General features: G+C 35.8%; 6 protein-coding genes across 9 annotated transcripts in view; 2 read left to right on the top strand and 4 right to left on the bottom strand.

The window, feature by feature from the left end:
* The window catches only part of LOC125670120 (forkhead box protein K2-like), a 9,527-nt gene extending 5,615 nt beyond the window's left edge, over window positions 1-3,912 (bottom strand). The window contains exons 1-6 of the mRNA XM_048905100.2: window positions 3,364-3,912; window positions 2,460-2,666; window positions 1,908-2,220; window positions 1,597-1,790; window positions 1,239-1,438; window positions 717-932 (exon numbers count right to left, since the gene is read on the bottom strand). Coding sequence (XP_048761057.2) covers window positions 717-932; window positions 1,239-1,438; window positions 1,597-1,790; window positions 1,908-2,220; window positions 2,460-2,666; window positions 3,364-3,728 — 1,495 coding nt within the window. The 5' untranslated portion in view covers window positions 3,729-3,912. The remainder of the gene's footprint in view (window positions 1-716; window positions 933-1,238; window positions 1,439-1,596; window positions 1,791-1,907; window positions 2,221-2,459; window positions 2,667-3,363) is intronic.
* A 9,195-nt stretch (window positions 3,913-13,107) lies between these two features.
* LOC125671411 (cilia- and flagella-associated protein 52-like) lies at window positions 13,108-17,653 on the top strand. The gene is made up of 11 exons (XM_048907145.2): window positions 13,108-13,266; window positions 13,568-13,767; window positions 13,885-14,021; window positions 14,145-14,273; window positions 14,525-14,624; window positions 14,733-14,998; window positions 15,111-15,329; window positions 15,454-15,602; window positions 15,712-16,048; window positions 16,652-16,889; window positions 17,083-17,653. The coding sequence occupies exons 1-11, from the start codon at window positions 13,206-13,208 to the stop codon at window positions 17,227-17,229; spliced, it is 1,983 nt and encodes a 660-aa protein (XP_048763102.1). The 5' UTR covers window positions 13,108-13,205; the 3' UTR covers window positions 17,230-17,653.
* Window positions 17,654-20,762: 3,109 nt separating this feature from the next.
* Window positions 20,763-24,595, bottom strand: LOC125671820 (ubiquitin-like protein ATG12). Its single transcript, XM_048907758.2, has 4 exons — window positions 24,454-24,595; window positions 22,987-23,123; window positions 21,380-21,442; window positions 20,763-21,034 (listed from the first exon to the last, which is right to left on the bottom strand). Exons 1-4 carry the CDS (start codon window positions 24,548-24,550, stop codon window positions 20,975-20,977), a joined length of 357 nt encoding a protein of 118 aa, XP_048763715.1. The 5' UTR covers window positions 24,551-24,595; the 3' UTR covers window positions 20,763-20,974.
* A 1,923-nt stretch (window positions 24,596-26,518) lies between these two features.
* On the bottom strand, window positions 26,519-32,706 carry LOC125670936 (charged multivesicular body protein 6-A-like). The gene is made up of 8 exons (XM_048906384.2): window positions 32,538-32,706; window positions 31,299-31,408; window positions 30,711-30,798; window positions 30,514-30,600; window positions 29,664-29,729; window positions 29,066-29,146; window positions 28,892-28,952; window positions 26,519-27,568 (listed from the first exon to the last, which is right to left on the bottom strand). Exons 1-8 carry the CDS (start codon window positions 32,613-32,615, stop codon window positions 27,519-27,521), a joined length of 621 nt encoding a protein of 206 aa, XP_048762341.1. The 5' UTR covers window positions 32,616-32,706; the 3' UTR covers window positions 26,519-27,518.
* LOC125670935 (phosphatidylinositol-glycan biosynthesis class X protein-like) lies at window positions 32,694-43,276 on the top strand. 2 transcript variants are annotated; one of them, XM_056162210.1, is made up of 6 exons: window positions 32,697-32,779; window positions 33,728-33,849; window positions 34,569-34,707; window positions 37,005-37,218; window positions 42,274-42,377; window positions 43,131-43,276. In XM_056162210.1, exons 2-6 carry the CDS (start codon window positions 33,740-33,742, stop codon window positions 43,257-43,259), a joined length of 696 nt encoding a protein of 231 aa, XP_056018185.1. In that variant the 5' UTR covers window positions 32,697-32,779; window positions 33,728-33,739; the 3' UTR covers window positions 43,260-43,276. The 2 variants fall into 2 exon arrangements, with proteins under 2 accessions (XP_048762340.1, XP_056018185.1); XM_048906383.2 differs by lacking the exon at window positions 33,728-33,849 and having other exon boundaries at window positions 32,694-32,779.
* A 5,096-nt stretch (window positions 43,277-48,372) lies between these two features.
* On the bottom strand, window positions 48,373-70,565 carry LOC125669939 (nucleosome-remodeling factor subunit BPTF-like). 3 transcript variants are annotated; one of them, XM_056162181.1, is made up of 23 exons: window positions 65,667-70,565; window positions 65,393-65,513; window positions 63,667-63,788; window positions 63,086-63,291; window positions 62,689-62,885; window positions 61,741-62,305; window positions 61,448-61,648; window positions 60,673-61,056; window positions 59,242-59,387; window positions 57,086-58,973; window positions 56,742-56,880; window positions 56,203-56,531; window positions 55,677-55,874; window positions 53,561-53,653; window positions 53,345-53,437; window positions 52,097-52,885; window positions 51,793-52,009; window positions 51,343-51,568; window positions 50,559-50,818; window positions 49,723-49,896; window positions 49,218-49,413; window positions 48,933-49,017; window positions 48,373-48,775 (listed from the first exon to the last, which is right to left on the bottom strand). In XM_056162181.1, the coding sequence occupies exons 1-23, from the start codon at window positions 66,647-66,649 to the stop codon at window positions 48,585-48,587; spliced, it is 7,803 nt and encodes a 2,600-aa protein (XP_056018156.1). In that variant the 5' UTR covers window positions 66,650-70,565; the 3' UTR covers window positions 48,373-48,584. The 3 variants fall into 3 exon arrangements, with proteins under 3 accessions (XP_056018156.1, XP_056018158.1, XP_056018157.1); XM_056162183.1 differs by having other exon boundaries at window positions 51,448-51,568; XM_056162182.1 differs by lacking the exon at window positions 53,561-53,653.
* Between the last annotated feature and the right edge of the window lie 1,225 nt (window positions 70,566-71,790).

The following is a 71,790-nucleotide window of genomic DNA, read 5'->3' as shown; positions in this document are numbered from 1 at the left end:
TGATTGCCTCTTCCTTTGTTTTGTTTACATGCACGTAAGTATGTAAATGAGTTTAACTCGTTTGTTGCTTATCTATTTACACAAAGCAAATATAGATTTGTTAATTCATTTCAGATATATTTTCATCAGAATTCTGTTAGAATATTAGTTGAAGAATTGCCATATCATTTATTTTCATGGAAAGTTATATGCAATATATCAAGTAATACGAAGTCATTATTCATCTACCCCCCCCCCCCCCCCCCCCTTATATTCATGCACGATTAAAAATATCATATTTCGATAGACTTCATAAGTCTTTCACCATTATTGTTTGGTTAAAATTTGAATAAATCATACATAACTTTATTAACCATGTTAACAAATCTTAAACTCAATGAAAGCCATGCAGTGTCTGCTTTTATTTCCAGAGGGTCTCATCTTCTCCCTACTGTATTCAGTTATAGACCTGCTATTGGTGCCTGAATCTAAAATATTTTCACATTCTTCACAAACACTGTCTGCTTTCCATTGACATTATTAAAAATTTCATGTGCATGATAATGATTTCATTTAACAAATCAATGAACAAACACCGCCAGTCAAACTATATACAGTTATGTTTAAGGTAAATCCACAGGACAGACCTGATGTCAAGGAGTAGCTCGCTATGCGAGTCGACTCAAAACTCCATGCTTAGTGTAAATACTATACTCCAAATTCAGAAATGACAATACCTTGTAATTGAGGATTGATTTCTTTTTTGATCTCCAAGTGTGATCCATTAGTAAGGGAGGGAACTGCTGTTGGCCCATTTAGCACTACCTGTGTGGCATTAGATACAATAACTTTTGGCTTGGTGATGACTGTAGGCAGCTGATGGATGGCCGACGTGGCGACCGGATTCAGAGAGGAAGTAGCCGTCACTGTGATGGGAGATAGCACTCTAGAACCTAAAATGACACAAAATACTCAATTAATAACCATGAAACACCTCGAAACACCACATACCTGCACATACTAATACGACACGAAATACTCAATTAATAACCATGAAACACCTCAAAACATAACACACCTGGACAGTGGAAGAAAAATTACCTCTAGTGACTAACTTCTACTGAATACTTGCAAACTAATACTAACTTCAAGTCAAAAGGATTTTTTCTACTGACTAAATAATCAAATATTTCTCTTTGCATTAATATTTCTGATTCTAAATTACTCGACTCAATAGGGAAATTGTCGCCTTCCTGTACCTGCTGGAGACCCGGGTGCTGACTGACTGATGCGGTACAAGTCTGTTGCCTGCTGTGTTGTTAAAATCTGAGGGTGGGTCATCACTGCTGGCTGGCTATGAACATCACCCTCAAAACCCTCGGGAATGGGACTGCTTTCCCTTGATAAACTGTCTGGTGTAAATGTGCCAGCTGTGTGACTCGGGGAGGCAGGTGCTGACCTGAAATTCAGATTCTCATTAGTGTACATTACCAATACAGGAATAGTTGTTCACTCTTCCAGAGAATGTCACCAGATAGATAAACATTTACTACAAACAATTAACTCAATAGTAATGTCAGATATACATCTACTGTTAAATTTTTTTATTAATTTTACCTTGTGGATAGTCCTTGAAATGGAGTTCTAAAACAGGGCACCCCTCTTTGTCTTCGTTTTCGGAAAGCCTGTGCTGTTAACTTGGCTTCTGATGCTGGGTCTATCCTCCAAAACGATCCCTTGCCTGGTTCATCTTGGGAGCGGGGCACCTTCACAAAATAGCGGTTCAGTGACAGATTGTGACGTATTGAATTCTGTAAGAGAGAAAAAATTCATGTTAAAACATGCACATTTAATGACAAATATCTAAAAGGAAATTTGTTTAGATGAGTCTTAACAACATTGCTGTGGAACTAAGTCCTTTGTATCACCTGCCAGCCTTTATCTGCTGTTCTGTAGTAAGGATAATTCTTAGTGATGTAAGCATATATGCCACTCAGTGTTAACTGTTTGTCATGAGCAGATGTGATGGCTTGAACGATTAGCTGAGCGTAAGAGAAAGGCGGCTTTGAGTCATCTTTTGGACTGTCCCCACTATTCATGTCCACACTCTGTGGAGCCACCACAGGACTCTCATCTCTGGGGTGTGCAGCAGCACTCAGCGCAGCTATCTGGATATTGGGCAACAGCATGGGACGGTGGCTAGTGCCCCCACGAGGACTAGTTGGACAAGAATTGGCAGCGCTGCAAAATATACATTGATCTTCAAATTTCTTAAAAGAGATCAAATAGATTTAATATGTTACAATACAGAATTACAGATTATATTATCTGCTCCACATATTTTTATAAATTTTAGCCAAATCTTAAACTGTAGTTCATGGAATGTATTGATGAGTATCTGATGATAAATAAAAGATGAAAAAGAACACCACAATAATGTTAATTTCATAATGCTACTGACTGCTGTCACATAGATATACCTGATTGTTCCAGTGGGTGAAGGACAGGGACTGTCAAATGTACGCTCCACACGCTCAGGAATATTTATTTTGAGAGGTGGAGAAATTTTCTTCCTGGGTGGGGTTTCAATCTGTAAGGGGGGTGGGATTGTAGTTGCTGGGGTTGTGTCTTCCACCAGAGATTGGAACACGATTTTAATGCCTGTGCTGGGGAACCGCAAGGTACACCTACAATCAAGCCAAATTTTAGTGTTTTCCATCTATAACATATTTACATACATGTCCTTATGTGAAAAATATGTTGCTATAAAGATCTGTAAACATGTCACCTGAGATTTAGACAATGAACATGATGAATGCATTTCTGTTATAAATAGTAAAAATATGGATTAAAATACATTTTGGCACAGAAATTTTTTATTTTTTTTTTTATTTTTCATGCACTCCCGAAATTTGTCTTGCACAGACACATTCCCATCAAATGACAAGCGTATATCATGTTTGGGTCATGTTCAAACAAAAACTGAACACAAAAAATAAATAATTCAGGTAAGTAGAATAATCATCTCAAAATATAGATCTATTTTCCTCTCTCTTTCTTTTTTACCCCCACTGTGTGCATCTTTTTATGCCTTAATATCTGAATACCAAAATATAAACAAAGCTGAGCAGCCATTTTGTTTACATTGCACATAGCGAGGCCATGATTTTGCAAGCACATGGTTACTAACTTTTTAAACACGAGCTTTCATTTCAATATCAGTCAACCCGCATGATGTGAAAAACAACTTGATGTCAATTCATAAAACACAATGGCTAAATGTCAACACCTAAAATCACTAAAACATATAAAATTTAGTAATAAACGTGAAAGAGGCCTCCAAAGGGGAATTCCAGCACTGTTTATGTACAAAACCACACTCACGTCCTTGGCAGTTGTAAAGGTGGTGCCCCTTTTCTCTGAAACACGCCGTCAATGAAGATGCCGTTTTTTCCTCCACACTTCAAAAAAAAGTTCGGTTCATCATACATTATCTCCAGGTGTACTCTGGAAATGAAACTAGAATGACCCATGTTTACATCTACGTCTCCTTTACTGCTGTTCCGACCGACCGAGATACGCGATTGGCGCATCAAATATTCAAAGTCTCTGCTTTCTAATCTGGCTATTGCAATACCCTTTGGTTCTGGGCTCCATTTTCTTCTTGACGGACTCGCGGGAGCTGACTGGTTTTTGAGGGCCAACAATGCCAGGGCATCGTTGTCCGAGGGCTGTTGCAGTGCAGACATCACGAGGCGGCGTTGGGCACATCAAAATGGCAGCACACGAAAGAAAACATTCGACCACATTCGGTGCTGTTTACATACAAAATATTCCCAGGATGCACCGCGCATACCACATTCACAATAGACGCTATAGTCAATTTCCATAATTGTTGTTTTCATTTTGTATAAATAAAAACCTTGTTAAACTAGCAATTTAAGTGTGTCCTTCTTCCCACTCATAAACATACGTCTGGATGAGATTGGTCATTATATCCATAGGATGCTTAACTGCATTTAACAAAAACTATTTTTTATTAGAAGTTGCATAACATACCATGAATTACATGGTTACCCTTGATTTGCAAGGCTAGTGAATTACGTCTGGTATTATCAAATTAGATAACCCCAATGCCAAAATAAAACAAAAATACAACTGATAAATAAAACAAAAATACAACTGATAAATAAAACAAAAATACAACTGATAAATAAAAAAAATTAAAGTTGAAGAAAAAGTACATGTGAAAATCAATGTTTATATTACTTATACAGTTATATAATGTCAAGAAGACTTTAAATTTTCAGACAAATATTGACTTCAGATATATATATATATATATATATATATATATATATATATATATGTGTGTGTGTGTGTGTGTGTGTGTGTGTGTGTGTGTGTGTGTCACTGTAAATCCCCCACCCCCACCCCTCATTTTCTATAGCTGCTCAGCATCGTAATAAAATGATTTTTTACAACTTGTCCGTAATTATCATTGTTGGTATTTGAAGCTTCCATATATATGTATCATGAACTGAATGAAATTTAAAGCTACTGCACGGCATGTCAAATAGTTTGATCTTTTCCATTTTGTATATGCATAAATTTTCATTTACACTACATAAAACAAATAATTTGTATCAAATATTTCCCATTTGTGTTGTATAATTTTTCATATGTATTCTATTTTCCCATTATTGTTGTATGATTTTTCATTTGTATTGTATCCAAGGGACTGCTAATTGTATTTTGTAAAATATTGTATCATTGTTTTGTAAAAATTAAACTGAATAAACTGTTCTTCAGATACAATACAAATGAAAATTTATATAATGCAAATTCTTTAAAAATTATAATACAAATAGAAAATTATACAATACAACTTGAGAATAAACAAGACAACTGAAAAATTATACTATACCAATAGAAAATAGTCAATACAAAGAAAAAATACAAATGGGAACTATAGAATATAAACTGGAGAATTATACAATTTACAAATAGAAAATATAGAATACAAATAAGATATACAAATGAAAAATCATACAATACAAACAGAAAATATAGAATACAATTAGAAAATAAACGAGACACATGAAGAAAAAAAAACACGAACCAATTCAGAAGGAAATTATATGATACAAATTAAAAATTACACAATACAGATGGAAAAATTCAATATTGCAACTTTTAAAATGCCACATTGCTGCTAGAGATGGTTAATTTTCACAATCACGCCGCGGTCGACTATGCAGACGCATGTTTATTTTTCAAAATTGTCTTGTTTGATCGATAGTAACACTATTAAATTCGGATAGGCTGTTATTAGCCAATCGATTTCTAATACGTTTACGTTGATTTATCTTGTTTAAGAAAAGGTAACCTGCTATATCAGTTCTGTAATCTCATGTTCACGGTTCCGTGAACAAATCTGACGTCATATGTATAAATGTAGACAAAGTTTCGCCATGGACCAACTGTATTTATACCCTAGTGAAATCAATGGAGAAGTGATAACCTGTTTGTTTCACTGGTACACTTTCACATCTTTTATCTAATTGGTCCGTGGAGTACCTGTATATCTTTTATTTGATTGGTGTGTGTATACCTGTACATCTTCTATCTGATTGGTGCGTGGTATACCTGTACATCTTCTATCTGATTGGTGCGTGGTGTCCTTTCACTGGTATACCTGTACATCTTCTATCTGATTGGTGCATGGTATACCTCTACATCTTCAATCTGATTGGAGCATGGTATACCTCTACATCTTCAATCTGATTGGTGCGTGGTATACCTGTACATCTTCTATCTGATTGGTGCGTGGTATATCTGTACATCTTCTATCTGATTGGTGCGTGGTATACCTGTACATCTTCTATCTGATTGGTGTGTGTATACCTGTACATCTTCTATCTGATTGTTACGTGGTGTCCTTTCCCTGGTATATCTGTACATCTTCTATCTGATTGGTGTGTGTATACCTGTACATCTTCTGTCTGATTGGTGCGTAATGTCCTTTCACTGGTATACCTGTACATCTTCTATCTGATTGGTGCATGGTATACCTCTACATCTTCTATCTGATTGTTGTGTGGTGTCCTTCACTGGTATACCTGTACATCTTCTATCTGACTGGTGCGTGGTATATCTATACATCTTCTATCTTATTGGTGTGTGTATATCTGTACATCTTCTATCTTATTGGTGTGTGTATATCTGTACATCTTCTATCTGATTGGTGCGTGGTATACCTGTACATCTATCTGATAGGTGCATGGTATATCTGTACATCTTCTATCTGATTGTTGTGTGGTGTCCTTTCATTGGTATACCTGTACATCTTCTATCTGATTGTTGTGTGGTGTCCTTTCATTGGTATACCTGTACATCTTCTATCTGATTGTTACGTGGTGTCCTTTCCCTGGTATATCTGTACATCTTCTATCTGATTGGTGCGTGGTATACCTGTACATCTTCTATCTGATTGTTGTGTGGTGTCCTTTCCCTGGTATACCTGTACATCTTCTATATGACTGGTGCGTGGTATACCTGTACATCTTCTATCTGATTGGTGCATGGTATATCTGTACATCTTCTATCTGATTGTTACGTGGTATATCTGTACATCTTCTATCTGATTGGTGCGTGGTATACCTGTACATGTTCTATCTGATTGGTGCATGGTATACCTGTACATCTTCTATCTGATTGGTGCGTGGTATACCTGTACATCTTCTATCTGATTGGTGCGTGGTATACCTCTACATCTTCAATCTGATTGGAGCATGGTATACCTCTACATCTTCTATCTGATTGGTGCATGGTATACCTGTACATCTTCTATCTGATTGGTGCGTGGTGTCCTTTCACTGGTATACCTGTACATCTTCTATCTGGCTGGTGCGTGGTATATCTGTACATCTTCTATCTTATTGGTGTGTGTATACCTCTACATCTTCTATCTGATTGGTGCGTGGTATACCTCTACATCTTCTATCTGATTGGTGCGTGGTATACCTGTACATCTTCTATCTGATTGGTGCATGGTATATCTGTACATCTTCTATCTGATTGTTGTGTGGTGTCCTTTCATTGGTATACCTGTACATCTTCTATCTGATTGGTACGTGGTATATCTGTACATCTTCTATTTGATTGGTGCGTAATGTCCTTTCGCTGTTATACCTGTACATCTTCTACCTGATTGGTGCATGGTATATCTGTACATCTTCTATTTGATTGGTACGTGGTTTACCTGTACATCTTCTATCTGATTGGTGCGTAATGTCCTTTCACTGGTATACCTGTACATCTTCTATCTGATTGGTGCGTGGTATATCTGTACTTCTTCTATTTGATTGGTGCGTGGTTTACCTGTAATGATCTTCTACCTGATTGGTTCGTAATGTCCTTTCATTGGTATACCTGTACATATTCTATGTGATTGGTCCGTGGTGTCCCTTTTCTTGATTTTGTAAAAACAAAACTTCAAGTGTATTCGTATATTTTCAAAAGTATTTGCAAACATGCTATTTTACACATACATATTGTTCATGAAGGTTTTGATTTAAAGGTTAAATCACGGAGCGCCAAATTCACAAAACCTCAAATAATTGAATTTATCTTTAATTATTTGAAGATATCATCAATTCAATTATTGCACGCAATAATTGAATTTGTGCGCGCATCATTCATGTGGTGGAGTTATTATTCGCAAAATTGAATTTGGAGCTTGGTCAATCTGATTAAAATCAGATCTTTTGTCCGCTCCGGTATAATGTTATGTTGCTACAAATAGCGGAGCGGATCAATATATATATATATATATATATAATTCAATAAAAAAAGCAGGAAAATATACAGTTCCAAAATATATTTAAATCACTAGCGCTTTCTGGATTTTAACATCCATCCTGAGGATTTAAATATATTTTGGAACTGTATATTTTCCTGCTTTTTTTATTGAATTATTTTGACTGTGTGATATCAACTCTTTCTATTTGGATTATATATATATATATATTCAATAAATTCCTTTTTCTTGGTATCGGGGTAGAATAAAGTCAAAAAATAAAATCTAGATAAAAGTTTGAGTACTGGATTTTATTTTTTGACTTTATATATATATATATATATATATATATATATATATATATATATCACAAAGCTGATTGAGTATATTCGACTAGTTTCTTCAGAAGTATAGACATATGTGATATACTCCTGAAAAATCGGCTTTGCGATATTCATATACATGTATCATGTCTAGACAGCTGGTAATTGTCTGATCACAAATGACCGCGGATAAAAGGTTACTATATTTTGACCATTCGGTAACACAAGAAGAAAATAGTACTAAAACCCGCATCAATCAACAACTATCGAAGAACATTGATTGAATCCACTCTAACTCTAAAAATATTCAAGGAATAGAATTGCACTTTGTAAGAGTTTTTATCAGACAGGTGTTATGAATGAAGAATGACAAAGTACATATCATATCCTATCTTGAAAGACAATGTCTCTTATCAATACAAAATATGAATGGTTTTATGTTTGAATTCTTAATTTGTTTAGAAAGGTTAGGTATTGTGAAAACGAGAACAGAATGTGCGCATTACACATCACAAGATCATTGGATCTGTGACAGTGCATAGGTTATATACTGGAGCATTGTTCAATGATTTAATACTTTTATGTAATCTGATCATAGATCTGCACTATTGCGATGTAACGAACAAGTAACTCTTGAATTGTGAAAATGCTGATTGATATACGTTTCCAATTTCATGCGATTATTTAGAATCAAGGAAAAGCTTGTATGAGATCACAAGTAAACAAAAATATTTGCTTTTTATGACAATTACTCTTGAAAAATTTGTCTAAAATCGCCCTTTGACATGCTCCCCCCTCCCCTGAAAAATCTAGACTGATGGAGTATATTTTTTTTCTTATAATTTGTAAGCTTATTGTCTTCTTAACGTCATACTTCAATTTGGCTACGAATTCGGTCACTGTGACGTCATGGCAGTTTCTGAAACGGCCTACATTGTATTTTGTTGACTAAAAAGGTGAGGCGGTAGGGTATTCTAAATCCATGTAGGAAAAAAAAATATTAAAGTATTTAGTTTAATGTTAACGGAATATATCAATTGCTTTGAAAACAGAGTTTAAGACACACTGAGCATCGCCATGTTTACATGTGTATTACTCTCGGAATGCAGATGAATCGATTGTTTATACTGACAAATGTTCTTCAGTCATTTATGAATTTGTTTTATAACATATATATTGAGTGATATTTATGATTATAAAATTTAGATATCAATCATCAAGTTTATTTTTGCATTAGCAAAATACAAAGTGCAAGCGATATGAGTATCAATTTTCTCATAATCAGTTATTACGTATGAAGGTAATCAAGGTATATCGTATAATAATGACCGCGGCATTCCTTTGATCTTTGCAATAATCGTGGTAGAGAATCAAAATTAGATCGTTTGATTCGCTCACATACGATCGCTACACTAAATGTATCGATCGTTGGTGAGTGGATCAAGGGATATAATTCTAATCAGATTTTTTTTTGATTTTTTTTTTTGGTTTTATGTTATAATTCTATAATCCCATGAACGGGTGTAACTTAATAGTTTATAAAAGCATAAAATTGCAGTGGGAATTAAGAAATATGTGCATCAGACATAGAATCCTCGAATTTTCAGGAAATAATTCGATTAAAGACAATATACCGAAAGGTAGATTTGTATAACATACTTTACACGACCGTTCCTCACAATAAATTAAAGACTAGACTTTTTGACATCATAGACAGTTGCTTCTTCAACAAAAATGGAAAGCGGAAATATACATATCTAGTGACCAGTCATCCAAAAAATTACTTTGTTAAACACCACTCTGACTCCACGCACAAGTACTCTGAAGTTGAAATAAAAAAATATGATAGAGTTCCTCATTGACAATATCTTCGTGGTCTTTGGTGACCAGGTCTTCCAACAGTCTTTAGGAATTCCCATGGGCACGAATTGTGCTCCTTTGTTAGGTAGCCTGTTTTTATATTCATATGAAGCAGAATTTATTCAAAAACTTCTATGTGAGAAGAAAAATTCTCTTGCTGTGGCCTTCAATTCGACATGTAGGTATATCGACAACGTTTTATCTATTAACAATAATAATTTTTATTCACATGTCGATTCGATATATCCCTGTGAGCTCGAAATAAAAGACAACACAGAGTCGTCCGCGCCTGCTTCATACTTAAACTTTTTATTGAAAGTAGATATGAACGGCAAACTAACAACTGAACCTTATGACAAACGGGATGATTTCAGCTTCTTCGTCGTCAACTTCCCATATGTATTTAGCATTATTCCATTATCGCCTGCATTTGGTGTTTATATCTCTCAATTGGTTCGATACGCAAGAGCTTGTTCTGCGTATGGTCAATTTTTAAATCGAGGCAAGCTACTGACAAACAAGTTGGTGGTACAGAGGTTTCAATAGTCTCATATCATGCACCAAGTCACAGCGAAATTTTGACTCTAGAGTCTCTTATCTGCCAACAAAACACCTTTTTATCATTCCGGGAAAAATCACAAAAAATTCATATAAAATAATAGAGAGCTTGAATCACTCTTTCGATGGTGAAACCATACTTTACAAGAGGTATTTCAACGAGCCATTACATGAAATTTTAGTGTAACGAGCTACCTTAAAGTCAGCATTTCGCACGATCTAGTTTGCCAATACAACCTATCATTGGGTCAAATGTTTCATACCGATTGTTAGACCGTTCTTGGCACACTGATTTTGACTACGGAAAACTCTGTTTACCTGATCAAGACATAGGGCTCACGGCGGGTGTGACCGGTCGACAGGGGATGCTTACTCTTTCTAGGCATCTGATCCCACCTCTGGTGTGTCTAGAGGCTCATGTTTGTCCAACTAATCTATTTTGTATTGCCTATAAGGAGTTATAAGATTGATCACTGTTCGTTATCTTCACCCTTCATGATAGTAAAGACAAAAGAAACGAAGAAATTAAAATAAATCCCGAATATACCAGTATAGTAACTAGTAACTATATTTATTTCCAATCAAGGGCCCTTAAGGGGCAGCATGAAAATACATACAAATAATGTACATATACATATACAAGTAAAGAAAGAAGTGATTACATAACACATAGTTATATACAAATGATTGTGTTGCGTAACGTGGAGAAAGAAAATGCGATCGACGGACTAAATTAACTAAGATTCTAACCTGGGACCTCTGAATTTTTATATTGCTGCTTAATTAACTGGGCTATCTTGCCAATTGACGACACACTTTGCCCTAAAATAAATATGTTCGCTCTCGAAGAATCATAACCCAGGATCACAATCCTCTGATATACCCCCTAATAATTCAAGGCGCTGGTCTACGGCAGCAAATGGCGGGAGAAAATGCAACGGACTATATACCGGTTGAAAGCCAATCTCTAAAGCTTACAAACAGTGTGAAACGATTACATAAATAGGATAGACAGGGAATCTAGTAAATCTACACATTTCGGAGAAATGATCGCCCAAAAAAATCGGGGGGGGGGGGGGGGCGGGGGGGGGGGGGGGGGGGAGTAGTAGTGTCCAAACTTTAGGTGCCTTTGAAAGTATGTGAGTTGATAGGCCTAAAGTTGATATAAGTAAAATGTTACTAAGCAATTTCAAGGACATATAACAATAATGAATATAAAATAACGCTTTTTATTTTTAAATTTCATCCACTCAGTGATTATTACGTTTCCAGTATATTGTATATATTCAAAGGAACCGAGATCTTTATTTTGATAGAATCTTAAACTTGATTAATTCTAATTTTATCAATAGTTAAAGTTATATACAAAACTATCGTAATAGCGCATTTTTATAACAAAATAAAATGTTCAGACTGAAAGCTATTATAACTTTAAGGATATGAAATAGTGCCATGGCATTGCAATGGAAATAGATATCGTATAAAAGAAAGTGTATAAGATATCTCATATATTTTATAATATATCTCATAAAACACTAAAGATATCTTATCTGTTTTATAAGATATCTCTTATAAAAGTAAATTCATGACACTTTTTAAAGTTTTTAGCTCACCTGAGCTGAAACCTCTTGAAAGTGCATGAGCTTTTCTGATCACCAATTTTCCGGTGTCCGTCCGTCTGTCTGTCTATATCTTTAAACTTTAACATTTTCGACTTTTTCTCCAGAACCACTGGGCCAATTCCAACCAAAAGGGGTGTCCGGGTAGCGCAGAGGTAGCGCTTTCGCTTCTCATCGCTGCGACCCGAGTTCGATCCCCGTGATCGGCAGTGGTTGTATGTGAGAGGGTACATGGCGGTCGCCCGCTCGGACACGTGGGTTTCCTCCGGGTAATCCAGTTTCCTCCCACGTAAATGATAAATGACCCCATAGCGCAAACATCCGTGCATCAAAGTATCCCATTGGAAATAAGCTTTCGAGCTTCCATGGGTTATCCTTGGTATGTATGTATAGGCTATTGATATAACGAATAGATATTTATTTTATTTTACAAAGCATCCCTGAGGCAAGGGGATTAAAGTTTGTTCAATTGAAAGGCCATGCCTTTCTCCCAGGGAAGAAAACCGTGAAATAGCAAAAATACACTGATTTAAAAAAAAAAAATCTTACTTGATCAAATTTGGTGCAAACCATCCTTGGGGAAAGGGGACTCAAGTTTGTACTAAGGTTTAAGAGATATCTTATAAAGTTAATGAGATATCTTATATACTATATAAGATATCTCATATATTTAATGAGATATTTAATAGGCCTAAAGAAAAAGATATCCCATACCTTTTACTTAAGATATTTTATAAAGGATAAGATATCTCAAACTTTAAGATACCAAGTATAACTTTTATAAGATATTTTATAAAATTTATGAGATATCTTTAAAGAGGAATAAATGTAAAAACGACGTGCCATAGAAATTACTCCAAATATTTAATACTTATTAGTCTTGCGGCGTGATTAAAATTTCGTCTATTTTCGTACTTCCCGCGGTTTCGCTAATCACAATAAAACCCAACAGGTGGCGCTATAAATACCGTCGCCATGTTTGTATCCAATGACAACATTGCAAATTTCATAGGGTCGATCTGTTTGTGCTGGAAGGTAACGTGCGTCTCAAACAAGAGGTGAATAATGGGAGATTCACCGATAAATGTTCCTCGTCTGGAACTTGATTCCGTCATTGGTTTTAATGGTAAGTACAATGTCAATTCTTTTTTTTATGTTAAATGAACGTGAATTTGAAGCATATTAGTTTTTTATGACATGCCTTTTTCTTTACGTCAAACAACCGCTGGTCTTCAACTCCTCATCAAAAACAAGAACGATTAATTAATATCGTGGAGTTCTAAGCACTTCGGCTAGCATAAAACTGTTTTGTTTGCTGCAACAATTGTTAATTTTGGAGAAAAATATTTGCAGGCACAGCTAGTATAAATGCAGTTAGGACTTGGGTCTCTGATTTTATTTCATTCAAACTTGATATATTTATCCAGGTTCAGTTTCAAGTGGACTGAAAGTTCATCCAGGACGAGAGCACCTAATTTACCCCCTGGGATGCACTGTGGTCATTGAGAATCTTGCCACCCAGAAGCAAGATTTTCTTTGGGGACACACTGACAATGTATCATGTGTCACAGTGTCACCCACTGGGAGATACCTGGCATCAGGACAAGTCACCCATATGGGATTCAAGGTAAGAAACCAGTTTATGAGATATATAAAAACTGTAGGAGCAAGTAATAGTGTGAAATAAGTACTGGTAATGGTATGTAGTCAGTGTATTTATACTGAAGATGCTATTTTATTGTAGGCCGATGTGATTATCTGGGACTTTGAAAGCAGACAATTATATGCCAGACTTACTCTTCATAAAGTAAAGGTGGAAGACATTGCCTTCTCTCCAAATGAATTGTATCTCGTTTCCCTGGGAGGTCAAGATGATAGCTGGTAAAAATCAAGTTTAGTTGCAGTGCTGAATTTTAAAACTGCATGTACTGGTATTTACTTAATCATATACCATGCTAGTATTATTGAGACATCAGTGACAGTCAATTTGATGGTAAATTTCAGTGTGGTGGTTTGGGATATTGCCAAAAAGGAGGCCATCTGTGGACACCAGGCACAGGTCGAGAGCGCTGGAATCACATACTGTGCAGCTTTCTCCAACAGAAGTGACGATGTATTTGTAACCGGAGGAGAGTGCGTATTCAAACACAATTTTAGTGGTTAAATAGTAAACAAGTGCTTTCATCTTTCACTATGTTTTTATTTCACTCATTTGCAGTAATTTCTTGCTTTTCAACGTTCTAACATCCAACAAAATTTATCGCAAGTAAATGTATGCTAAAGTAAATCTTCAGATATGCAGAATATTTACTTGATAAAATATTGTACGTTTTGTTTCATATACCGTTTTCATTTTATAATGGTGTGTTGTTCTTATGTTACAGTGGAACCCTGAGAGTTTGGGAACTGGATAGAGACAACAGGAAAATCCGACCGACAGATGTCACCATGGGTCAGCTCAAAAGAGTGGTTAAATGTATACAGGTACCTCCTCTTAGTCAAACAAAATGTTAATGATAAAATCAGATTTAGGGCAAGTATCCATTTACTGTTATGTCAGTTGTTTTCACTTTCTCATTTCCATTATTTCAGATGGCCGACAACTTCCAAGAACCTTTCTTTTTCTGTGGAACCACTACAGGAGATATCATAGGAGTCAATATGAATACTAAATTTTTCCAATTTCTGGGGCCTGAAAAGGATAAGTTCAGGAGTGGAGTGACCACGCTGTCCCTGATCAAGTCTGGTCAGTTACTGGTCGGATCTGGTGATGGAGAAGTAGCCCTGGTTCAATTCTTTAACAAAATAGAGAAAGACAGCAAAAACAAGAAAGGAAAAATCTGTTTTGAAAAGAAAAGGTATAGCTCACTGACACAGAGTTAAAATAAATCAAGACTTGTTCTAAATCTTGCTTTTGTTTTAGTAGCTTTTTGACAGCCACTTCAGCAAATACTTTGTAAATTTTCACAGGTCATGGAGAGATAGCAAAACTAAGAAGCAGTGTCCAGTGACCTCCATAGCTCTCAGAGGAGATGGACATCAATTCTATGTTGGAACTGCCAATTCTCAAATTTACCGCTTCAATTTTGCTGAATTTAATTGTGACAAAAGCAAAGATAATGCCAATCAAGGGGCAGAACTCATTAAGACCTGCCATTCACAGGAAATAACAGATGTTTTCTTCCCTTAGTAAGTTATCAAAGCTTAAACAGATGAATTAATGACCATCATGTGTCACATTTTATAATGTTAAAATTATGTTTCAATTTGTCAACTTCCAATTAGGAATTAATGCTCATGTTTTCCATCACAGTGGAACAGGGGAGCTAATTGTCACCTCTCAGTATGAAGAAATCCGGATCTGGCAGCTGAAGCTGAAGAAGGAGATACGCAGACAAGTTGTGAAGAACATGACCTGCAACGCCATTGATCTTACAAGGGATGGAAAAACCATTATCTCTGGTGAGGGAACAAACAAGCCAAACTCAACCATAGACCAATTTTACTCAATATTAAAAGTTATAATAATTTAGAAAAAGGTTTATCTTGATATATATATTTTTTCTTGTAGCTTGGGATGATGGAAAAATCAGAGGATATGGATTTGCTGCAAAGGACAAGAGCACCTCCCTTGTTGAAAAGTTTTTGATAGAGGAGGCTCACAGTAAGGGAGTAACTGCCCTGGCGTGCATGTCTGACGGTCTGGGAATTGTCAGTGGAGGTGGAGAGGGCCAGGTTAGAATATGGAAAATCTCCAAAAGTTACGATCCCAAAGGTAAAGACATTGTCTCACTGGTAGAAACCATGATGGAACACAAGGGACGTGTATCAGACATCAAAATTACAAAGAATGATCAGGAGTGTGCGTCTGCCAGTACTGATGGAACATGCATCATTTGGGACTTACAGTAAGCATTATCTATTTAAAACAGTAATTTAAGAAATACATATGGTATGAACTGCAATGCTTCACGCTGGCATGCTTCATGAAACAATGGTAGCATTTCATGAAAAGCATGCAGCATACAAAGCAGTGCAGTTTATACCCTTATGTACTTTAAAAAAATGAAATTTATCTTATATAAATTTACATTCTCGTTTATTTCTGACAGAATTCCCAGGTCTTAAAATAAATGCACTGTATTCAAACGCAAATTGTTTACAAAGTCTTCAATGTGTTTATGATGGCTATCATTACAACTTGTAGAGATATCAAATGCAAAAACATGGGAAATGTAACAGTCATTACAATATCGACATGTATCTAGCTATTATTTGTAACAGTCATTACAATACAGATATCTCTTACCAGCTGCAATGATATAGCCCTCTCCGATTATTTTGATTTTGATGTTTTCATAAGAACCCCCCTCCCCCTTTCAAAATAAAGTCGGAGAGGGCTACATTATTGCAGCTAATCTCTTACTTGTAACAGTAATCTCTATTTGTAACAGCCATTCATTTCCATCTTATGTCGTATGTCTTATAGTGATGTTATTCTACATTTACAGACGGAGGAAGAGGAGTCAGATTGTCTTTTCTAACACCCTTTTCCAAGCCGTGTGTTACGGTGCCAAGGAATGTCAAATCATCACCGGGGGTACAGACAGGAAGATAGGGTACTGGGAATGCTGTGATGGAAAGGTCATCAGAGAGCTGGAGGGCTCCAAGAGCGGATCCATCAATGCCATGGATGTATCTCCAGATCAGAACTACTTCGTCACTGGTGGTGATGACAAACTGCTCAAGGTACAGAAGATGCACTGCTTTTTTTTCTCTCCTTTAAAATATCAGAGTTTCTTTCACAATGAGAGGACATTGTGAAAGAGATGGAAAATTTACAGATGTTCAACATTTCCTATAAAGTACAGAATTTGCTTCGATGTATTCTGAAATGATAGCATTGTACTTTGTGTATATGAGCACATTTGTAATTTTGCAGGTCTGGACTTACATGGACGGAGAAGTAATATTTGTAGGAATTGGTCACAGTGCCCCCATTAAGAAGGCCAAAATCTGTCCACACCAGAAATTCATCGTCAGTGTTAGTGCTGACGGTGCCATCCTTGTCTGGAAGTTCCCTCTGTAACCCAGCATTAAACAACTGACTGACCATTACAATGACTCATGTCGATTAGTGAAACAAAAGAGTAAACTGAACGTTGGGTTATGACTATGTTTTACAATTAACTGATGCCTTTGTGAAATGCACAAACAGGCAGGTGATACTTTAATGTGTACAAAAAAAGGTCCAAATGTGCTGAGTATTTATTTCAATGTTCCTGTTTTATACGTTTATGTAGTAGTATGTATCACATACATGTATGACTAAACATTTCATAAATTGTATAATTTTCACAGCTGTGGAGAGACCTCTTCAAACGTTTGCTTATGCATCGTATTTTTGAATGACCCCTGATTTGTTTTTTTTTTTATAAAGTGTACAAATTTCATTGACTGTAAACCAATTATATTTTGTTCTTTTCATATAAAATAAAATGAACAACACTGTACAATTAATTTTAGTGGTTTCTTGAGAAATAAATTTCATTTTTGAAATTTCATGAGGGTATGAACTGCAATGCTTCACGCTAGCATACTTCATGAAGCCTGTTAGCACTTGGCGAGGGTCAACGCTGATTCCGTCAGGGATCGATATCTTTTCATCGTGCTCTATAATGATCTTAATTCTTTAAGGTGTTCTTGAAACTTCTCTCTTATGTTTGTTAAGTCCATATTCACCCCATCTTCAATTTCTTTAGTTTTTGACACAAAAGTTTTTACTTTTTGGTCGGCTCTGCTTTCAAATTCATCTTTCACCTGAGCTTTCACGCTTTCAATGACTTCTTTTGTTAGTGTCTCTTTAACGTCCGAGATGATTTCTTTTTTTATTTCCCCCTTCATTTCTGACATAATCACTGCAACTATGCTTTTGATATCGTCTTTCTTTACCATAGATTCCCTGATCTCTGTTAGGCTTTCATGAATTCTTTTTAACTCACCTGATATGTTGGCACCTGGAGAATCTATTTTTTTTCAGGGGCTGTAATTATGTATCTAGTCTGTTTGCTAGATGTTCAAGGGTAAAGAAGAGTTTGAAAGATTGAACACATTTTCAACCTATAATTAGACAAGTGTTGTTGGTAAAATCATAAACTGTTAACTTATCTAAAATAAAAAATAACACCATGTTCTAAAATTTTCACTACCTTTTAGTGCATTGTTCTTCAGTATGTATAGCAAATTTTAAATAGATACATTATGCTCAAATAAAATAAATATGGCATTTCATGTTATATGTAGTATCACCTTACTACAAACCAACAAAAATGTCCAAGTACATGCTGGTTGGGATAACGGTATATCTGCTAAATAAAGTGCACCGTCACGGCACATGATACGCCCGTCACATATTGTTAACAGTATAGATTGTACCCATTAAAACATTTTTTTTATATCACCTTAATTAAATGTCACAGTGACCTTAAAGTAGGATGCGACACACCTTCTACCTAAGATGCATAAGTTGACCAATTTTGGTGATTCTAGGTCTAATAGTTTTCAAGTTATGAGCCGGACAAGTTTTTGCCATATATGGCCATATCTTCTTAATGAAAAGTCACAGTGACCTGGTTTTGACACACCTTCTACCCAAGATGTATCTACAGACAAAGTTTGATGATTCTAGGCCTTGTAGTATTTAAGTTACGGGTCGGACACGAAAAAGCTAACAGACGGACGGACATGAACGCCATACCATAATACGTCCCGTCTTAAGACGGGCGTATAAAAAGATCAGCCCTACAACAATCCAGAAATTTCACTGATGCACTCAAGCTGGACTTTGATTCTCCATAAGCAGGCGAGGGGCTTGTTTCACACACACAGAGGACATTCTAAAGTTAGAAGTTAGTATGGTATAGATACATGTACAACTCTTACCATATCCACCTACATGTATCATAAAACGGACAATCTCTCAAACAGTTTTTTAACGGGCTGCATTGATAGCATCTTTCACTGCTGTCAGCAGACATTTGTATGTTTTGGTCTACCATGGGACTCGGTACCAAAACTTCCACTAAAAATCACCCATGCCATTTTTGTTCTGAAGATCTAGTGATATTCCAGTAGTTTTCTGTCTGTAATCGTTTTAAAGTCTGTAGAGGCATTATTCCTAAATCTACACAAAACTGAAATGCTCTCCAGTGCATCATTAAATGTCACCATTTTCCATCTATCCTGTTTACCTATTTCAAAATTCAAAAACTCAGTGCAATGCCCAAATGACTAAATGAAGAGTAACAAATAATTTTTACCACAATTTGAATGATTTAATTTGTTTTGAAATATCACTTGCATAGTCTGATGAAACCCTGACTTTTTGGTAGTGTGCCATAGGACCATATCTTGCATATATTCGAGTATAATTTTTTTTTTATATTTGTATGTATTTTATCAAACAAGAGGCCCATAAGCCACATCATTCACCTTAGTCATCTTGGCCTATATCTAAAGATTTCCTATATATTCGCATGTAAAACTTAGATCCCTATTGTGGCCCCAACCTAACCCCGGGGGCCATGATTTTTACAAACTTGAATCTGCACTATATCACGAAGCTTTCATGGAAATGTAAACTTTTCTGGCCAAGTGGTCCTTGATCAATTTTTTAAAGATTTTTCCGAAATATTTGTATGCAATACTTTGACCCCTTATTGTGGCCCCACCCTACCCCAGGGAACATGATGTTAACAAACTTGAATCTGCACTATGTCAGGGAGCTTTCATATAAATGTAAACTTCTCTGGCCTAGTGGTTCTTGAGAAGATTTTCCCTAAATATTTGTAAGTAAAGCTTTGATCCTCTATTGTGGCCCCATCCTACCACCAGGGACCATGATTTTAGCATTTTTATAACCCCTCCCCGGCAAAGTATACAGACAGACAGATGATGGACACCAGGTGATCAGAAAAGCTCACTTGAGCTTTCACCTCAGGTGAGCTATAAAATAAAGCTATACACAATTATGATTGATAAACATTTGCTGAAAATTGGAGTGTCTTTCATTTTTTGTTAAAAATACATTGTCCACAATATTATGGGACCTCATACATATTGCCCAATCCTACCCAATCCTTTGATCCAGAAGCCATGAGTTTCATCATTTTGGTGGGAGATCTCAAAACACATCATAATGCATCAAGTCTATGTGCTTGATCATCAGGAGTGAAAAAGATGCTTAAAGAATTTATGAATTTTTACTGTGTGATCCATATCCTTGCCCTGTGGTCGGAACTCCTGACCCCGGGGCACTGAATTTCACAATACTGGTTGAGGCAATCATGCTCAAATTATAACTATGCACTGTGTGTGCTACATGTACATTGGCATGGAGCACAAGGTCTAAGCCCATTTTGGGCCCGAACTCTGTGATACCATAAATATAGAGTTTGGGCCCAAAACAGGCTTAGTCCCTGTGCACTGGAGTCTCACTGTATGCAAGATTCAACAAAGCGAAGTAATTGTGTATTCTCTTTTTCTATGCAAACAGACAAACTAAAAACAACATGCACCAAATCTTTAATCTTTGGAGCAGGAAAGTCAATAATCTAACTCGAGTTTTTACCAATAAATATTTATTCATCATTTAAATTTTTTAAAAATTACTATCACAGCATAGACTATCATTCTTCATATCGACTGTCCACAGTGAATGCTGAAATGTTTGGTAAATAGCATGCGATTATCTGCTGCAATATCAGTCAAACACCGCTATCATGCTAAAATGGTTCACATTATCCAATCCGTGTGTAGACGCATGCTGCGGTGCTTCAGCCCCAGGCCTGGGTTTTACAGTAATGTAGTACGAGCTTCCCATCACTTCCAAAGCACTAATAAAAAAAACCCCATTATGTTATATACTTATTGTTCTCCTACATCAACACTACATTTCGTACATGGCTTTTTTGTAGCTGACTCTGGTATAGGAAATAAGATGGACCCACTTTTAACACAGTAATGGCTCTTTGTATAAAATACACTTTCCACACTTTTTACTGTTGTGCTTTTGAGATATTTATATGAATTTTGCTGAGTAGTTTGCTAGTACTAAATTCAAATTTTGCCATGGGTCACCCACTTTTAACAGAGTTATGGTCCTTTGTATAGAATGCTTTTCAGAGATGGAGGACAGAAGGTTATAAATGTTGCTTTATCACTACTTTCACAATACTTACATCAAATACAGTGCCGACTTCAGTGTCCGGTGTAGGAGCAAAGGATTGGTTCACGTACAGGAACTATCAAAGTAAACAAAATAAATTCTTAATACATAAGAATTATGATTACATGTTCTGTGATTAAGTAATTCAAATATTCAATATCTGGTATGAGGTAGGTTTCTTAATTATCTTTTTTTTCTAATCACTTTGTAAACAATCTGTATATATCATAATACTAGTACAAATATGCATAGCAAAGATCATGTAAGGATACAGACATGTTTTTTTTTATGGGAGAGAGAGAGAAAGCATGCAGAGAGAGAGAGAGAGAGAGAGAGAGAGAGAGAGAGAGAGAGAGAGAGAGAGAGTGTTGGAAAGATTTGGTTCCATCTGTTCCAATGGGTATCAAATTTTTTGTTATCATCATTTTGTGAAATATGAAATTTTGTGTTTCATAAAAGAGTTTCCAAGTAGGATATTGCAAAACGAATACTCAATGATTTCTTAGAATATCTTGCTGTATAAATATATAGTATTTCAACCAAAGGATAAGAGTATTTTGTATAAAAATTTATTTTACCAGGAATACCTCAAATAAAATATTTTTTGGTAAAAACTAATTGAAAGTTAGTTTTATCTTCTATGTAAAGTTGAAACTCATTTAGGAATGATTGAACACAATCACATTCCCACAGTATATACAATCTATTAATTATCTTTCTACATCTTCCATTGTACCTCACCCATTGGATAATCTATAACTTTATCCAACACCATGTTGGATAAAGGTAGATCTACTTCTGGTTGTTGTATACAAGTAACATAAAAACATGAACTTCCAAGAAATTAAATCTGTGAGAGTATCTAAAGGCAGACAAAGAAATTCTAACTGAATCAGTATGAGGTACTGTACACAGTGTTATTTTTGCCCTGTGTTATTTTCACCTGACAGTTTTGATCTATTTTACTTTCACCCAGACAGAGCTGTTTTAAAAGAGAGTTAATTAAGAAAACAGTTATGCCCAATCTTGAATTCGTCCATCGACAACGAGGGGAAAAGGGGCGAAAATAAAATGGAGATGAATATTTCCAACAACTCAATAAAATGTTGTACATGTATATATCCGCTCTGCAAAGAATGGAGGAGTCATGGTTTGAACAAATCGGAATCTCCAATGAAAATATTTGAATATTGGTTTCATTGTATGGACCAATAATACATGTACATTCCTATATATTTATTATTCAAAACTTCTCATGTCCAAATTAAAGCCCTGGAAGTCAGAGATTGAATAATCTTCAATAATTCCTACATGAGAATGCTTGCATAACAATGACACAGTGATTGAAACACTGGCTCAACAATAAACACTAAACGTCTGAGGATATTTGCATACTTCAACAAACTGTCTTCATTTTGTTGCAACATCAGTTGGAAAAGTTCTGAAGTTTATATCCTATGCTACACATACATGCTTGTATGATATTTTTTTTTCCAAATTGAGTAGTCTTCATTTCTATATACAACAACTCAATATGCAACCAATAAATCAGCATTAAATAACCAAAAATAACAATAGAAAAGATAGTTATTCTCTTAACTAACAATTTATTTTACTCACCATTGAGTCCTGGGGAGTTAACTTGAGGTACTTCTTAATAAATTCTCCAACCCAGCCAATACGTTTATTTCTATCCACCGCCCATTTCTTTTTCTTCATTATGGGAGCGTCTCCTGCTGGCTTCAGAAGTACATCAACTTCAAAAATAGCCATACTATGCACCAGATTAAATCATTTAGAAATGTCTTAGTCTTCTTTGGATTGTTTTTGCTAGTAGATTTTTGTCTGCTTTTCAAATACACATTTGTAGAATTCTATAACCTATTCAGGCTTAAAATTACTATGAAGTTTGTACATCTGGACAACTCTGACAAGTACATGTATGTACATGTAGTTTGTAAGTTTTCTGGAAAATTGGATACATATTACAAAATTTTGCATGCAGATCCTTTTACCAACATTCAAAGAAAAACAGCTATTACAAATCCATAATCTGTTCAAGTCACTAATTGTGAGATAAAAATGCCCAAGTTTTGTTGTAATTAACCTTTCAAGTTTGTAAAACTGTGTGAACAGCACTGCTTTTGAACATACAATGTACATATATATTTCAATATAATGATAATTTTGAATAAATTGATAAATTCAATTTCTGCCCCCCCCCCCCCCCCCCCCCCCCCTGTTTGCGCACCTATCTAAAAAAAAAATTAAATAAAATTCGTATAAAATTCTCCTTGTAGCACCATATATGGCATGTTTCAAAAGTTAAATAAGAATTAAAAATTTATCGAATAAGAATGACATGACTATCGAATAAGAATGACATGATTATCGAATATGAATTACATGCTTTTGAATATGAATAGCAAAATTATTGAATATGAATGACATGATTGTCGAATATAAATAACATAATTATCGAATATAAATGACATTATTATCGAATATGAATCACATGTTTTTGAATATGAATGATAAGATTATCGAATATGAATCACATGTTTTTGAATATGAATGATAAAATTATCGAATATGAATCACATGTTTTTGAATATGAATGATAAGATTATCGAATATGAATCACATGTTTTTGAATATGAATGAAAAGTTTAGAATATGAATAACAATTTATTGAATAAGAATGACATGTTTTTGAATATGAATAACACGTTTTAGAATAGGAATAATATGTTTTTGAATATGAATGATAAAATTATCGAATATGAATAACAACTTTTCGAATATGAGTGATATGCTTTAGAATATAAATTACAAGTTTTCGAATATGAATAACAAGATTAGTATAATAGTGCAACGTTTTACACGCCATATCCATCGATAGTGCACACACTTTAATTTTGAAAGACGTTTGTAAATTAAAGTAAAGATTATATATACATATATTCAGTAATCCTAGACACACACATCGATACAGATACCCCCCCCCCCCCTTTCCCTTTATCTACAAAGACGGTGTTTCACATTGTATAAAGCCAACTGTATGCTAAAAAGAAAACAAAATTTTACTTTTTGTTTCAGCAGCATGACTAGGACTTGTTGGTTGGCTTTTTTCTTCCGTTTCTGTGGTTTTGTTGTCTCTACTTTCATTTCCGTCGTCAGACATTGTTTACTTCCTTTGATGAGGATATTGCTAAAACCCGGAAAGTATTTCCGCACACGCTATTTACCTGTGAAATCCAAATTTATGAGAAACATAAAATAATTGCTAAAAATATGAATGAATGTGGATGCTTTTTTCTCCATTTTACAAAATAATCTCTTTATTTCTATTTTATTTATTCTTAATCTTTTTTTTTTGCATATTTTAAAATATTTATACAATAAATTTACTATCATTATTGTTTAATCATATTTAAATTATTTTCAAAATTCTTATACTATTTATCCAGCTTTCTATTTGAAATAGCTTGCACTTTTTGCAACAAAAATTGTGAATTAGATTGAATTTTAATCTGTGATATGTGTGTGTATATGTGTATACATGCATGCTATGTGTCTTTGATATTTGTGATAGTCGGTTAAAAAGCTCTAGAGAGCTTGTGTTTGATTTGTAGAATGTAATATATAGTGCCGACTTTAAATAAACTTTACTTTACTTTGTAAATTATAATTATTGTAAACTGCTATTCATTTTATTATAATTTTTTCCCTTATTTTTTAATTATATCACCTATAGTGCTTAACAATTCTTACTGCTGTACTTTATAGTAAAATGTTAACAATTCTTACTGCTGTACTTTATAGTAAAATGCTTTTGTTTGATTACTAAGTATCTAATTCTTACTTTTAGAGAATGTTTATTTAATATAGAGTGTGCATGTAAATATATATATATATATATATATGTTAATGCATGCTTACCTTTGTGATATTTAGCATATTATTTTGTCTGTGGTAGTTGGTTTAAGATCTCTGTAAAGCTCAATACATATGTTATTTGTTTCTGTATTGTACACAGTATGTGCTGACTTTAAATAAATTTACTTACTTATACTCAATCTCTGCTCTCAACATGAATGTACATTTGCCCCAAAGTATCAGATTTAAAGTGGGATCAAAGATCTGATTATAAATTTAAGTCTTATTGTATGCTTTTAAATGCTTTCCATTTTTACCCTTGGATATCATGAAAATACTACCATTATTGTTTCAGTTCGTATGTATTTAACGTAGTTCTACCCTCCTGTGACGTCATAAGATTTCACAGTCAATGATTTAATAAGATTTACGCATGACAGAAACATAAATTTTGTTGGAATCTTTTTCAATAGCTATTGTAAAAATTCTTGTTAACCGAAAACTATTTCAAAAGTCTTAAGTTAATATATGAATAATCAATTTTATATTTCAAAATATTGAATCCAAGGGCAATAACTCTGTTTTCATTAAATTATTTATGAAGTCCATTGATTATGCGATAAATTTCCTTTATTTTTCACAAACATTTTGTATATTTTTTAAAGCAACAGTATAATGAAATTGTTTTGAATACTATTATATTGTTTTAACCAGTTCTTGTGAATTTTTGATAATGCTGTTCAAGGAAAATAGCAATTTTCTGATGTTGATACAGGTATATGTGTGCTAATTGATAAATTTTTTTATTAATACCACAACATAGTTATTTTATCATTTTTTTTTTGTTACTAATATATATCATTAATTTGAAGAATAAACAATCAAATATAAGATTGAACCTATAATTTTAGAAGGATGGAATTACCTTAAAATCAAAAAAATTGCATTAATGCCTTGGAATAATTTCATTTACAAAATCAACAACATAAAACCCTCATGAAGAAAGTATCAAGTGCTCCATTGAGATTTTTTTTTACATATCTATAAACCATACACATACACCCTCGCCCCATTTATAATGAATATCATATACATGTATGTTAACTTTGATTCAAAATCATTATCATCTACAAAATTTGTCATAAGGAACATTGAAAACAGTCAGATGACAAACTCTTATAAGCTTTACTGAAGGCTGCTACACCTTGGGCCTGATTGTGTAACTAAATCCCAGTTTTAATGTTTCCATCACCACAATCATAAAAAAGCCAAATTTTTAAACCAATTTTATTCATATTGGAATCTTAAACATGTATATACACAAGACATGCACCTGACATGTACGTGTATTGTACATACATCCAATACACAACATGTAAAGTCAAGAATGCAAAATTCTATTGAAATACTTTTTTTTCTTTGCACAGAGCTTTTTGAACTCACTTAGGGCATTTTACATAATTTGTTTGATAATGAGCAATGCCTGGTGTATATCGTATATATATTATATTGTGGTATATTGTACAGTCGTATATTGCATATCTGTTATACAGTGTATACCTATTATCGATTGCATGACATTGCTACAGAGTTTATAAAATAAGAATCAAACTGACTGACAGTGAAGAATTTTCCCATGATTGATTTATTTACAAAATATGTATAAAGTAATTAATAACTTAACCAGATTCACATTATAAATCTAAAACACAGACATTTTTATGTCACTCAGAACAAATGGACATATTGTCCTCGTGTCTGGGTTACACCTAAATACAAAAGATAAAATAAAGAAGTTAGCAATCAAATTCACAGCTGCTAAAATCCTGTTTGTTTATGCAAAGCGACTTCAAATTACTGAAGCCACAAAATGACAATTACCAGTTTACAATACATGTATGTATTGCCACTCCACATTATCACATTGTAACTATAAAGCAATCTCCAACCCACCCACCCACACACCCCCACCCCCAGCTAAGACTGTTCATTGTAAATAAGTGTATTGGTAACCTTTTCATAAAAGGAAATTTTTCAATGAAGTTTTCTAACATCAAGTGGCTGGAAATTTTCCAGTGACAAATTTTCATAGCTAGTCTCTAAAACCATACAAAAGACAAAAATAAAATTAAGTCATTAATCTAATTAAGAGGATAAATTGAGGAGACTGAATAAAGAGCATTCTGGTTCAGCAGGTAAATATTTCATGTTTATATAATGGAGTCTGTCAGATGGCATTATCACAGAATAATCCAAGTGCTCACTGATGAACATCATGATGCCATCATAGCTTCTGCTTCCTGGCGATTTTTCTGAGGCTTTTCTATTAAAAAAAAAAAGAAGCAAATAAGTAATGTACTGTTAACAGATTCTAAGGTTATTTCACATAATTGGATGTACTTTACATGTATATGGTATAGCTAAATGCATGTAAAAAAAATAGTGTTTAAAAAGACAAGCTTTATTTAAAACAAAATATGCATTATTTTCTTTCCTCATTCTACATGTTACCTATTCATCATTACAATATTAAAATTCAATCAATATAATTCAGAGCAAACATTTTTATTTAATTATCTGGCATTATTAGATCTGATGATTTGGACAGAGAGCCAAAGTTCTCTCCCTTTACAGCATGAATAGTCTGTTCATCGACCGTTCTTAATTCTAATCACATGACCAGAGATTGATATTTACATTAATTTCCAATGTTTTTGCCTTTTAATATCTGCTCTACTATCTACATACTATCTCTACGTGTTATCGAGTGATGAAGGTAGCAAGCATTGCAGAAAAAATTCATAACCCATGTTAGCAGGTTATGCAATTTTTTTCTGCAATTGATTGCTACCTTCATCCCCTGATAAAACAACAAAGGAAGGCATTTCATTGTTTATACTCATATTCTTATGTATATTTTAAAAATATAAACTAGATTTAAGTACTAAAATACCATATCATTGACCCATTCATCACTTTAAACGGAACAGCAAATACACCCTTTGACATTGACAACAGGTGGTACTAAAAAACCTGGTCTGGAAGTTATAAAACTTTTACCGTAGGCATCATCATACTCAAACTCAGCAATGTTTGTTTTGAGTACAACTCTGAGCAAGCTCCAAGCATACTCGAAAATTTTGAGCATGCACTCCATTTGAGTATGAGGATAATGTTATAAAGGTTTTATGACCTTCACTTTTGAGTATAAGTATGATTTAGATCACGGAGTTTGAGTCTGAAACCATGCTCAAAAAAGTTTTATAACCTCCAGGTCTGATTGAACTAGTTTGCAACAAACATGTATTCCTTGTCTACGATGAAAGCAAAGTCAATTTCAAAAGAAATAAATCAAGAGAAAGATTCAGTGAATGTAAATATTTTCTCATGAATGTGCAGCAGTTATGAACGACAAGCATATATAAATATAGTATAATGTACATCTATTTTAATGGCTGGGAATTCCGACACAAATGAAAGGAGCATGAGAATAGAAGTAGCGTTAGCATTTCATGAATAGTATGTCGGTGTGAAGTAGTGCAGTTTATACTCTCATGTACATGTATTTTCAAAAATGAAGTTTATTTCTTAAATATTCCTACCAGGGATTTTCAATAACTTTATATATAGATTGTATATATTATACCTTTACGTTTTTCCTCTTGAATTTCAGGTAATTCATCAGTTGGAGCTTCAGGTAACTCCATCTAAAACAGAACACAACCACCTCGTATAACACAACTTCTTTCTCATTCATTTTACACTAGATATGAGAATTTGCAGTAACATTGTCAAATCAAAGAACTAATGAAGTTTTTACTTGGGAAATTTCATCAAGCTCTGCGAGAACATCCTCTTCATCTTGTTCTGTTAGGCCGCCTGACAGCAGCTCGTCTATCTCCTACAATTCCAGCGCACACATTTAAAACATTTACAATTTTGTGAAAATGTGTGCTATTTACTCAGCCTATATACTTCTGATGCTTCATGGGAGCATATTTCTCAAATAATACTTGTACATGTATACAGTGTATTCATTTTCGCATTTCCAGAATCACACAGGATCATAGTGAAAATGTGTGCTATATACTTCCTATGCTTCGTGGAAGCATATTTCTCAAATGTAATTGCAAGTGTGAATGAGTGAGTGTAGATTACAGTTTGTATGTTTTTATGTATAAATGTGTTGAAAATATGAAAATAAAACATTAAAAAAAAATAAAATTCTCAAATGATACTTGTATATTCATTTTCAGAATCACACAGAATCATAGTGTGGAGCTGTTTGGTGCGGTCATTAAGTGCTACTATCTATCACTAATACAATGCATCTGGTGGCAGCAAGGTTTGTAATTACCGTTAACAAAATGAACATGTAAATTGAAGTACTTCGGGAATGATTCTATGGTTACACTTACTCTCTGATAATCAATAGATTCTCTGGTGTCATCCATTATTTTCTCAACATCTTCAAGTGATAAGATCTGAAATAGGAGACATCTTTATTATAATATATTGTATTTTATTATACTTTCATGTAAAATACTCGAACCTAATTGGTCGAGAAGCATTTGAAAAAACATATTGTTACCCTCTGAGAACAGAAAACACGCGCCCCAGGGTGATAGTATCTAGCAACGGGTAACAGTACTTGACAACGGGTGATATCATAAAAAATTCTCACATGCGTCAAATTTATGCGCGTATGGTTTGCCGTAGATTGCTAGATGAAGTCGTTTGAGCGTTTGTAATAAACGCGAGTACCCGCATCAAAATACGAAATATCGCATGACAGTGATTGATTAAATGTCAACAGACGCAAGTTTTTCTGTTTTCCAGTTTACATAACATTCAGTATAATAAAACAAATATTGCATGTAGTTGAGGGTAACATTGAAATTTTCACCCCTCGGTTGACAATGGTTTTCTCGGGGTGAAAATTTTCAATGTTACCCTCAAATACATGCAATATTTATATCATATCACATTATGTCCATGTTATATCATATAACATATTACATGTTTGTATCATATTATATCATACTACATTATGTTCATATTATATCATACTACATTATATCTATATTATAGCATATTACATTATGTTCATATTATATCATATTACATGTTTGTATCATATCATGTCATACTACATCATGTTCATATTATATCATTCTACATTATGTCCATGTTATATCATATTACATGTTCATATCATACATTATGTTCATATTATATTATATTATTCACTGTAACATAATTACTCACGTCGTGTAACTTTTTGAGGGAATTATTTCCCACTTTCAAGCCCTGGACGACTTGACTCTCAATTTGAGCAAATTCTAAATCATGAACCTACAACAGAAATGAAATCATCATTTGAATTCTATTTTTAGAATCTAGTACAGGTGATTATAATATATGGCCATGGCTCTTCCCTTCCTATTGAATGCTATAAATTTTACCATCCGTTCTATGTTGTCTAGTTGTCCATCTGTTTTTTCTATCAGTGATTCCTGGAATTTCTTCTTCCTCAGCATTAGCTTGGCCTTACTGTTAATAAAAAGTCACATGTAAAAACATAAGAATGTTACCACAAATCTACTTGTTTTGTTCTACTTGTTACAATGATATCGAATTCTGATAAAACTGTAAATTATTGTATATATATATATATATATATATATATATATATATATATATATATATATACACTGAATGAAATCAATACAATGTATATATATATATATATATATATATATATATATATATATCCTGTCTTTCCTAAAATAATGTAAGTTTACATGAAAGTTAACTTAAACATGTTAATTGCTTGCATATTTTGCTACAAATTTCTAAAATATGTATCTTATTGTACTGATTTTATGATATTATCTAATTCTATTTTTAAATTACATCTCATAATTCAAATTGAATACTGCTTCTTCCTAAAAAATATTATATATCATATGGAAATTTATACGCATTGCGAAAATTACTAAAATATTTTAGTGTGTGACACAAAACACTGAAGGCCAGACATCTAAACTCACTTCTTTTTCCCATCTTTGAGCAATGATTTGGCAACTTCTCTGTCTTTTGCAATCTGTACCACAATTTTCTTTTGATACTGTTTTAGTTTGTCTCTCTGTTGCTTCAGTTGCTGCATGAAGGAACAATAACCACAGTCTCTTTATAATATTTAACAGGTTTAGCTACACTAGTGTGTATTCTGCACATATTCTCTTCAGAGAAGTGGACAGGCATAGCCTAACAGGTTGGGAACACTTCCCCTATGGCGAGATCTTCTCGCTAAAATGCAATTATCCCTCTTTAGCGAGAAAGTACACATTACGGTAACCATAAACAGGTGTTTTGGTGTCATTATTCAAAATAATGGCAAATTTCGTGCAATGCTGAATAAGTACGACACACACTTAGCATGACGCGAATTGTCTCTATAAAATTTACAACACAGTCAAGAAATTTCATATCAAAGTTGCTGCGTAAGAAGGGAAGTGTTTTTGTTTTAATTAATAAATTTGCAGAAGTATCAGACATTTTAGTACTTTTTCTTCTTTTCACGTGAAACACGAAGAGATGTACTCCATGGGTGTTTTTCTCGGTTGTACGGGATATATTTACTCTCGCTAGAGAGGGATAATCACGTATAATTCCAATGTTATTCCTTACAATTGTTTTGATTGGACAAAAATAAAGCTGAACAAGAGTTTATACATCAATAAATCCGAAAACACGATGTATTCATACACGCCTGAAAACAAATAACATAGTGCGGGGAAGTTTATTCAAATTTTTGCAATTGTTAATAAGTGGATGAATTGGAATTATAAGAATCAAACATTGTTTTTGAAGAATTTATCAATGTGTAAACTCCGGATATTTTACTAACAAACTTAACATAAAAGTGCTTTGTACTTTTATTCAGTTTGTGAGTAAAATGTCCAGAGTTTACACATCGATAAATTCTTCAAAAACAATGTTTAATCCTATATTTAGCGAGAATATCTCGCTAATTAGGGGAAGTGTTCCCGACCTGCCTAAACCATGCCAAAGAGAATACATTTACTTGTGCAGCCCCACCCAACGTGGCTAACACACTGAATCAACTGACTGTATAAAAGATAATTGGATCCATTTTGAATTAAAGTTAGATAAACCAATATAGGTATAAAAGTTTTGGTACCCATAAAAAACTAATTTTCAAACCAGACAAACACATAAACAGAGTAAATTCGAGATTACAGGTAGTCTATCTAAATGTAACTTACTAGAATGGCTTTATCTTGCTCTGTAACTTTAGATTCTGCTGGTTTGGACTTCTTTTCTTTAGAAAACAATCCTCCCATCTCTGAAACTAATGTATTATGTTTTAATTCGGGATTATCATCACCGTATATTATTTTTTAAAATATATTTTCAATCTCGATCCCGATTAAAATTCATACGAGGCAATGCGGGACGAAGAACATAACGTGATTTGTGGACAGTATAATATGAACCCGTGCACCTGGTATTTCAAGATTTGTCAAGTTTTGAGAACATTACCGCTATTTATAAGTTTTATGTTTTGTTTTAATTTAACTCACCTGGGTCGAAGGCCAAAGTGATTTTTTTTTTTCAAAATTAAAACAATATTTTTGTAGCATACATTGTATACATATGCATGCAGATATGATACATCGTATGGCATGAACCTATGTTATTCTCTAGAACCACTGAACCAAAGGAAACTTAATGGAGGTAGCTCCACCCTCGGCCCTCATGTGAATTGTTCAAATTGGAAAAACAAAAGAAATATCAACATCAGAAAATTGTACATTTTCAATAATAAAAATGCATAAAAACAATTTTTCAATGTCAACAATTTTTTAAAAACCCTACTATTCTGGAAATATGTATAAATGAATTGTGGGTATCGGGGATAAACAAACAGTATAGAACATACCAACATAGGAGTTATTGCCCTTGACAACATTTTCTGAATTACAACTGATTTTTTTTAATTTTATGGAAAATATTAACTTTTTCAGTATCAATAATCTACCAAATTTTGTTTATTTTATCCAGTGAATAAAATTCCTCTGAAAGACATATTTCTATCATACACAAAATAAAGACATCTCACTGAAGCATAAAATATCTCAGACATCTCACGAAAGCATAAAATATATCAGACATCTCACTGAAGCATAAAATATATCAGACATCTCAATGAAGCATAAAATATCTCAGTCATCTCACTAAAGAGCATAAAATGTTTCAAACATCTCAATGAAGCATAAAATATCTCAGTCATCTCACTAAAGAGCATAAAATATTTCAAACATCTCAATGAAGCATAAAATACCCCTTGTACACGTAGAGAGAAACTACGTTACATGACATTTATTGAGCTATAATGATATAACTAATGTACAAGCTGAAAATGTCCTTTTACATGTAAATGATCATTTTACAGATTGTTACAGATATGCTTAGGTGCAAGGCTTTCATTCTAGCTGTCTTTAGCGCATGCATTCAGATTTGTTCCTTATCCACTCCAAATCTGTACAGAACACTGAAGAAGAACGGATTTCACAGGTATATTTACATTAACAGGTTAAGTTTGCAGGTTATGTTGACTTATACAGGTTATGTTGACTTGTACAGGTTATGTTTACAGGTTATGTTGACTTGTACAGGTTATGTAGACTTGTACAGGTTATGTAGACTTGTACAGGTGATGTTGACTTGTACAGGTTATGTAGACTTGTACAGGTTATGTAGACTTGTACAGGTTATGTTGACTTGTACAGGTTATGTAGACTTGTACAGGTTATGTAGACTTGTACAGGTGATGTTGACTTGTACAGGTTATGTAGACTTGTACAGGTTATGTTGACTTGTACAGGTTATGTAGACTTGTACATGTTATGTTGACTTGTACAGGTTGTGCTGACTTGTACAGGTTATGCTGACTTGTACAGGTTATGTAGACTTGTACAGGTTGTGCTGACTTGTACAGCTTATGTAGACTTGTACAGGTTGTGCTGACTTGTACAGGTTATGTAGACTTGTACAGGTTATATTGACTTGTACATGTTATGTTAACTTGTACAGGTTATGTAGACTTGTACAGGTTATGTTGACTTGTACAGGTTATGTTGACTTGTACAGGTAATGTTGACTTGTACAGGTTATGTTGACTTGTACAGGTTATGTTTACAGATTATGTTGACTTGTACAGGTTATATTGACTTGTACAGGTTATGTTGACTTGTACAGTTTATGTAATTTATTGATGACTATCTATATTATAGGGATCTCTTCACTAAAATTCTGATTCCAGCCTCGGTAATGGAGACTGGATGTGAGTGTTTGATAGAGGAGGAACTCCCACCGGGGCTGTACATAGATCCTTACGAATTGAAGAATTACAGGGAGAAAGGAGGACCTCAGGTAAGGGGCGCAATCTGACAAGGGGAACAACTGTCATTGTAAACAGGAAACACAAGTATAGTAGACATTAGATTAATTTTCCAGTGGGTTAGTATTCACAAATGAACTAATTTTTATAATGTAAAAAAGACACCTTTTTTCTCAAAAGAAAATGTATATTTTCCCAATATTGATCGAGTTATAAAAAAAAAATCAGTAAATTGATATACTGGTATGAATAATAAAGCACACAAATGAAAGAGAGAAGGAGAGTCAGTTTGATAAAAAAAAAAAACCTGAAACAGTTACTATTGTTACTACCAAAGGAAAAATGACAACAGAATATCTAAAACCTGTAAGAAATCAGACACACTATTCGAGCAACACCATCTAAACAACTAAAGTGCTTGTGATTCTTAGAAAAATCAGTCAAATGAATTAAAAAATGAACTTATGAATGAATCTAGCAGCAAGAATGTTGCACAGAAAATTTGGTTAAAGGAAAATCTGTAGAATTTTGGATCATTAGTTACATAAGACTTGTACTTTTGATGGCTTAACATTTTCAGTAATTTATTTATTGGCCGGGTTGCACAACTGTCGGGCATCCCTGTAATAAGGTACCTACTTTGTGTAACTGACTCCTCTCACACCTCTAACTTCATGTTCCTCAAACTTTGTACAGGTGTTATGGATACATTGAAGTTGTGTATGTGTCTTTTTGAAAGTGATCAGACATTTTTCGAAAAATTTACATGTAGTTGAACCTAGTCATTTTTAGCTCACCTGAGCCAAAGGCTCTAGTGAGCTTTTCTGATCAAAATTTGTTCGTTGTTGTCTTGTCGTCATAAACTTTTCACATTTTCATCTTCTTCTCCAGAACCACTGGGTCAATTTCAACCAAACTTGGCACAAAACATCTATGGGTGCAGGGGATTGAAGTGTTCAAATGAAGGGCCATGCCCCCTACGAAAGGGAGATAATCACAAAACTGCAAAAATAGGGTGGAGTCATTTAAAAATCTTGTCAAGAACTACTTAGCCAGAAGAGATGAAATTTACATGAAAGCTACCTGACATAGTGCAGATTCAAGTTTGTTAAAGTCATGGCCCCCGGGAAAGGTTGGGGCCACAATAGGGGATCAAAGTTATACATGCGAATATATAGGGAAAATCTTTAAAAATCTTCTCAAGAAACACTGGGCCAGAAAAATTTACATGAAAACTTCCTGTCATAGTGAATGGTAAAGTTTGTTAAAATCACGGCCCCTGGGAGTAGGGTGGGGCTACAATAGGGGATAAAAAATTTTACATACAAATGTATAGAGAAAATCTTTAAAAATCTTCTCAAGAACCACTGGGCCAGAAAAGTTTACATTTACATGAAAGCTTCCTGAGATAATGCAGATTCAAGTGTGTTAAAAATGGCCCCTGGAGGTAGGTTGGGGCCACAATAGCAATAAAAGTTTTACATGTGAATATACATAGGGAAAATCTTGAACTATGGGCCAAGGTGACTCAAGTGAGCGATGTGGCCCATGGGCCTCTTGTTGCAATCAAATCCTTTTACAGCATTTATTTGACATCCTTCAGACCTTGTACAGCTGTTATGGAAGCATTGAAGATATGCATGTGTCATTTTGGAAGTGATGGGGCATTCTTTGAAAAATTTACGTGTACATGTACATGATGTAGTTAAACTCTGCCATTTTTAAGCATGGTACCTACTTTGTGTAACCAACTCATCTCACAGCTTTTACTTAACATTTTTCATACCTTGAACATTATAGATGACATGATAAAAACATTGAAGATATACATGTGATATTTTAAAAGGGCATCTGTCTTTTTTAAAAATTCTACATTTGATATGTCATTTTTTCACACTGTTTTGTACTGCTGTCTGTATGATAGATGACATATTTTAAAGCAACCCGGCCATCTCTGTTCTTGAATCGATTTTTCATTTTATTCAGAAATATTTTTGATAAATTGATACTCAAGTAAAAAGTGTTACTTCTGTATTGATCGTAATTGAGGTAAGGGAATTTGATTGGTAAATGAAGTTTGGTATCATTCAATAGCTCTCGTTACAAATATGTGATATGGATGCCTTCAGAAATCCCATTAATCAGAAAGATAAAAACTCAATATAAAAACTTTACTTTGCTATCTACATTTGTCTTGGGCAGGTGACAACAGTAAAATTGTTTAATCAAAAAAAAATTTTTTTTTTACATGTGTGTGGACATTCTATAAATATTATTCAGTTTCCTGAGGTTTAATGAATACAACTTAAGTTTTATTTTTAATTTTCAGTTCAACAGCCCAGCAGTAAACACTGAGAATCCAAAAGAGTTATCTACAAGTTTGAAATTTATAATTTACCAAGAATTTTCAGTTGAAGGATCGGAGTATGTAACCAATGTGACGATCCCAGTCCATGTGCGCTATCATCAGCCATCGTCAGAAGGAAGTACATCATTCATACAAATACAGAACCCACACATTTATCTTCTCTGTCATCGTGAAGGTACGCCAAGAGTTGTGTCTTTCCTTCGATAAATTTTTAATTAGTAAATGTCAGGATCGATTCGTTTTAGTGTCTGCTATTTCAACTTAGGTCATAAAGTTTTGAATTGCTTCACACAAGGTATCTGGAAACTTAAGGTCAAATCCAAATGACAGGTAAACTAAAGGTCAAAGGTCAAGTCTGTCATCCTTGGTAAAAGTTAATGTTTCACAAACATGTCAAACTTTAAGTGTTTTAAGTTAAGAGTTCCAGGTATTGTATATGCACTTTCTTACACAGAAAAACTTCTCTTATAATGAATACATATACTTGTACATGTATCTTAAAAGAGTAAAGTCATTAAACACTTAAATATTTGGATAACTTAAGAAATACTGTAAAAGTGGATAAATAACGAGATGATGTTGATTAGTTCAGAGAAAGCATCACCACCGAGGGCCGAAGACCCGAGTTGAGGATGTTTTCTCAGATCTATTCAACATCATCTCATTATTTATCTTACTTAAAAATTTCCCTTAATTTAGCCCAGGCTGATAGAAACCATTCAACTATTCACTTGTTGAAAATACAAAGCACTCTGAACACAGTCAGATGACAGATATGGTCTGTTACATGGAACTATTCATCTATTCAACAGTATAATGCTGTCTATGAAAAGGCTCTTACACAAGTTCTCACATCATTTCATGAAAGAGGGAAAATGGATTCAGTTGATGAAATTTTCTTACACAAATCAAATCTAAAGAGGTTAGCTATGGTGAGGATATCGATACTGTTCTCAATGATATTATTTTTGGATTTAGAATCTGAGAGAAACAAGAGGCCCAGGGGCCTTATAGGTCACCTGAGTATCATGTAACAACCTTAATGTTTGAATTAGGTTTGTGTTTAAATATAAGAATTTTACTTTTGGATGGAAGAAACATTGAATAGCTATGTGGTCAGCCCCGCCTTTGCACCAGAACCCCTGACCCAGGGGCCATAAATTTCAGTTTTGAAAGAAGCATCCTTGATCATCATTATCATACTATTAGTTTGTCTACTTAATACCCAGCAGCAGAGGAGAAGATTTTCAAAGAAATAAAATGCATTTTCACTATATGATCAATAGGGCCCCACCCTAATACCAGAACCCCTGACCCAGGGGCCATGAATTTCACAATTTTGAAAGAGGCATCCTTGCTCATCATAACCATGCTATTGGTTTGTCTACTTAATACCCAAGGACAGAGAAGAAGATTTTCAAAGAAATAATGCATTTTCACTATATGACTTATAGAGCCCACCCTGGCACCAGAACCCCTGATCCAGGGGCCATGAATTTCACAATTTTTAACAAGAGGTACTGTGAGCAATGCTCACTAAGAATACCCCCCGCTTACCCCAATCTCCCAAAGGGTGTTGGTAATAGGTGTAAACTACCTCTTTTCTGAGTGTTGCTACTTCGATGTCCAGAAAGGATAACGCTTTAGAGCCCGGAAACCATATTGCTACTTCAATGTCCAGTGCACGTGACCTTTGACCTTTTGACCCCAAAATCGATAGGGAACATCTTCATCCCATGGGTAGTCCATATATATGATATGGTGACTGTAGGTGGAAAGGATACCGCTTTAGAGCCCGGAAACCATATTGCTACTTCAATGTCAAGTGCGCTTGACCTTTGACCTTTTGACCCCAAAATCGATAGGGAACATCTTCATCCCATGGGTAGTCCATATGTTTGATATGGTGACTGTAGGTGGAAAGGATAACAGTTTAGAGCCCGGAAACCATATTGCTACTTCAATGTCCAGTGCACTTGACCTTTGACCTTTTGACCCCAAAATCGATAGGGAACATCTTCATCCTATGGGTAGTCCATATGTATGATATGGTGACTGTAGGTGGAAAGGATAACACTTTAGAGCCCGGAAACCATATTGCTACTTTGATGTCCAGTGTGCTTGACCTTTGACCTTTTGACCCCAAAATCGATAGGGAACATCTTCATCCCATGGGTAGTCCATATATATGATATGGTGACGGTAGGTGGAAAGGATAATGCTTTAGAGCCCGGAAACCATTGCGTCTACAGACGGACGGACGGACAGACGGACAACCCGATTCCAGTATACCCCCCCCCCCCCACAACTTGTTGCGGGGGGTATAAAGAGGCATCCTTGCTCATCATTACCATGCTATTAGTTTGTCTACTTAATACCCAGAGACAGAGAAGAAGATTTTCAAAGAATTTCTACATTTTCACTATATGACCAATAGAGCCCCACCCTAACACAAGAACCCCTGCCCCAGGGGCCATGAATTTCACAATTTTGGTAGAGGGCTCAACGCTCATTATAATTATGCCCACAGTTTGGCTTCTTGATGTCCAGGAGTAAAGAAGAAGATTTTTTAAAATTACACTCATTTTGATGGTTTTTGCCCCACCCCTCAGGCCCCAGGGGGGCAGGGACCACGAATTTCACAATTTTTGTTCCCCTCCACCCACAGATGCTATATGCCAAAATTGGTTGAAATTGGTTCAGGGGTTTCAGAGAAGAAGCTGAAAATGTTCAAATGTTGACGCACGACGAACGACGACGGACAAAAACAGATAGCAATAGGTCACCTGAATGAATTCAGGTGACCTAATTAAAGTTCACTGTGTTCAGCAAACTTTGACCTGATAGTGATATACATGTATCTGATGAAGAATTGGGAATGGATTCAAACAGAGTTTAAATGAGTCCCAAGTAGAAAATACTAGTATCCATCTTTGAAAGATAAAAAAGAGAATATCTGTCTTTTTGAGACACCTATTTTGATGCATCTTTGCACCTTCACTCGAAGACCAAAACCAGCTAAAGACAAATGATACACAGATAAGCTCATTGGAATAAACATAATTTCTAAACTTGAGATAAGCATGTATAAAACACTGGCTTAGTGGAATTTTCATTAAAAAAGAGCAACTGCAGCCACCAGGATGTACGCCGCTAATTGTCTGATGAAAAGAGCAACTGCAGCCACCAGGATGTACGCCGCTAACTGTCTGATGAAAAGAGCAACTGCAGCCACCAGGATGTACGCCGCTAACTGTCTGATGAAAAGAGCAACTGCAGCCACCAGGATGTACGCCGCTAACAGTAACTGTCTGATGCAGTCGATAAGTGACGGTGAACAGGATCAAGAAGCGAGTGACGTTTACGCATGGGATTATTCATGCATGTAAAATGCAATGCCTTTCAATGAACATGATATAAGTAACTCTGTGGATATATCAGCTGTGTGTACTGCAAATCAAGAAATGTGTTTTTTCTATGGAATTTAAAATGTAACAAAATTTATGTGTCATCTTTAGTTTTTTCTTAATATTTGAAAGCTTTAAACCAACAGTTGAATAGTTATCTCTTCAACAGTAAACTGTTTACTAATCAACAGTTTAGTCGTTGAATAGTTAACTATTCTACAGCCAAATGTTGAATAGTCAAACTTTTCATTGACTAAACACAATGGATGACGTCACTGAAATTTTTTAAGCTGGGGTTAAATATGCATTTTTCACGTTCAACATTATGCATTGGGAAAAAATACATGGTAACTGAATATATATTATATCAAATATTCATAAGTATACGTGTGGGGGAAATTTACGCACTTATTACGTGACCGCGTAATTAGTGTAAATTTCTCTCCCACATGTAAATAACCACTTTTACAGTACACCAAAATCAGAAGAATTATAATGTTACAATAAGAAAATGAAAGTAAACATTATGTTCAGCATGATCTGTGTTTTAAGACTATGTACCAATTGTTTATCAAAATGATCCACTTATTGTGGTGAAATGGCATCACTTCAAGAGGGTTGTACTGTACAACAAAGCAGGTTCTACTGTATTATTAAGAGGGTTCTACTGTATAATTAAGAGGGTTCTACTGTATAATTAGGAGGGTTTTACTGTATTATTAAGAGAGTTCTACTGTATAATTAAGAGGGTTCTACTGTATAATTAAGAGAGTTCTACTATATAATTAAAAGGGTTCTACTGTATAATTAAGAGTTCTACTGTATAATTAAGAGGGTTCTACTGTATAATTAAGAGAGTTCTACTGTATAATTAAGAGAGTTCTACTGTATAATTAAGAGGATTCTACTGTATAATTAAGAGGGTTCTACTGTATAATTAAGAGAGTTCTACTGTATAATTAAGAGGGTTCTACTGTATAATTAAGAGTTCTACTGTATAATTAAGAGGGTTCTACTGTATAATTAAGAGAGTTCTACTGTATAATTGAAAGGGTTCTACTGTATAAATAAGTGGGTTCTACTGTATAATTAAGAGAGTTCTACTGTATAATTGAAAGGGTTCTACTGTATAAATAAGAGGGTTCTACTGTATAATTGAAAGGGTTCTACTGTATAAATAAGAGGGTTCTACTGTATAATTAAGAGAGTTCTACTGTATAATTAAGAGGGTTCTACTGTATAATTAAGAGAGTTCTACTATATAATTAAAAGGGTTCTACAGTATAATTAAGAGTTCTACTGTATAATTAAGAGGGTTCTACTGTATAATTAAGAGAGTTCTACTGTATAATTAAGAGGGTTCTACTGTATAATTAAGAGAGTTCTACTGTATAATTAAGAGGATTCTACTGTATAATTAAGAGGGTTCTACTGTATAATTAAGAGAGTTCTACTGTATAATTAAGAGGGTTCTACTGTATAATTAAGAGTTCTACTGTATAATTAAGAGGGTTCTACTGTATAATTAAGAGAGTTCTACTGTATAATTGAAAGGGTTCTACTGTATAAATAAGTGGGTTCTACTGTATAATTAAGAGAGTTCTACTGTATAATTGAAAGGGTTCTACTGTATAAATAAGAGGGTTCTACTGTATAATTGAAAGGGTTCTACTGTATAAATAAGAGGGTTCTACTGTATAATTAAGAGAGTTCTACTGTATAATTAAGTGGGTTCTACTGTATAATTAAAAGGGTTCTACTGTATAATTAAGTGGGTTCTGTATAATTAAGAGGGTTCTACTGTATAATAATCTTTTTTGTAGACACACAGAAGACCATTAAAATGGAAACAAAGAAAACAAAGAAATTTCCTTGTAGTAGTAATCCTAACAAAACCTGTACATACACAGAGACGGTGTATAAAACGGTGAGTTATAGTAGTAATCCTAACAACACCTGTACACACACAGAGATAGAGTTATAGTAGTAATCCTAACAACACCTGTACACACACAGAGATAGAGTTATAGTAGTAATCCTAACAACACCTGTACATACACAGAGATAGAGTTATAGTAGTAATCCTAACAACACCTGTACATACACAGAGATAGAGTTATAGTAGTAATCCTAACAACACCTGTACATACACAGAGATAGAGTTATAGTAGTAATCCTAACAACACCTGTACACACACAGAGATAGTGTTATAGTAGTAATACTAACAACACCTGTACATACACAGAGATAGAGTTATAGTAGTAATCCTAACAACACCTGTACAGACACAGAGACAGTATTATAGTAGTAATCCTAACAAAACCTGTACATACACAGAGATAGTGTATAAAATGGTGAGTCTTTAAAAAAACCACCCCTTTCTCTCTTTTAGCCTACACAAAATTGTACATAGGCAAAGATAGCATACAAAACAAGGAGTTAAAATCCCTTCCCTCCCTCTCTCTTCTCTCATGCAGCACTCAATACAAAACCGTACAATGACAGAATTAGCATCTTAAAGATAAGTCTCTCTTTTTATCACTTATGCACACATGCATGCACACACACACATTTCTCTTGTATGTAATCTACTCATGGATAAAAGTATCATACAACAAAGCTTTTAAGTTTTAAAATGAGACTCAAAAGTTTATAGATTGAATGTATTTCTTTTTTCAGGATGCGGACAGTGTAGGGTTTGAAGTCCCCGTGGGAGACCTCCGTCACCGGACCACTGTTGTCGGTGTGACTCTGCTGCTGACATTAAGTGGATGTTTTTATTTGTCATCAAAGATTCTTTACAAATAAAGTTTGCATCCGATGTATATACTGTCAAGTTTACCTGTATTTCATCTGTTAATCTATAATATATCAGTGAGTGGTACTAGACCAATCTAATTACCTACCCCCCCCCCCCCTTCTATAATAAATTCGTCAGTCAGACAACTATAAGAGAGTGACATGGTGGTTTTAATCAGACTGGTACTAGACAACATTGTATGTAAAATATACAAACAGAAACCAGATATAACTCTAGGGAAAAGAATTTATTTGAATGTTGAAAAAAAATTCATTGTATGATCATGAAAGATTAGGCCTACTGCATGTATTTATTTGCAAATACATTGTATTTACATTCACTGAATCTTTTCTCTTATTTCTTTTAAAATTGACATTGCTTTCATCATAAATAATGAATACATGTTTGTTGCAAACTAGTTTGATCCGGCTTAAAGGTTTTAGTTACCACTGTCCACATAATCATTACCAAATATGAAGCATCATCATTCTCAAAAGTTGCATTGGCTGTTCCGTTTAAAGTAACGAAATGGTCAACAATATGATATTTGAGTACTTAAATCTAGTTTATATTTTTAGAAAATACATAAAAGTATAAACAATAGAATGTCTTTTTTGGTGTTTAATCACGTGATGAGGTAGCTAGCTTTGCAGAATTTTTTTTCATAACCTGCTTATGCAAAGATATGAGACCCAGGGCCACAACACTCACCTGAGTCACCTTGGTCATGCAGTGCTCTTCAGAAGATTTAAAAGATATTTACCCTCTTTAATCCCATTGAAAATTTGACCCCATATTATTACCCTAACCTAGTTGCACAGCCATGGCTTAATGGACTTAAATCCACACAATATGGAGAATACCTCAAAATCAATATAACTAACATGGCCTCCTTGTTCTGGAGAATAAGAGTTTAATAAGATTTTTTATCCCCTATTTTAACCTCACCCTAACCCAAAGGTCCATAAAAAAATTGAATTCATATTGATATGGTTTAGTGCATGGCTCTGCTACTCTTGAAAGTATTTTTTTCAATTCCTATATTCTCATGTAAAACTTAGATTCCCCATTTAAGCCAACCGTAGTCAAATATGAAACGTCTCCTCTACATTGGAATGCATGTATATAAAATATGAGGAAATTTTCAAAGATTACATATATTCCAATGTAAAACTTTGATACCCAAACGAGGCTACATCCTATCCCAATCTCATTAAAATTAGATCCTTTGATCTGCTTGCCTAAGATCGCTTCTTTGTGCAATTTTTGATTGCATACTATCCCAGGCAATAATTTGAAGAAATCTGAATCTGCAGTATCTGAGGATACTTGCTTTTTTTGTTTGTTTTACTTTTTTCCGCCACACTCAACATTTTTTCAGTTATCTGGTGGCACCCAGTTTTTTATTGGTGGAAGAGAGAACCCACCTTCCGAAAGTAAACTTTCTCACCGACGTGAGCAGGATTCAAACCCACACCAACCAGAGGTGAGAGGCGGTGTGATTTTGAGCGTGATCGATGCTCTAACCACATGGCCATGGAGGCCCCCTTGCATAATAATGATGACAAATCGTGGCACTGCTCATCTTGAGAAGATTTTTTAAAAATTATATAAAATTCCCAACCTATTGCCATGTATAAATTGGATCTCCTATTCTCCATTCTACACCATAGGGCCATGATTTGAATAAACTGAAATCTGCATTGCCTGCAAATGACTGCATGTTGATGACTATTAGCGCTGCTGACCTTGAGAAGATTTTCCGCTAATATGAAATTTTGTTTCCTATTGTGTCCCAATCCTACCCCTCATAGTCATAACTTAATAAACAAACTTGAATATGTCCATATAACTAGTTATGGCCAGTTCTTGAGAAGACTTTAGAGATTTTCCCTATATATCCTCATGTAAAGCTTTGATCCCTCACTGAAGACCCACCCTACTCCTGGGCGCCATGATTTTGTCAAACTTGAATCTTCATTATGTCAGGAAGCTTCCACATAAGTCAATCTTTTCTAGCCCAGTGGTTCATGAGATCTTTAAATGACCCCACTGTTTTGCTTTTTTAGCTCACCTGAGCATTTCTGATCGCCTGTTGTACGTCTGTTTGACTAAACTTTTTACATTTTCGACTTCTCCAGAACCACTGGGCCAATTTCAACCAAACTTGGCACAAAACATCCTTGGGTGAAGGGATTTCAAGTTTGTTCAAATGAAAAGCCATGCCCATTTCAAAGGAGAGATAATCACAAAAATGGGGTGGGGTCATTTAAAAATCTTCTCAAGAACCACTGGGCCAGAAGAGCTGATATTTACATGAAAGCTTCCTGACATAATGCAGATTTAAGTTTGTTAAAACCATGACCCCAGGAGTAGGTTGGGGCCACAATAGGGGATCAAAGTTTTACATGCGAATATATCGGTAAAATCAGCTTTTCTGGCTTAGTGGTTCTTGAGAAGATTTTTAAAGATTTTTCCTATATATTTGTATGTAAAACTTTGATCCCCTATTGTGGCCCCATCCAACCCCTGGAGCCCATGATTTGAACAAACTTGAATCTGCATTATGTCAGGAAGCTTTCATGTAAATCTCAGCTTTTCTGGCTTAGTGGTTCTTGAGAAGAAGATTTTTAAAGTTTTTCCCTATATATTTGTGTGTAAAACTTTGATCCCCCCCTTGGGGCCCCATCTTATCCCCGGGGGCCATGATTTGAACAAACTTGAATCTGCACTATGTCAGGAAGTTTTCATGTAAAAATCAGCTTTTCTGGCTTAGTGGTTCTCGAGAAGAAGATTTTTAAATGACCCCACCCTATTTTTGCATTTTTGTGATTATCTCCCCTTTGAAAGGGACATGGCCCTTCATTTGAACAAACTTGAAAGCCCTTCACCCAAGGATGCTTTTGGCCAAGTTAGGTTGAAATTGGCCCAGTGGTTCTGGAGAAGAAGTCAAAAATGTGAAAAGTTTACAGACGGACAGACAGACAGAAGGACGTCGGACAAAATGTGATCAGAATAGCTCACTTGAACCTTCGGTTCAGGTGAGCTAAAAATGTCTTATTGTTCACACATTTAATAACCGATCATTTTGGCCCCATAGATACCAAAACCACTACCCCTGGGATCATCAAATTTACAATTTTGGTAAAGGACTACCTGTTCTTTCTAAATATCTATGTAGTTTCAATTTAGTATCAATAACAATAAAGAAGTTGTTATTTAAGTGTTTTACACATTTATAAACACTATATACAAAGTTTGGCCCTGCCCTGGGGTCAGAACCCCTACCCTGGGGATCATGAAACTTACAATTTTGGTAGAGGCCTTCCTGATATACATTCCATGCATTTAGTTTTTCTTACACGTGCGGTTCTTGAGAAGAAGATTTTTGAAAATTGGTCAATTTTGGGCAGTTTTTGCCCCGCCCCTAAGGCCCCAGGGGTGCTGGAGTCCTGATATTTACAATTTATGTCCCTCCTTGTCCCAAAGATGCTTTAAACCAAATTTGAAAAGGATTGGACTGGTAGTTATTAAGAAGAAGTTAAAAATGTTCAATTGTACAACACACAACGGACGACAATAGGTCACCTAAAAATCTAATCTGCTGACCAAGTATGCTACCTACATGGTGATACTAGAATTACTAGTACATGTATATTGCATCATGGACATTTTAGGAGCTTGTAAAATTCTCAGTTGAATTAAGGCATCCCATACAGAAATAAAGTAAAATTCATACATAAAACTGTAGTGTTTTACATGGATGATATTCAATGAAAAATATCCAAGAACGAATTGATGTTTGTATCGATACCTAGTAAGCTTCTATACCTTTTCATTGAGACAAGTGTTTATTATCATGAGACTATCAAGAAAAATGATTGTAATAATCGCAAAAAGTGCAACTATATCGGCTCCTTGCAGGTTAATCCTTTTTATATTGAAAAACAAAGCTGAAAAGTCTTGGGAGCAAGTTCTCTGATAAAAATATTTTAGTTTAAAATGCATCTAATGCAGCATATATATATTTTTAGAGTACGCAAGGAATTATCAGATGCGGTTTCTTTTTGAGTTGGAAGTTGCTGTTCTGATATATCAATGTAATAGGAATATAAATATATAAACTTCAAACACCGCCATACACTGTATATCGTTGCACTTTAACATTTACTGCAGCTGGTTGCAATAATATGTAAATCACATTTTCTTAAAGTGCAGGGATCAGGAGAAGATATAGGGGTGATTTCAAAGTAACAATATATATATATTATTACTACAGTAACTTGATCCGAAGAGTCGGATCACGTCGCGTTGGCAGGCGCAGATCATCAGATCACACGAGACACGAAGCGTCGAGTTTGATCTGATGATCCGCGCCTGTCAACGAGACGTGATCCAACTCTTCGGATCAAGTTACTGTTGTAATGATAAATTTATTATATACCCCCTTGTGCATTTTAAATCCACATTTATAAGATAATAAATGTAATCCAAATTATCAAAAACACAGACATACCATGAAATTATGTTTTGTATACGGAGGTTCGTTTGTGACGCGGTCAATATTTTCCACAAATAATGTTGCGTTGTTGCATTGTGATGGCATCAGTTTCAGAGGATACTGATATGGAATCAGAAAACCACAGTGTGGTGATCCGGATCACACGCTTTGAAATCCACAGTATCAAAGAACGATACATTGATGGGTATAAAATAAAATATGAATATCGCCTTCGCACAAACTATATATGAAAAATGGAGATTTGATTTGATATGGAAAAATATACTATGATTGTTTTTTACTTTTACAGCTTATCACTTGATAATATTAGTAAATAACGACAAAATATTATCACGTTTCCCCTGCGATACAATTAAATGTACCTGTACGTCATGACATACTTTTTTATTGTGACGTCGAAGTACACCGAAGTACATTTATATACAGCAATGTAATTGTTCTCGGGAAGCCTTAGGTAAACTGAGTTTGGCAAATTTAAAAAGATGCAGGTATGTTAATAATTTTGTCAGTTGTAAATCTGGCTATTTAATCAATATCTCAAATATATATAAAAGCATCACGAAAATAAGAATACTGCAACAAAATAGAGGAAAACATTCTATAATTGTACTATAATTTAATCTAGAGAAAATGTATAGAATGATACACATAAAAAATTATTTGTTCTACTCAATAGTCGTAAAACTAGATTTTGAAGATTTCAACATTATGACAATAAATTAGATCATGAGCTGCTTTCTGATAGCACTGTACACCACAGTCCTTATGTACATGGAAAATATGACAAATGGAGTGAATGATGTGAATGGTTTTAAATTCTCTCTTTCAAAGTTTTGAGTCTCTGGACGAAGAAGGTCTCCAGAACCTCTGCGCACTGATAAAATGGTGTATCAGCAGGGTTATAGAGGCGACAATTGTCAAACACTTTTGTCACATCCTTCACAAAGTCACACAGACGCAGGTATTTCCTCTCCATCAGATTCTTCTCTACAGTCTGAAGATCTGCAACAGAAAAATTAACTCCATATACATGTGTATCACCAGAACTCCATGGTTTTTTTTCTTCTTCATGAAACAACAAATCCCACATGTTTGCAAACATAATAATGTCTGTGTCTGTTACAATGTTTGTGTCTGAGGATCTAGTGCTTGTACTTACCCATAGGATCTTTAATGACTGCATAATAATCAGGAACTTCACTGGGGTCAACCGGCTCCAAAAACGGCCATGCCATCTTATGTGACTGCAAAGTAATTATAGAGGTACTTTTAATTTCAATTTTCTAAACATCTAGCTCTTACAAAGGTTGACAATACTGATTGCAATTTATTTCATACGTGAGATACAGTTCCATCTTGGAATTCACAAATAACAATAATCCCAAGTTTGATATATATATACATAGATTTTTCCGTTCATGGAAGTTATTAAAAGGCTGTGCACCTGCATGGATTTCACAAGTCTGTGGACGTTTTCATAGTCCTTTTCCTGCAGAATTTTCTGGCTGATTGGATCGACCTCTTCTTTTTTCTCACAGTTCGGACAAATGTAGATGTCCATGTGGTTTGCTTCCACCTGGGACACACCCACACACCGACCATGGAACCAATCCTGACAGCGGTCACAGCCAATGTAAAACCTACAAACACAAATCGCACATTAACCAATCAAAATTCATGTGTTAACTAATCATAATTCATGTATGTACATAAATTTATACAAACCTATATACAGTACTAAAATCTGTATATAATTCTTCATGATATTTGCTGTTAAGACATACTCATATTATAGTGTTGGTACAAATTACATGTAGATTAGAAATTGTCATGCGTTATAGTGAACAGAGATCTCTATCCACCACACTCGAGCCCATGGTGCCCACCACACTCGAGCCTACTGGAAGCCAATGGTGCCCACCACATTTGAGCCCTTGGTGTCCACTTACTGAGTATCATCGTACGGTGTCCGACACAAACAGTATAACTCCTCCGTGGCTGTGTCTCGCTGCTTCTTACACTCCTCACACACATAAGAGTCTATTCTCTTTGCCATGTCCTCGGATATATTCACGCAGCTGCCATGGAACCAGTTGGAACATAAATCACACCCAATATAAAACCTTTAAAAAAGAAAGCAGATTTACACATGCGAGATAAACGGAAGGCTGTTGAAATCTTTATCATGCCCAAATCTTCAGCAAACAATAATGAAATCTGTGATTTAGATGAAGATAAAAAGATGACCGCCAAACTCTTCCCTTTTTTGGGCCCCCCTGCTGTGTATGACTAACTCTTGCCTTTCTTTACCCCCTGCTATGTATGGCACTTGCTTTTATTGCCCCTCCTATGTATAATAAACTTGTCCTTTTTCACTCCTGCTTTGTATAATAAACTTGTGCTTTTTTCGCCCCTGCTATGTATGATAAACTTGCACTTTTTTTGCCCCTGCTATAATAAACTCTCGCTTTTTTCACCCCATTATGTATGACACTTTTTTCGCCCCTACTATGTGTGATAAACTCTTGCTTTTTCCCCCCTTGCTATGTATAACTTTCTCCTTTTTTCGCCCCTGCTAAGTATGACAAACTTGCACTTTTTTCGCCCCCTGCTATGCATGGCAAACTCTCACATTTTTTTCACCCCTTCTGTATATGACAAACAGTGAACATTTTGTCCAGTGTGTATTTGTACAAGTGGCATCACATTCTCACAATAAAACATTTGGCAGGCAACACATTCCTATGAACACTATCGTTTTAATGCTGTAGAAGGTGTCACTTACTTGCTATCATCATAAGGCTGTTTGCATACACAGTATAGTCTGGACTTGGGGTTCAGTGACTTGTTGGAGCCAGTGGAGATGATCTTCTGCTTTTTGCGTTTAGATTTGGCGATCTGCTCGGCTGGGATAATTAGCTTCTTGTTACCACTGGCAATGTGCTGCTGGACGGTCAGCACTGCCTGGTTTGTTTGACGGGAGCCAGAGTCGACCCTCTTGGAAGGTTGACCTTGACGCTTTTTCAATTGCTCGGCCACCTCAAACTGAAATATGAAGTTGTTTTGCTATAGACTGGTGGATGAATCACTTTAGAAGTCTGCTTTTATGCCAAGAGATTGATTCACAGCCATTTTAGCATAGCATTTTACAGAAAACTAAAACTGCAGTTTTTCCATGCATCATAGATTAAGAATTACAAAATACAAATGAAAGTGATCATAAAATGTCATTCAAAAACTCTGCTTGCATGGATTTTCTTTTGAGCATGAGTGTAAATGAATACAAAAAATGTAACGGCTGCATGTGCGACAACTTTTGATCATGCATGTTGCATAATGTGTGCTGTAACTAACATTTGCAGTTACAATTTTCTGCTAAATTTTCAAGTGTTGTGCCATAAATAAACACCGCACATGCAGCCCAAATGTACATGCAATATTCAAATGAAATAAAACACACGAAGACATCACAAGAACAATGGAGGCTACAGCATCTAAACCAAATAAATTGAAACCCAAAAATATAAACATGCTCTGATGAGGAGCCTGATATCCAGTAGAGTTTGCACCTGGATCTCTTGCTGCAGATTTTTCTCCATTAATGAACGTTTCTTAAGAATTTCCCTCTTGAGAGCCTCCTTGTGTTTGTACAAAGTGCCGTGAAGTTTGGCTACCATTAATCGCTTCTGCTTCTCCTCTTCCAGCTCCAATTTTTTCACTTTACGGACTTCCTCTTTCTCTTTCTTCTCGATCTTCTCCACTATGGATTTCAGCACAGCCCCGCAAACCGCTCTCCTGAAAAATACATTTAAATTAACATCAACAATAAGTAAGTCTCCATTAAATGCAAATAACGTAAACGTAGATTCTTTTAATTTCATGTTTCTCCTTGATAGAAGTCAGTCTAAATAAAGTAAATGGACATTGTCTTTTTCATGCTACTTTGTTGTATATTATTCTCAAACATTGATATTAAATCAAAGTACCCAATCATTTTAAGATAACAAGTAAATGATTACCTCATTCTCTCTTCTCTCTGTTCCTGTGTCATCTGTTTACCAGCTGGGTCAGTCTGTTGTACAGGTGGAGCTGCAGTCACCACAGGCTGGGGCCTCTCCACCACGGGCTGTGGAGTAGGTATGGGGCTTGCTGAGGGATTCTGCATCATACGCTGCATTGCCAACAACTTGGCCTGAATTTCTGGGGTCTGATTCTGCATCAAGGCTTGGCGAACAACTGCAAGGAAGAAATTTTAACTGTATCTAGTATTTCAAGTCAGTCATTTTAAATCAGTCAGGGGTGAAAATCTCCAGAAACAATTACCTTGTTGCACAACCTGTGGTGTGACGGCATACTTAGTGGATAGCGCAGGAGCAGAGGGAGCCACTGTGGTACGTGGAGTAGATACGATGGACTGGGGAGGACTCTTCTGAAGCACCACCTGCTGCTGTGTCTGGACAAGAGTTGACACCAGACGAGGTGCAGTGGTTGTCATGGCTACAGCAGTGGATACTTTGACAGGTAACAACACAGTGGAGGGTGGAGATATACTAATGGAGGACGTCGTCTGCTTTGGAAGTGTAGGCACAGATGATACCAAAATGGGTCGAGTAACAGTGGCCACTTTGAGGGGTGAGAGAAGTGTGGCTGCCACATTGGACCCAGGCAATGCAGCAGAAGTGTTAGACAAGCTGGCTACCAGTTTTGGTGTCTCTGTAGCTTGCACAGTGGTGGTGGCTGGCCGAACAACTGTAGCAGTTCCATCAACAGATCCAACATTTCCGAGGGTGGCCAGACTCTGAGCCAGAAGTTGTTTGGTCTGGATGGTAGAGTTCCCAATCTGCAGAGTGCCTCCTGAGGAGAGTGCCTGGGAGGGGACGATGATGCGAGTGGGGGTGGAGCCAGTCAGGGCTGACAACCCTGTACCGGTATTGACTAACATGGAGGAGGTAGGGCGGATTGCCAGCTGTCCCCGGGGAGGGACTAGAGTGGAGGCCAGACTAGTTTGTGGAGAGGAGGTAACACTGGGACTGGCCACTTGTGTGGTGGTGCCAGACTGGGGCAAGGTTAAAAGCTGAAGACGGCCATCGGGGAGTCTAATAATCTGCTGGCCTGTAAAGAGAAATTGCAATAAAGGGAAATTCTAATCAAGTTGTTTTATGTTGAATTAGGACAACAGTCATCTTAAGGTAGCTCACTACACTAAAGCCTATACTCTGTATGACACCATGTCACAAGATGGCGATTTAAATGTTTTGTGAAATAATTCGTATCGATCGATTTGTTTGTCTATCGTTGTAGCTCAGTGGTTAAAGCATGGGGTGGTGAACTGCAGATCTCGAGTTCAAATCCTCCAGAGTCTTTTATTCAAATGTGTAAATATTTATTTTTTTAAAATCATTTTTTTATCCAATTTTGTATATTTTTTGCCTTTTTGGCAAATATACTTATTGTATATCATCATATCTTTTATAATTAAATCAATTTGTACTGATTTGATAAAGTATTTCTAGGCATAGTGAGCCACCTTAAGTTATTTTAAACTCCTTGAAGACCAAGGAAGCTACATACCCTGCAGCAGACCTCTGACTTGTAGTTGACCCGAGGGGCCTTGAATTATCTGAAGGTTCTGAGTTCCAGGTGAAGTTGTTGGACGAATTTGTACTGAAAGGACATGAAAATTGCATTAGGTTTACAATTAGTTTACTAATAATTTTACCTCCAATGTTACACTCGATTTACAGTGCAATAAATGACTTTATATACACAGGTTTTATACAGGCTTACATTTAGGAACTGATGTGGAGGGGGTTTGTACTGATGATGGAACAATGACTCTGGTGGGGGTTGTTTGCAATGACTGATTTCCTAGAATATTCACTGCAAACAGAAAATTAAAAAAAAAAAATTAAAAACAAGAGGTACTGTGAGCAATGCTCACTAAGAATACCCCCCCGTTTACCCCAATCTCCCAAAGGGTGTTGGTAATAGGTATAAACTACCTCTTTTCTGAGTGTAAAAAACAAATGGCATGACAAACCGAACCATATTGCTACTTCGATGTCCAGTGCGCGTGACCTTTGACCTTTTGACCCCAAAATCAATAGGGAACATCTTCATTTCATGGGTAGTCCATATGTATGATATGGTGACTGTAGGTGGAAAGGATAACGCTTTAGAGCCCGGAAACCATATTGCTACTTCGATGTCCAGTGTGCTTGACCTTTGACCTTTTGACCCCAAAATCGATAGGGAACATCTTCATCCCATGGGTAGTCCATATATATGATATGGTGACGGTAGGTGGAAAGGATAATGCTTTAGAGCCCGGAAACCATTGCGTCTACAGAGTGGCGGACGGACAGACAGACAGACGGACAACCCGATTCCAGTATACCCCCCCACAACTTGTTGCGGGGGGTATAATAAATTCTGGATAAATATCATATTCTCATAATGGCTGTCACAATTTCTTTCAAAAAAACAAATGGATAAATAAATACCATATTTTGCCGAATATAATATGCATTGGTATTTAATACTCACACATCTGAAAATTGAGGGAAAATTGCATTGTATAATACAGAGCAATTGATATTCTTGACTTTATTCTTCGCAGTTACTTTCTCAAAAATTCTTTGAAAATATTAAAGAAAGCAGATCTTTTTTTTATACATAGTGCTAATCTTCACTGAATATCTTCTGGAAAATAATGTTAATTTCAGCAAAGCACGAGATTTTGTAGAATAACAAACTTGATACTCTGTTTGTTTAAACTTCGCTGATGTTATAAAAATAAAATCAAAATAACGAACAAGCATTCAATGTGTTGTAATCAACACACCACCAAAGCTGCGAAAAATGATGTACAAAGGTCTTATATATCGACCCTCTCGGTAATTGTAAAAATGATAATATTCAGGTGCCATAAATAATTGGTGCTCCATCTGCGAAAACAATGCTTTGGAGGTAGTATTCAAACATACAGTAACCATTTGAAATTTCGCTATATTAAGATGGATAAAATAAGTCTGACAGTCATTTACTGCAAAAGAAAAGTTAAAAATAATCAAATATTCCTAGACCCATGGAAAATGTGCAGCATGCAGAAAGCTTACAACAGCTACCCTAAGGGGGTGTCTGACAAAATCAAGTGACAAAGCACATGTACACAACAAAGTGCTGGTCACAATCACTGTCTCGAATATCGTGGCACTTTTGCATGATGATGAATAAAGATCAAATGAATTTTAATTGGCAGTTTCATAATAATTTGATTAGTTACCGGTTGTAAGCATAAATTTTCTAAAATTTTACGAGCCTGAAGTAATTTTCAGATCGATTTTCGCTTTCAAATAAGTAAACAATGCGAAAAAATGTACAGTATCTATACATAGGCTATATACATGTATTGGGTATGAATGAATTTGCTGTCGAATTTCACCTCAAAGAAAACCGAGTCAAAAACCTACAGTGTACATGATATGCATCCCATTCTCCCCCCCAAAAAAAATCTGGAAAAAAAGCGTGTATTACATTCGGCAAAATATGGTACACTGTATTGGCATGATTTTAACTTTCATTGCCTAGCCAGTTAGGTCAATGGCTTCACCTGTGGGGTTGTCAATCTGTAGTTTTTTGAGTTCAAATACCACAGGGGTTTGAATTTTTTTCCAGATGACTTCCTACTTTAACTACATTTTTTCATTAAATATAATAAAATTTTCAAGTTTTCAAAATACTATTGTACACTTCCTCCATTTTACATCAAAAAGTTTTTACAGTTGTTACACCCTCTTAAAAGATTGAAATAATATCAAAACCAGACAATATACAGGTACATGTACATTATATTACATTATAGGTATTCCTATCATACAGCCAGGAAAACTGGCAGACTGACCTTTTGTGGGTGTGAGTTGTGGTTTTGAGATGGGAACAATCAGCCGGGTTACTGCTGATGGTTGTGCTGTAGTTACTACAATAGATCCTGGTTTTGGAGCCAGTGTTACACCCGATGTGGACTGTAAACCGGTCCTCATGGGCAGCTGAACCTTGACCACTGGTCTTATTGGAGCATCTCCGTTAGTTGTTACTACTCCTGAAGAAAATGGAAATGGAATCCAAAATCTTTGACAGCTTTATCTTCATGTGTTAACATTTTCATGGTTGGAAAGATAAATAACATTTGTGGAATTTTGATTTCATGGTGTAATTAGAGGATATTCCATGTTTTGTTGTTGGATATAGAATTTATTTCAAGAGTGATACAGAACTTTTTTTTTATATTTTCATGAGTGCGAAGCACGACTGAAAATACAAACAAAAAAAATCCTTTCTCATGAAACTTTGGGGACTTGGACACTAACTTGTTACTACAGACACTGACCTGTTACTACAGACACTGACCTGTTACTACTGACACTGACCTGTCACTGTGGATAAAGTCTTTGGCTGTACGGTTTTTAAAATGCTGGTGGACCCTGATAGCAGACTGCTACCCAGTGTTTTGATGACGGTCCCTCCCGCTGCACTGTTAAGGGTGGCCGATATAATGGAGGGGGCCGATGTCGAGACGGGGATGATCTTCCCCTGGGCCTCCAGGAGGCGTTTCTGTTGTAGGGCCAACCTCTGCTGTTTCAGCTGTTGTTCTAGTTGAGCCTTTAGCTGCACTGCATTGACCGATGTCACCTGCTGGACTGGGGTTGTTTCCGGGCCATTGGACTTCTCCTGGATAGCAGCTCTCTGTCTTGCTAACCTGAAATTCAGCATTACAAGGATAAGACCGTGATTTTAAAGGGCAACTGAATTTTTTCTATCTTACAAGTAAAATATAAATATTATTGGAACATAATGATTAAGGAATGAGCAAGATATTTTACAAATTTGATTCATAAACTTGTGTATTAATGTTAAATCTGTTCTCAAAGTTTTAGATCAGGTGATCATTTAGTTCTTAGTGACCTACTTTTCTCCAAACTGTTTGATTTCCCAGAGTTCCAGTTCCTCTTCGGGTGTCCACTGTTCTGTGACGCTGGGCTCTGTCTGTTTGGGAGAATCTGCTCTCTTCCGCTCTCTTAATCCACTCCTCTGGGGGGTATACTTCTCTACATACATCAATAAAACATACACATGTAGACTTCTCTGACGGTGGATCAGGCCCAAACATGGCAACAAGCTTTGATTCTTATAATTGCATAAATCTAGAACTTTAGGACTGTACTTTCTACTAACCTACCTAAAACTAAATTTCCTGAAATTATATCTTAAAAAATATTTTTAAAAAGAGCACACATGTACAGTACTTCATACCTTTTGGTTGAGTGGGCACCCCAAGAGGCACAACAATCTTCCTGACCAAAAATTCTGATCGCAGATTGTGAGGACCAACGTCCCTTCTTTTCAGCAGTTCCTTGGTAGTGATTTCCGTCTCTGTAGAGATAGTGTTGGTACCACCAGCTGGGGGTTTCACTGAAAGATCATCCCAGCGAAGACATGCCCACAAAATCCTCAACTGCACAGCCACAGCTCCGTACGATTTACAGGTCTGTGTCCTGTACCGCCAGGTAGTTTTAAACAATGGCCTTGGACAAGGATAAATCCAGTTCACATTGTTCATTTTACAGTTGTAGTTAAAGGCCTTTGTTTCACATTTGCCTCCTTTACGAGACAGTTTCTTCAGTTCATGCTTTTCAAGCGCAAACAATGTTTTTCTTCCACTTGGGGCCCAAAATTTGTGACACGATGGCAATGTGGCTTTCTTTTTAGCTGGTAACCTTTGACCCATTTTAGCAAACTTGACCAGTTTAATTGGTTCTTTGGTTGTCCTGAGTGGTGGCATTTTACTCCGGAGTTCCTCCACACTCATCTTGTCAATGGCCTGCCGAAGTGCTAGCTGAGCTTGAGTCATCTGATTTGCCTTAGTTCCTGTCTTCTGAGCCAACATTTGTGCCACGGCACTACTACATGTATTGCCAGACATCACTTTGGCAGTGGTGTTGGATGTACTACTTACTGGTTTTAGGATAAGTGACTTAACCCCGGGCACCACCTTGTGCTCAGCGTCTGCAGTGCCAGTTTTCTGCTCCTCCTGCTTGACATCTTCCTTCTCCTCTTTGACCTGGCTGGTTTTTTGAGGAGAGGGTTTTCCATCTCCCTCCACATCTACATCTTCCTCCTCCTCCTCTCCGTCCTCCATCTCAGTGTCGGACATGTTTTCCTGCTGTGTGTTCCCAGCCAGATTCAACATGGCCTCATCCTGGGACTGTTTTTGCATGCACAGACTGGAATAGCAGGAGCCCTCCCCACTTCTACACAAATAGGAATAGCAGGTGTGTGAGGGAAGTTCAGGGGTCTCCTCTGCAGTGCCTGTATCAGTAGATGGTTTACTATTCTCTGTTTTAGCTACCTCTAATTTTACAAAGGGCACATCTGGTTCCAATTTGATTTGAGATTTCAATTTCCAATTAATCTGCTGTTGCAGAGCTTGCCTCTGCTTAATTTCGATTTCCTCTTGCTTTACACGTTTTGAAAACAAGGAATCTAGTTTTGCATAGGGTTTGGTGACTTTTGGATAGTAGGTTCGTTGACTCAGTGCTCTTGACACATCAATCAGATCAACGTCTGCTTTTAATATTAAACCACCTGCTGCAGAAGAGTCATTTGTAAGTCTGCTTGTTTTCACAACAGCACCTGTCTTTGTGGATTTAACTGGGCTTGAAGTTTCGACATCAATAGTGACCCCCTGCTCATTCTCCGTCTTTGCTGTACCCTGAGACATGTCACTTTGGTTCTCTGTTTTGATTTGAGGAGCATCTCCACACTCCTGTCCTTCCCCCTTAATTTCCACCTTGTCCACTTCCATTTCGGTATCTCCACCGCCCTTCTCCTGTTTGATTTCTACAGGTTTCTGCTCGACCTCCATTTTCTCCTCCTGAGGGTCTTCAGCTCCCGACTTCTCCTCGGTAACCTCCATCCTATTCTCCTCCTTCACTTTCTTTACTGCCTTTTCTTCCTTGCTATCATCCTGGTTCTCTTCCTGTTTCTCCTCTGCCTTGCGTTTGCGAGCCTGTAATTTACGAGCCACGTTTCTCAGACCTACGCTGTCCTGGGGTGTGAAGTTACTTTGTCGTGATTTGGACACCCACAGCCAGCCCTGACCACCAGTCACTCTATATTCCTCACCCTTTTGTTTCCAAACCTACAACACAAAAGATATATATATCACTTTTTTGAAAAATACAGACAGAAATCAAACCCTTAATACAGTAGATATACTTTATTTATTTGCAAGGATATTATTTTTGAGAAGTTTTGAGAGATTGCACCTCTTGAAATTTGTTCTTACAAACCTTTTTGTTGTTATGTTAAAATATCTATGACTTGCAAGAATTTCACCTTGGTTTCAAGAAAAATATACAACATGTACCTGTAAAAAATCCAGATCTACATTATCATAAGCAACAAACCTGGTGTTTGAGACCAAGGGTGTACTTAATCCAGATCAAAGGGCCTCTGCTTTCTTCCTCCTCCTCCTTTCTCTTTTTTATTTCTTTTTCTCTTTTCTTCATTTCCTCTCTATCTAATGAGGTTATTTTCATAAGTTTGGAGTGACCTAGAAAGAACAAGTATATGAAGATAAATCATCATGCATATGCTTGTGCAGAGTCAGTCAATGCTTTTTACCTGAAGAAACAGACACCAGTGACTTTAAATTCAGTTAATTTGTATGTATGCAACAAAACCGTTATCTAACTAATCTGACATGGTGGTAATACACGACCAAACTTTCTGTGAATTAAATAAATCTGGAATTTTTAAAGTTCAGTAAATTATTCGCAACTTTGCATATCAAATGCATTTGCAAAATTTTATTTCTTAGAAATAAATCTACAAATTAGGGCTGTTCCAGTAAAACATACATGGGAAGGGGGAAAGGCACTTGAAAATTAGGATGACCACCCATAGAAGTGATTTTGGTAGACTTCTATCCACTTCTAGAGACAAATAATGAAGCTTTATAGGAAGCAAATTGATTTATTCGAAAAATAAAATTCAAAATATTCCTAAATCAGACTTTTCCCCCATCACACAGCACAAAATACTTTTTAATCTTGATATCAACCTTATTTCAGTATTGAATACATGCAATTCCCTTTAAGCATGATTTACAGAACGCCAAGTTTGCCTCTGTCAATCGTGTTTTCTTCTGATTATTTTCTTACGGATTACCTTGGTATATGGTTTGGTAAAATAATCACCCATAGAAGCAATTTTCATGCAAAAGCCACCCACCATAGAATCAATATCTTACCAGTGTGAACCACCCATAGATTTTTAAAAAATTGCCTTCCCCTGGTACCCCATATGTTTTAATGAAAGAGCCATTAGTAAATTTTGTTTGTGTGGATTTTTTTTTAATGTCTACTTGAAAATTACTCATTTAAAAAAAGAGGGTCCACTTGTAATTAGCAGGTGTTAATTAATATGAAAACACGCGAGACATCCAGGTAAGCTATTAAGCATGTGATCTAAAAGAGAAAATAAAAACAATAGAGAAAATGATATTATTATCAAACTTAAATACAAAGATACCACATTCAAAATAATTATTCTAATAGATCATATTTTTTGATTTACCCTGCTTTTGATTTCAGCACTGAAATGGATTCACAAAATTCAGGAACACAAAATTAAATCTACATTATATCATGTCTATAGTAGTTTGCTACAAATTTATATGAATGAATTGATGTAAAAATTTCTAGAGTTATGGTAGATGCCTTACATTGTATTCCGAATGTGAAAAAAACGCCAATGTTTAACGGTTATCCTACTGTAAATATCTGCACAATTCACACCACATAAAAATTTTCATTTGCAGAACACGTGACACCAACCTAAAGCTTCTGTCCACACCGGATTAAACAGAACAGGTTTCATACAGGCCTCCAGTATCGACAGAGCTAATCCAAAGTCCGCCGGAGACCGACACAGCTGTACAGCATTGCTCCAGTTTTGTCGGTGCAGCGGCCAGTGAGGGTGGAGAAACGCGCTGGGAATGTTATTTTCTAGCTGGGTGATGGTCATTATCAGGGTGTTGATGACCAGGTTCTTCCTTCCCACCACCGCACCGTTCCACTTGAACTCACTCAGCTGAGTCAGACTGAACTTATGGGAGAGATACCGCCGTTTGTCTCGCTCCTCATTATGTTGATGCTTATTCAGGGCCAGAGTGTTGCTGGAGTACTGATTCTGATATGTCTTGAAATTGTTCTCCATACCTAAAAACATTCACTTCAAACTAAAAAATCACCCCATAATTGATCAATTACAGAACTGAATATTACTGTATAAATGATAAATTTTATCCTAGTTTAACTTTCGTCCATTTTGCCTTTATCAATATTGGGCAAATTTAAAACTAGATGAATATAAATTTAATCATCACATTAAAGTAGCAAAAACAATTATTTTAGACCAATTCATATTAGGGCAAAATTCTTTTTAGTGCACCCGAGTGGACATGGGGCAAAAAATTTCCCTATACAGTAAAATGCAAGAGTCTCAATCTGAATAAATTAAATGACCTAAATTTTCTTTGTAACTTATTCACCCATTGTTAAAAAGAAAATGCATATACATGTATAAATACTTGAAGACAAATCATCCTACCAAGTTTGAAGTACACGGACTGCTGCGTCATTAAGGCACTTTTGCTGCGAGTGACTCGCGTGATGTCCCCATCTTTGTTTATAACGAGAACATCATCAGAAGATCTGGTTTTGATGGAGGCTGTGGTCGATGTGACAGAATCTGTGAATTGTTTGGGAGTCAGGGAACCCGTTTTGGATCGGGTCACTATCCTCCTGGCATCTATAAACAGGAAATAAAATGTACCCCTTAGCTGCAAGTAACCTAAGTATTAAAGAATGATTTGAACTGTATTACTGCCCATATACACATACCAGAGGAAGACACTACAGTTGTGTTTTCTGTGGAATTCTGGGTAACTATGGTATCAATGCCCTCCGAACTCTGAGTGGTTGTGATGGGTTGTTTACTAACAGCCAAAGTCACACGATTTCCATCACGGTTTACGATCAACACAGTCCTTGTCTGTGGGGATTTCTGAGGATTCTCATCGGTCACCTTAAGTATGGTAGGTTTGACATTCGGACACACAGACTGCACATTCATGATTGTAGATTTCACACCATCAGAAGTTTTGTCCACTTTCTTAATCTCAAAAGATTTGAGTTCAGAATTTGGATCTTGTCCATTCTTTTCTAATAAGACAACATCATCATTCTGTTCAATTGTTTGATCACCTGAGTTGGTTTCCATGTCTTCCTCCGAGTTTGAAATCTTTGTGCTGGTGACGGTTTTCACTGTTGTTGTGGTCACTGTCTCTACCATCTGATGGACAGAAGTCTCGGTCATCCCGGCCTCGGTCATCACAGTTTGTGATGACGTTACTTCACTTGTGGCGGCTTTGACCTCCTTCTCCTCCAACATAACGTGTTCCTCCACCTGACACCAGAAACAGCATCAAGATAAAGAAATCTCTCAACATTAATCAACGTTGGTTACTACACTGTATATGTGTACAGCTAAAACAAGACAATTTGGTGCAATCATGAGTTAACCGCATGTTTCTCTCAGAAAGTTTTTGTATTCAACAGTACATATACTTTAACACTGGCTCTTCAGTGGGATTTTCAACGCCAAGTTTAACAGTGGCACCATAAATCATTTTATACATGTATATGTGTCTGTGACAGTTGGTGAATTTTGGATTTCCACGTCAATCAAAATTTGTGCTTATGTATCACAAATTATAGAACATACCATATTGATTACAAAATTGCTGTTAATCATCTCAGTAACCATGGTAACTCTAAGAATTAACGTACCACAGAAGGATCAGTGGCAGACTGTTCAGAGTTTTCATTAATGTCTCCATTCATCTCTGGCACCTCAAGGTCGATGGTTTCCTTTCGGATCCTTTCTTCCTCTTTCAGTCGCGCCTCCTCTTCTTCTTTGGCTTTTCGTTCCTCTTCTGCTTTTGCCTTCTTCATAGCCCTGTCTGCCCGGGCCTTCAGCAGTTGACCTACATACAATGTATTACATCAACTAAAACTTTAAGACAATAGTGATACTGCAACAACAAATTCACTTTCACTGCAAGTACAAAGCAGATCATTTTTCTTTATCAATGCATGGCTTATAACATTTTTTTTGATATAAGTATTGAACAATTAACCAATAATTAGGTGAAAAAAGAAAATTACTTCAAACTTGAAGACAAACCTGTCTCAATCTCTATTGCAGATTTTCTGTTGCCTTTGTGGCTGTTGGTTAATTCCTCAGTGATAGACATGTGTTTCAGGATGTCCTCCTTGAATTCTTGTAGAGTTATGACTAGATCTTTCTCATAATTATTCTTGTCTAACACTTCAAGCAGTTCTTCAAACTGGATCTGAGTACTGTAGTACCACACTTCATTTTCACTCTCCCTGTGATGAAACAAGAAATGTGTGATTTTGTTTATTTATTATACAAGGATATTAATATCAAAGACAATTTTCATCCAAATAATAACTGTAATTAACTTCTATAAGTATATTATTTCTGCTATAACAATAAAGTAAAACACAGCTGAAGCGGACACATACTTACGTCTTGGTATTATAGCAAAATTCATTATATTCATTTATTTTATCTACATCATCACAAGCAATAATTCAATACCAGTGTGCCTGTTATAATCTTGTATTTCTGTATATTGGGATTATTGTATATTGTGATTATTGCCAGTTCCATTACAAGCAGTATTCCATTACTAGTATTTTTTTTTTAGCAACCATGTTTTACTGTAAGCTGGAACTTACACCACAATTCTCCTGCACAAGAACCAGTATTTCCTTCGGTGTCGGTCAAAGCCAATCGGTTCTTGTCTACAAAGTAATCCACTTTTTTCTGCTTCTGATGCACAATCTGTTACCCCTTTAACCTGTAAAGTACAAAAATGTAAACTTGCCTACAGAAGTGTCTCTTTAAATTTGAGCAGATCAAGATGTGTAGGGGCAGCGAGAAATATCTTGAAAATACGTTTAAAAGTTTCATAAGTGAATTGCTGGCAATTGAAACTTACTATTGCCTCATTGTGCTCAAAAGATATATACATGAACTGGCAATGGGAAATCAGAATATTTTCATGATCAGTTATCAAAAATGATTGAAAGACCACAATCAATTAAGTCATAATCAAATACTCATTTTTTAAAATAAAAATTAATGAAGCATTGTTCTTTATGAAATAAAAATATATAATTGTATGCTGTATGTGTTATGACCTGCTTTAACATTCCACATATGACATGTCTTTTACTAACATATACATGCCTATTTAGTTTGTTTTAAGGTGGTTCACCACACTCTGAAAGTTTCTCAAATCAGTACGGATTGATTTAATCATAAAAGATATGATGATAATATAATAAGTATATATGCCAAAAAGGCAGAAAATATGCAAATTTGGATAAAAACATGATTTTCAAAAAAATTATTCTCAACACATATGAACAAAAGACTGGCAGATTTGAACTTGAGATCTGCGGTTCACCAGCCCAATGCTTTAATCACTGAGCTACGATGTTAGAAAAACAAATCGATCGATACAAATAATTTCACAAAACATTTAAATCGCGATCTTGTGAGGTAGTGTCATAAAGAGTATTTAAACTTTAGTGTAGTGAGCTACCTTAAACAACTAAAACTGTAGTCTTCGACGTTAACCGGTGGCCCGATGCCCGAGGCCAGTAAAATTGGGATCAGGTTTCTAAAAATATTTAACCCAGGAGTCCAGTGGGCCTGTAAATGTTTTATTGTATGTGTTGTATATATTACAAATAAAGCGTGAGATTGACTCAGACTTTCGCATTGAAAAATGATCAACCATGTTACCTTTTCTGAAATATAGGGAGCACGGACACTGGAAGTTAATGTAAATATAATATAGTAACTGTATGTGCATGTATAAAAAATAATGCACATACTATATATTTACATTAACTTCCAGCGCCCGTGTAGGGAGGGGGCTCGTCCGTGAAATTCAAAACTTCACAAGTGTATTTCACAATGACAACCATCAAATCCAAATTTTAAAAAAAACTGGTCGTACAAGGAGAAAAGAGAACGAAAATCCCTGCCTGCCCCATTGGACCGAGGGTGGGCCTTTGCTAAGATTTAATTCTGGAGAAAACAAAATGTTTTGTACGTGGTGTTTACAAAACAAAGTAAAACAAGAGCTGCTGATGTCATCTGCGAGATTAATATGTTGAAAAATAAAATAAAATATTTAAGCCTTTTAATGTCAGTTGTGTCTTTTCCTACAGTAGAACATACATGTATCTATAGTGTAGAATCAGCATGCAACACCTTGCAAATGACAAGAGGTCAAATTAGAAAAAAATGTTTTGGGCCATGTGAAGACTGAAACTGAGCTCTATATAGTAAATTTGTTCTTTCAGAATTCCACATGACAAATATTTAACTGAACACGATTGATTGAATTGCTAACACAATAGATGATCAGAATCAGAGGGACATCCTTACCTTGTGTGCCTTGCAGATTGTACACACCCAGTCCTCTTCTGGGACTTCTTCCATTGGAGGTTCTACACAGGCAAGATGATAAACTGCAGAACATGTTTCACAACACAGCAAATCACCCAGCCTACAAGAAAGATGGAAAACAGATGTCAGTGGTATTAGTATTCTGACAACTACACATCAGTACAGTGTGGATTAAAACAATGGACTTTGTTCCATGTATCACTCATAAATAAATGGTAATCAATCCATGAACTCAAAAAACTTGTAAACTCACTTGTGACAAGCTCTACAGTGGTCATCATACTGGATATTGCCTTCATTCATAATTTCTTCCCTCACACTATTTGTTGAGAGAAATAAGTCTGTTAACACTTTCAACACTTTTAATCTCTCTTGAAATGAAACAAATGGAAATTCTGTACTTTTCTCCAAAACCTGCAGAGCGTCTTCGTTTTCTGGCAAGCGATCACTGTCCAAATAACCTCGAACCAACTCTGCCCATGTCATGGAGTCAATAAAATACAGAAACACATTAATGCTGTCTTTGAGATCAGTAGGTCCAAATGTGGTATTATTGCCATCTTCCTCCCGTAACAGAGATCTCAATAATGTTATATGAGTTTCTGTTAGTAAATTAGATACTTCGTCACTTAAAAGAGCTGCACAAAAATCTTCAAAAGTGAATGGTGATAGTCTTAATATGACTCTGAAATGTCGAATGACTTCATAAACACCTAGGCACGTCATTAAAGATTCCGAGGGTATAAGCAAGTCATTTGAACTAGTTGGTAAATCTAATTGAGGTATATCTTTGTCATCTAATAACTCTGGTGTTCTTGGTCTACGAAAAAAGAATAATTTCCTCTTTCCTGTGGAACTGTGTGTACTGTAGCTGTCATCACTGTATTCGGAGTCTGACTCGTCGTACACACTGTCAGAATCATCCTCAAGAGGCTCAATATCCTCTGTAACATCGCTGCTTCTCTCCTCCGGATCAATGCTGGACCTGGAAGCTTCGTCCTCGTCGAACAGGTTGTTGAGAAAATGTCTACCTTTTTGCGCCGCTTCTCTTGATCTTCCCCTACCTCTAGTCGGTGTTCCAGGTATACTAACTGGTGTGCTAGATCTAGAGTTTGGATCACTTGATGCATCGCTTCGTACCTGATAGGCTTTCGGTTTTCTTAAAAAATTGGTTCTGTTTGTCGATAACGGGGTTTTTGGAGGCCGGCCCCTTGCTCGCCTTCCTCTGCCCGACATTTTGATCCAGTTCTTTGATATCAAAGACCCCACAAAACACTTCTTACGCTGGTTTCATGTCTGTGTTATGAATGGACATGGTGTACGGTATATTTGAATCCATGTTGAAAAATTTTGGGTAGCCGCCATTTTCACAAATTTGGTCACGTGACACGCGCAATGGCCGAAGTAAATAAATTGGTGTCTGTGTTCTTTCGCTTTAAGTAACATCTGGTGTCATTTGTGGTTCTGTTGATCTACATTCGCTCTAACTTGGGCAATAGTAGCATAGTTTTACAAAAACTGTGGGATTTAGATATATTTTCTTTGTTCTAGCGGAACAAGCGCTTCCCTTTGCGCTAGATGCAAGGTAAGCTCACATTGGGCGATACATATTTTGGAAAATGCCAATATATCAGACTGTCCGATTTACCCTGCATTAAAATTGTTTTTAATTAATAAAATTGTAATTTTTAGATGGTAGTAGGTATGTAAATGAGATTGAAATTTGCCGTGACACAGTTATTTTGATGAATAGAAGTGTTTGTCTCAAAACAAATTGACCAATCAAATTATTTGTTTCAACGCTCGTAAGAAACACTTGTTTCACCTTAAGGGACGATTTCAAAAATAGTTTTTTTTAAAACCAAACCCTCCTCCCTCTAAAAAAAATCGCCCAGTGGTAGCTTGCACTAATATATTTAGAAACATGTGTGGTGCCATCTACATTATGAACATCAAATTATTACAAGAGATATATTTGAGACTACGTACAAACGCTTTAAAAGCACATTCGGTCTTAGAAAAATCTGCTTTTATTAAATTTCAAATTTGTAAATTCATAATAATTTCTCAAATGAAAATTTAAGATAATACGCCGAAAATCTCAGATGTCTCGAAAATTCAATTTATTTTCTCAAAATTCACCATATCATATTTAAATCTTTAATTTGTATGGTAACTTTAAAATTCAATTTACCATTAAAATTTGGCCTAGAAGCATATTAAATTAACTTTGAATTCAATTGTTTGTTTTGGAAATCATAAAAAAATCAAGGTAGCATCCTGAAATTTACCATTCTGGAAATTCAAGATATATGATGTGTCTTCAAAAGTCTACCTACTTTAAAATTAAAAGTACCAATATTGAACTGCAAATTCAGCGTTTGGTTTACGTCTACGTTTGACGTATACCGCAGATTTAGGTGTATTAAAACTAATATAGACAACGTGACGAATATAGCAGACATATTTGTTATATTTAGGTCTAAAGTCGCAGTAGTTAGTATGTAACATTCCTGGGTATGTGAATTTCATGGTTGGGGGCTGAGGGGTGGAGTCAAAACTAAAAAAAAACAACCCATGATGCAATCTAGCTAGTCATAACCAGCAAGCATGTCTTCTAACATTGTGAAATTCAGGGACCCTGGGTCAGGGATTCCTTCTGGAACTCCAAAACATCATTTATCATGAGTTCTGTCCAAGATAAAATGCCAGACGATGGGTTAAATAAAAAAAGAACTTAAGAGGGATATTAAAATCCTGTATTATATTAGACACATCATAACAAAAGTACGTACCATCTATCCATCTGTATTTAGTAAACTAGAAGTGATAAAAGAATCAGATAGGTTACATGAGGAATGTGTTTTTGTTCCATCTGACAAAGCTTGTAACAACATTGTCTTTGTTTATAAAGCTCATTATTACAACTGTATTTAGAACGAATTTGGCATTAATTGCACATTTGGTAATCGTACTTATATTCCACCTGCCCTTTCAAAAGATGAAATTCTTCTTCAAACTCGTACTTCAGTTTTGAACACATTTAGTATCCCAGTCAATGGGATGGATGAATATGAATTACCGTACCTATACCGTACCTATACTGGATTCCTAAACTTCACAAAAACCCTTACAAACAAAGATGCATTGCTGGATCCAGTAATTGTTCTACCAAGCCCCAATGTTTGCTCCTCGGGAAAATATTAACAGCTTCAAACGTAATCGTAATGTGCCACAACATGTGTCAGAAGTAAATGAAATGTGGAATCTAAGGAATTCTTTAAAAATTTTGACATCATACACGGTTGCTTCTTCAAGAAAAATGGAAAAGGAATTATTCGTATCTAGTGATCAGTCATCTTAAACATTACTTTGTTAAACACCATCTGATCACAAGTGCTCTGAAGTTGAAATAAAAAAAAATATGCTGTAGTTCCTCATTGACAATATCTTCATAGTCTTTGGTGATCTGGTCTTCCAACAATCTGTTGGAATTCCCATGGATACGAATTCTGCTCCTTTGTCAGCTGACCTGTTTTTGTACGCCCGCCATTATGTTATGGCGCTGTCCGTGCGTCTGGCTGGCTGGCTGGCTGGCTGGCTGGTCGTCCGTCCGTCCCGGGTCATGTTTTTCGGACTTTTTTCCGTAACAGATGCATGTGCAACTTTGAAATTTGGTCACAATATCTCCCTCAAGAATTGTAAGAGTGAGTTTGCATTTCAGCTGGATCGGTCCATCCTTGACCTACTTTAGGGCTATAAGTAGGTCAAACAGTTTTCCGGACTTTTTTTTTTGGTTTGTTACAGATACAGCTATTGCCCTGAAATTTACACATAAGCTTCCTTTCAGAGGAATACGAGTTCAGTTTGCATTTCAGCTGGATTGGTCCTTCTGTCCGTGACCTACATTAGGACTAAAAGTAGGTCAAATAGTTTTCCGGGCTGTTTTTGATTATGGATACAGATATTGCCCTGCTATTTAGTCATAGGCTCCCTCGGAGGAATACAAGTTTAGTTTGCATTTCAGCTGGATTGGTCCATCCTTGACCTACTTTTGGGCTAATAATAGTTCAAATAGTTTTCCGGGCTTTTTTCCATTACGGATACAGATATTGCCCTGATATATTGTCAAAGGTTTCTTCTCTGAGGAATACAAGTTCAGTTTGCATTACAGCTGGATTAGTCCATCCTTTACCTACTTTTTTGAAAAAAAATAGGTCAAACAGTTTTCCGGGCTTTTTTTCATTACGGATACAGATATTGCCCTGATATTTAATGAAAGGCTTCCTCTCAGAGGCATACAAGTTCAGTTTGCATTTCAGCAGGATTGGTCTATCCTTGACCTACATTTGGACTAAAAATAGGTCAGACAGTTTTCTGAGCTTTTTTTTCGTTACGGATACAGATATTGCCCTGATATTTAGTCAAAGACTTTCTCTCGGAGGAAGACAAGTGCAGTTAACATTTCAGCTGGATTGGCGCACTACGACCTACATTGCTTTAGGGGTGGAAGTAGGTCAAACAGTTTTCCAGATTTTTTGGGGTATGGTCACAGGTATTACTCTGAAATTTAGTCACAACCTCCCTTTCAGAGAAAAAACACAACCAGTTCACATTTCAACTTAATTGGTGCACCATGACCTACTTTAGGGCTAAAAGTAGATCAAATGGTTTCCTGGACTTTTTATCATAAATAGATATTACACCAACATTTTGTCGCAACCTCAATCTCGGTGAAAATTTTATACATAATCAGTTCACATGTCAGATGGATTGTTGCACCATGACCCACTTTAAGGCTTTTCTATTCAAAATGTGTGTTGTATTAATTCAGAGTGCACAATATGCTTCCAGGTTGAATTTCACTGTCCGACGGGCGTATATTGTACCATTTGCGGTACTCTTGTTATATTCTTATGAAGCAAAGTTTATTCAAAAGTTTCTACATGAGAGAAAAAAATCTCTTACTGTGGCCTTCAGCTCGACCTTTAGATATATCGACGACGTTTTATTTATTAACAATAATTATTTTACCTGCTTCTTAAATATTTCATTGAAAATAAATATTAACGGCAAACTAACAACTCAACTCTATGACAAACGGGATGCTTTCAGCTTCTCCATCGTCAACGTCCCATATTATAAGCAATATTCCGTTAGATCACCTGCATATTGTGTTTATATCTTTCAACTGATTCGATACGCAAGAGCTTGTTCTGCGTATAATCACTGTTCAAATCGAGGCAGTCTACTGACAAACAAGTTGATGTTTCAGGGGTTTCAACAGTCTCGTTTAAAAGTTGGAATTTCGCAAATTCTGTGGTCATTATAATGATCTTCTTTGACAAGACAACATATCTTTGGGTCAAATGCTGTCTGACATGTTTTATGCCGATTGTTAGGCTGTTCTTGGCACACTGAATTTGATTACGGATTACCCTGTTTACCTGATCAAGATATAGGGCTCACGGCGGATGTGACCGGTCGACAGGGGATGCTTACTCCTCCTATGTCCCTGATCCCACCTCTGGGGTCCGTGTTTGCCCAACTATCTATTTTGTATTCCTTATAACAGTTATGAAATTGATCACTGTTCGTTATCTTCACCTTTCATCAAACAATGAAAACTAGTGCATAATAATAGCAAGAGAATGTTTTTAAATTCGTGACCCCAGGATTAAGGGTTCTGGTGCTAGAACGCGACATTATGGTTCATACAGTGAAAACGTGTTATTTCTTTCAGAATCTCCTTGACTCCCGGACATCAAAGAAGTTAATTGAAACCATATTAAGAATAAAGAGAACATTATCTTAATTTTTACCCAGGGAATCTAGCAGACAAACTCTGTGTACAGTCATGATAAGCTGGAATGCATGGCCCTTGGATCAGGAGGTCCGGTGCCCTAAGGCGAGGCTGTGTGGTTCATGCAGTAAATATGTATTGAAAATATTCCTTACTCCTGCAGAGCTTAAAGAAAAGCTCTATGTATGGATGAGTAAGGAACCCCCTATCAAACTTGTAAATTCATGACCCCTGGGCCTCTAGGGCATGGTCTAGATCAATCTCAATTTCCCGGGTCTTTCCAGCAAGCTCGGGAAAAGCATCTTCGCAAGCCAAGGGTGACGATACACGGTGCTCCTTAGAGGGACACCGTGTATCGTCTCCCTTGGCTAGTGGAGATGGGGAAAGGTTTTTGCGCTTGTCGGAAAAGCCCGAGAATATGCGATTTGGCTCCAGGTGGATATACAATAAACATTCAGTTTACATGTTGAAAAAGCATCCATTGTGATGGCATGTTGTTTGCAACAGTGGCGGATCCAGCACCAAGTGCACCCTTGTCTAAAACACTTTTTATACGTCTTATTTTGTCAGAAAT

The sequence above is a fragment of the Ostrea edulis genome, chromosome 4, assembly GCF_947568905.1.
Source record: "Ostrea edulis chromosome 4, xbOstEdul1.1, whole genome shotgun sequence".
In the NCBI taxonomy this organism is placed as follows: domain Eukaryota; kingdom Metazoa; phylum Mollusca; class Bivalvia; order Ostreida; family Ostreidae; genus Ostrea; species Ostrea edulis.
Note: the sequence above shows the minus strand (reverse complement) of the source record. Positions and strands in the feature narration are given on the sequence as shown.

What these genes read in the sequence shown, in the direction of transcription:
- LOC125671411 (XM_048907145.2), top strand. Translation starts at nt 13,206, where the DNA reads ATGGGAGATTCACCGATAAATGTTCCTCGTCTGGAACTTGATTCCGTC. An exon ending in GGAGGTCAAGATGATAGCTG is followed by an intron (nt 14,022 to 14,144) that starts GTAAAAATCAAG and finishes GGTAAATTTCAG; the next exon opens with TGTGGTGGTTTGGGATATTG. An exon ending in GAGTGGTTAAATGTATACAG is followed by an intron (nt 14,625 to 14,732) that starts GTACCTCCTCTT and finishes CCATTATTTCAG; the next exon opens with ATGGCCGACAACTTCCAAGA.
- LOC125671820 (XM_048907758.2), bottom strand. Translation starts at nt 24,550, where the DNA reads ATGTCTGACGACGGAAATGAAAGTAGAGACAACAAAACCACAGAAACG. An exon ending in TAACTCCCCAGGACTCAATG is followed by an intron (nt 21,443 to 22,986) that starts GTGAGTAAAATA and finishes TTACTTTGATAG; the next exon opens with TTCCTGTACGTGAACCAATC. An exon ending in AAGTCGGCACTGTATTTGAT is followed by an intron (nt 21,035 to 21,379) that starts GTAAGTATTGTG and finishes TTTTTTTATTAG; the next exon opens with TGCTTTGGAAGTGATGGGAA.
- LOC125670936 (XM_048906384.2), bottom strand. Translation starts at nt 32,615, where the DNA reads ATGGGAGGATTGTTTTCTAAAGAAAAGAAGTCCAAACCAGCAGAATCT. An exon ending in AATCTATTGATTATCAGAGA is followed by an intron (nt 29,147 to 29,663) that starts GTAAGTGTAACC and finishes CTGGAATTGTAG; the next exon opens with GAGATAGACGAGCTGCTGTC. An exon ending in TCAAGAGGAAAAACGTAAAG is followed by an intron (nt 27,569 to 28,891) that starts GTATAATATATA and finishes TTTTTTTAATAG; the next exon opens with AAAAGCCTCAGAAAAATCGC.
- LOC125670935 (XM_056162210.1), top strand. Translation starts at nt 33,740, where the DNA reads ATGCTTAGGTGCAAGGCTTTCATTCTAGCTGTCTTTAGCGCATGCATT. An exon ending in TCTTCTCTGTCATCGTGAAG is followed by an intron (nt 37,219 to 42,273) that starts GTACGCCAAGAG and finishes TCTTTTTTGTAG; the next exon opens with ACACACAGAAGACCATTAAA. An exon ending in CAGAGACGGTGTATAAAACG is followed by an intron (nt 42,378 to 43,130) that starts GTGAGTTATAGT and finishes TTCTTTTTTCAG; the next exon opens with GATGCGGACAGTGTAGGGTT.
- LOC125669939 (XM_056162181.1), bottom strand. Translation starts at nt 66,649, where the DNA reads ATGTCGGGCAGAGGAAGGCGAGCAAGGGGCCGGCCTCCAAAAACCCCG. An exon ending in GGTGTGGACAGAAGCTTTAG is followed by an intron (nt 59,388 to 60,672) that starts GTTGGTGTCACG and finishes TGTTCTTTCTAG; the next exon opens with GTCACTCCAAACTTATGAAA. An exon ending in CCCTTGGTCTCAAACACCAG is followed by an intron (nt 58,974 to 59,241) that starts GTTTGTTGCTTA and finishes TTTGTGTTGTAG; the next exon opens with GTTTGGAAACAAAAGGGTGA.